Raw genomic sequence first — 72,089 nt, forward strand, 5'->3', positions numbered from 1 at the left:
AAATCCCCCATGGTAGAAAAGTATTACTGTTTTACTTGGCTTGACTGTTTTGTAGTTCAATTTCATTTTTATATACATATTTCATGGTTGGCAAAAAGAAAATCCAAATATTGGCTTAATAGTGTTACAAGATAAACTTGGGCACATTAAATTTTCAGAGGTTATTTGAGCAAATTATGATTTATGAGTCAGGCTGCTCCAGACCATATGTAATTTGGGACTTCACCAAAGAGATGCAAGAGAAAAACTTTAGTAAAGTATCTACAAAAGCAAGACAAAATACTTCGCTGGGGCTTTATTTGGGTTTGAAATGGTACCCAATGCACTAAATCTGAAGGTGTGATGGTACTAAAGTAAGGTAATGGAGTCTTTGGAGTTAAGATTTAGTAGCAGCTATTTAGGTCACTGTGAGTATGTTCATGGGGCCCTGATGTCTTCTTTTCCATATATGCTTCATTGCCATGCATTCCTTTCATGATGAACTGTCATGCCAGAGGTCCCAAACCAGCATGGCTATGTTACCATGAACTGAAATGTCTAGACCATCTGCCATCATTTATGTTACCTCAAATAATTTGTCACAGCAATGGAAAACTGAATAATGCAACAGAAAGCACAATGTTGGAGAATACTTGGTAGGTTTTAATCAGTAAAGTGTCTAAACATAGATTAGTTGGAGGTTATAAATTGTAAAGTTCACTGGGTCAGGTTTTGGTTCATTTATTACGGATGTTGCAACTGTCTTAGCCCAATCAGTTCTCATTTTATTATTATTATTATTATTATTACTACTACTACTACTACTACTATTTTCTATTTTTTAAATTGAAAAGATATTTTTTGTACACTATATTCTGATTCTGATTCCCCTTCTTCAAGTCCTCTGAGAACCCCCTCTCCAATCAGATTCCACATTCTTGCTGTCTCTTGTTAGAATACAGGCATCAAAAAACTAGTACTAGAATAAGATAAAATGAAATGAAACAAAAACAAACCAAATAGAAGAAAACAAACAGAAGTAAAAAAAAAAAGCCAAAGAAAAACCACAAGAGACATACATCGCCACAAAGACACACACTCAGAATGTTTAAGCAGAGCTATTTAATAACTCCAATTTAATGCCAGAATTTCACATGGATATTGCTTGGACATGTGTATTACTGGGATTCATAGTAGTAAGGCATAGCTGATTAACAGATGGGCGCACTTTTTGCTCTGTTTTGTTTTTGGAATACAAGGTGGAAAAACAGAATATGGTTTCATCTTCATCATTTACCAGTTATGTAGCTATGCAAGTTTCTGAACATGGAATTCTGTAAGTACCTCATAAAAATGGGACTGATATTAACTGGTACACATCTCATTAGTGGTTCTGAGAATTTTAAATATTCTGTGCTTTAATTATACAATAATGTATAATGTAAACCAGCAATCTTCACTTCATGGGCATGATTATGAGACTCCCATATTTGCTTTTATATTCTTGTCACTAACTTGAAATCCTTACTAATTTTTATGCAAAGCATTAATATTTTTATTCTGCTCAGAACCCCATAAGCTATGTAGTTATTCTTCAATGTAAGACATCATTGGAGAGTAATACACTCTTAAACATTTTTTCCTTACTTTTAGATATGGCCCCATTTTGTGGCTCTGGCTGTTCTGCAACTCACCATATGGACCAGACTGCCCTCAAAATTACAAACATCTACCTGCCTCTACCCATGGAGTCCTGAGGTGATGGAGTATATTCTACCACCCCACCAGAAAGCCACATCCTTTTAAGATAAAATGTATTCGTAGACTGTAGCTAAGGACCTGGGTAATTTTCTTCTACTGGCTTTTTTTAAACTTTGTAGTATATTAGAATAGAAGGGGTGAATAAATGAAACACTATATGCAATTTTTAATAATTCACTTAAGTAATATCAAGGAAGTCATTTAAGTCAAGTTTGAGTTAAGGTTAAATATGAACGTTGAATTTAGTAAATAATTAAAATCTAAATGAAAGAAATAACTGTGTGCATCAATACATAGCTGATTATATTTGGCCTTGCTTGGAGCATTTCCAATACTGTAGTACTGTGTACATTTGTGTGGCAGTAGTGAGGAAAGAGTGATATCAAGTTGCTTTTGTTTCTTTTTCTTTTTGCTGTTGCGAGACCCAGCACGAGGATGGGGGATATGGGGGAATTAAAACTCCTAGACTAGCTGCTGTTTGTATAACTCTGATTATATGTTAGGATATTTTTCTTTATAATAGTTAAATGTCCTAAGGCATAATATATATTGCCTTTCTCCTGATCCTTTATTACAGCATGTTTTTGGCCTGGCAAAATATAAAGTAGATAATGTCTACATAGAGGGAAAGAATGGCAATTAAAAAGTATTTTCTACATATAACCCTATATGTAATAGCTCTATGTGGGAATCTTTTTAAAATGTCCTTTAATCTACCGATTAAGCTACAGAAATCATTAAAGAAGGAATGAAGAGAGTGAGGGAATCAGGGAGACTTACATTTTTGTTAGAAAATATATAAATTACAATATTCACCTTATTTTCAATTGTTTTGCATGTTTGATTTTAGATATTAGTGACTACCTTGCACTGAGTCATTTGCTGATAAAAGTATAAAGAAGATGACTCTAATGTATTTGCCTGAAAGTCTCCTAGGATTAGCCTAAACATTTCTTTGGAAAAATTTTGAAAATTACTCCCATAATGAAAGATGAATTTTTTAAGACGAGTAAATTAAATAGAGAAGACATTGTAAACCTACATAGAAGTTGGAATTTTGATATAAAAATTATAAAAAGTTATAATTAATAATAAAATTTTCTTAACCCAGTAAAAACAGAGTAGAGTGTGTGTGTGTGTGTGTGTGTGTGTGTGTGTGTGTGTGTGTGTGTTCTTTGCTGTTTCTCACTAAGAAAACATTCTAATTATTATCTGAGCTAAAAAGAACCCCTCTGCATCTAAAAAAATTATCTGAAATCAACCATCCAGAATTATCTTCTACTGTATATTTGTATCCCTGCTCTAATCATGATGGGGACATGCCTTTGTTGCTATGTATTACACATGTGGCAAAATAAGTGGTAGGTACAAATAAATAAGGTAAAGAATGACTAAATAGTTTGTATACCTCACTCGCAATGTTTGAACTATTTTTCTTGCCTGATTAATGAGAAATCTTAAATATAGATGGGTTCATACCATAAACAATCAAATACACACAAAATTCACTCTTGAATAGGTAAACCCAAAATGAAAAAAAGAAACATGAATATGTTGCCTTTGTGTTCATGTGTTCTTTTTACTTACATGTCTGTTTTAATGTTGCTATGGTTGGAATATAGAATGATTTCAGAGCTTCATGTTTCAACTGCTTATTCCACAGCATGTACATCTTGTTTGAAACTTTTGAGGTTTTAGGAAGTGGAGCCCAGATGATTGAGGTAGGTCACTAGTGATAAGTCTGAAAATTCAAACTATTTCTGGTTCTGGTCTAACAAAATATGAGAACTGGCCATATATGCCTACCATCGTGAAATCCTCCATGCCTTTCCCAACATGAAAGACTGAAATATCTCTGAAACAATGATCCAAAATAGACCTTTTCTCCATTTAGTTGTATCTGTCAGTTGTTTTGGTACTGTGATGAGAAAAATAACTACTAAATGTGTTCATTTTTATCTATAGTAGTCCTACAATTAAGATATAGTGAAATAAATTCTTTGACAGAAACTATAGCATTCACAGCTATTCACAAGTTTGATTAATGAATTTCATCAGATAAAATAATTTTTAAAAATAGAGCTGGGTGTGGTACACTTGTAATACTAGCACTTACTGGAGACTAGAAGGTGAAGCAGGAGCATCACCATGAGTTCAAAGCCCACTTGATCTTTATAGCATGTTACAAGTCAGCCAGACCTACACAGTAGGACCCTTTCATTTTTAGGATGGTTGTATGGATTTGCATATATATATATATTTATATATATATATATATTATGTATTTGTGTATATATATAATTAGTTAAATTTATTCATTTATTTTACATCCTGACAGCAGTTTTCCCTCTCTCCTCTCCTCCCATTCTCTCTCCCTATCTCCCCTCTACTCCCCATTCACTCCTCCTCTGTTTCTGTTCAGAAAGGGGAAGCCCTCCCATTGGTGTCTGTTGCTGGTTCCTAATGGCTCCCTCTGGGGAGGGGGTGAGAAGGCACAGCATCAATGACAAATACACAGGGAGTCAGTTGAAGGCAAACAGCAGACTTGTTTATTCAACAATGATGAAGGCCTTATATACCCTCCTGCCAGCACCCAAGCTGTGTCCCAATCTGGTAGCATTGAGTGGCTGTCCCTCATTGGCTGGGCACTATCAGGAACTCTGACAGTGACCATGAAATCTGACAGCACCTGTTGCTAGGCCCTCAGGATGACTCCAGGTTGGCTCATAAGGAAGTACATTATGTGCATGACTTAGATACTGGTTTTAGCCAATTTCCTGGACCCTGTGGGCCCGTCCTACTACAGGTGTCAACAAAGCATGGCATATCAAGTTGAGGTAGAACTAAGCTCCTCCCCTGGTATTAAGGCTGGGTAAGGCAACCCAGCATGAGGAATAGGTTCCTCTTAAAAAAAATAAACAGAAAAGAAAATGAAATGCAAGCTGCTCTTTGAGACCTTTTTGTTTCATTTCCTCTTTTTGCCTTTTGTTTCCTCTGTGCTGGCTTCAGGAATTTTCTTGTAGAGATATTTTGCCTAGGATTGAATACTCTGAACAGCAATGCAGTTATCATTTTTATCATTGTAAGCATGTTATTTAAGATTTGAATGAGTTATCTAATACCTGTGGCTGAAATCTGATTATTTTGGGAATATAAATAGAAAAGAAAATCAGATTTTTCCCAATAGATTATTGCCTGTTATGATTAAACTAATTCACTTCTACAAAGATGGTACATTATCATTAAGACTAACAAAGTATTTCTTTCTCATTTGAGAACATCATTCCCCAAAGCTGGTTTGTGCTTTATTTCAAAACCAAAAAACCAAAAGAACTGAATCTCCCGAAAATACTTCTTATACAACAAGATGTGAGTGAGAATTACATTCTATTGTTTCAATTTAGATATTTTTCTTTTCTCCATAAACACAATTTTGCTTAGGTTTTGGAACCGAGAAAGATTATAGCTCAAAGGTGTTACACAATTTAAAATTTCACTAACAGCTGCTCAGGAGTTTTAAAAGGAAGTTATGATATCAGATAACTAGTATTTCTACCTTCCACTAATTACTTTGGAATAGTTACAATGAGTGTTTTGTTACTAACTTTTTTGTACCTTAGGCTTGCAGCATTCTAAATATACTGAAGATATCATCTTTCTGAGATTCACTTTTTTCCTTTGGAAACAAATCTGTCAAGCCATATTTTCCCATTTTAGAGGCACAGTATTCTCCCAGAATAGCAAAGCAGAGAAAGTTTTCTAATGCCCTCTCCAATGTACTGGGACACCATTGGATCCTTCTCTGGCAATTACATATCTAGTGTAAACACTTTTCTCCTTGTCTTTTCAAAATATGTGACTTCTGTCATTTATTCAAAATAACCTCTTCAGACTGGTGTTAACACAGGACTGAATAAGATAAGTACAGAATTTTAGCATATAGAAAATGTTAGCCTTGTATATGAATTGGGGGGATTGAATATCCTACAAGTTATTTAAAAAACACTGCCTTTGAAGTCTTACTGTGACAAAATGGATTTTGATCACATATACTACAATGAATCAGTACAAATATGTTAATCCTTTGAGGAAATGTATTCATTCTTCAATAGAAATGTTATGGAGGCCCTGGGAAGTGGTGGTAAAATTAAAAGTGTTGATTATTAGATTATAATTCACTTAAATCTCAATGTAGTAAAAGAAACAAGCCTAGTGCAGTGAATTTCAGTTTCCTGGGAGGCTGAGGCAGGAGGACAATTTGAGCCAAGGTGTCTGAAGGCAGAATGTGTAGCATACTTAAATTTCCAGCTCATATAACATATAAATAGCTGGGACTGGAGAAATAGCTCAGTGATTAAGAGCAATTGCACAGGACCTGGGTTTGATTCTTAGTACCTTCATGGCTACTCAGAACTGTTCCAGGCAATCTGACACCCTCTCATGAACTTCACATGTACCAGAAATGCATGTGGTACACACACACACACACAGACACACACAGACACACACACACACACACACACACACACACATATACACACACACACGTAGACAAAATACTCATCACATAAAAAATAAATCTTTAAAAAGGAAAGTATTGCCAGGCGGCAGTGGCGCACACCTTTAATCCCAGCGCTCAGGAGACAGTCAGGTGGATCTCTATGAGTTCAAGGCCAGCCTGTTCTACAGAGCAAGATCCAGGACAAGCACCAAAACTATGCAAAGAAACCCTGTCTCAAAAAAAAAAAAACTAAATAAAAAATAAAAAGTAATGTATTTTATGACACAAAATCCAGGATATTACTTGAGAAACTCAGTTAAAAGAGCTACTAGGCTATTGAAATATTAGACTGTTTAAAGTAACCATTTATTCATGTTATAAATATATATATATGTATAAGTATAAATCACTTATATGATTTTTTTCAGATTAAAATTATGCTTGAGTTTCTCCAAAGTCAAATATTCACAGCATAGCTTTAATTTGCAATATACAATTCAAATATTCTACACTCATCTGACAGACATAAATTCATTCCAGAAAAAGAAATGCCATTTCTGAAGGAATTATATTGTCATTTATTTATATTAAGGCAAGATGAGCCCTACCCGTTTCTGATGCCAGTGCTTCCATAAGTACCTGTACTCTCCCCTTCTAGGGAAACATCACAGGGTACATTAACTAACTCCTCTGTTTTACCACATGAAGCAAGGACTTGAACATTCCACACTCTGCATCCTAGGAGATGATGGAAAATCCCCTGACCAAATCTGTATCTAACTTCAAAGTGAAATGAAAGAATATGTAGGTAGAACTGATGTTAACTTAAGCTACTCCAAGTATTTTACTTCTGTATTTCCTAAGACTGTAGCAGGAGGGAATAGTTCCTTGTTATTTCCTAACTTGTGTGAAGTAAATAATTACTTTTTTCCCACAGACCAAGTCTTAACTTTTATTACTTTAAAAACCTGCATATTTATTTTGCTTTCTGACTCTGTGCTTGTGCCTTCAACACTTTCACAACAATTTTCTCCTCCTCAATAGTGAAAGCCTGCTTGATCCTATCACAGGCATTTGGCACACGTGGAATCACCATAGGCCCTGCTGACGTGCCTTAAACAATCTCTTTTGTTTTTGAAGTGGCTTTTTTTTATTATTTTTTAATTGGCCTCCCAAACAGTTCAAGCTAATCGACTGTCTCACTTATCCAGAGGGCCTGATACAGTTGGGGGCTCCTCAGCTATTGGTTCATAGTTCATGTGTTTCCGCTAGTTTGGCTATTTGTCCCTGTGCTTTTTCCAATCATGGTCTCAACATCTCTCGCTCATACAATCCCTCCTCTTTCTTGCTGACTAGACTCCTGGAGCTCCACCTGGGGCCTGGCCGTGGATCTCTGCATCTGCTTCCATCAGTCATTGAATGAGTTCTACCGATATATCACCCTTTACAATAGCCACAAATGATATAAAATACCTTGGGGTAGGTAATTCTAACTAAGCAAGTGAAGGACCTATATGACAAGAACTTTAAGTCACTGAAAAAAGAAATTGAAGAAGATGTAAATAATCTCTTAAGGACTTTTGGTCTCACAGCACAAACTTCTCAGTGTCTGCCTGGGTATACACTGCATGAGGATTTAGGTGCTTTCTCAGCCTTCTTGGTATAAAAGTAAACAATCCTGTTGCCAGGGTTCGAGACAGACTAGTTTTCTTAGAGGCTGTATTGTGGGAAAGCCTACGATGGTAGGTCAAATGCTGGACCACTCTGTGTGTGTCTAAGCACTGGTCCCCTCATAAATAATTCTTTTACATTGTCAACTTCCTACAAAGTGAGGGAAACACATATTCTTTTTATTCCTTTTGCTGTGAATGGTGTGTGTCTTCTTTTTTGTTTAGTTAACTTTCCCATGGTTGAAAAAGATACAGGCAGTGTATGCTAAAGATAATCAAGTATTCCAGTTGCTGACAATTACTTAAGAAGAGCTCATATAATCTTCCACAAAATTTATTTTAACAACTGTTTGAAAATTATTCCTAGAAATGTGTTTCTTGATAAAATAATGAAATCTCTACAGTAACAAAATGTCTTATCAACATTTCAGAGCTTTGTTTTAGTGGATGCATTTCTAGTCCATCACCTTAACCACTCCAGAACTCGTGGAAGTATTTCTAAATATGACAATAGCAGGATAACCACTAATGATGTGAGGAATTAACTGGGCTACCTTTGAGTTAAAATGAGAAACAGAAAACATTGATAGTGTCCTAAACCACAAGCATAATCCTTTGCTCAAAACACATTTTGATACCCAGTTTTGTCTTGCTTTATAAATACAGAAGGTGGCTAAAATGCTCATATGCCAATAGTAAATGGCTCTTTGCAGGAACATTAAATAGAACAAAGGTTTATTTATAACCTATATAAAATCCAACCTTTGATGACTATTTTCTCCATTAATTTAGTTTGACTGTGTAGCAACCTTTTTAATAGCAATGAAATGAAGGCTCTACAGCCCCAGGTCATGTGTCATTCATATCAGCAAATTTTCCCTGAGAAGAGTGAGGTGCAAAAACCTTGCAGACCCTTGTAGTCTTAAGGCTTTAGCAGCCCGGGGCCATGTCTACAAGTAGACAACCCTAGAAAGTCAGTCAACTAGGCTTTCTTTCAATAATCTGACTTTCTAATTTTCTGCCTGTTCTACTTGCCTCTGTTCTCATTGTTTCTTGGCTTTGATACAGTCTTCTGTCTCTTTTAATAACTTGTTTTTGTGTGATCCCTGGCATTTGGTTGCTTGTTTGCTCTTTCTTACATCACTTTCTTGTCTTCTGACTTTCAGACATGATCTATGGCTGCTATATTCTTCTCATTTGTTCTTCCTCTCCTTTCTATACTTTCTTTTGGCACTTTTTGAGCTGACTCATAGGCTTTTTCTCTTATTTGTGTCGACGACCTTGCTTTGTTATTGAAGAAGGTGTTATCTGGGGTCTGTGTTATATGATGCTGGGCAGTACTGGCAAGCTACAGTCTGCACACATGATTACCATTTTCTAGTCATTTTCCATCACTTAGGGTAATTTTAGATTGTGTCATATCTTACCATCCAATAGTCTTTTGAAATGGAAGAGCCTTAAACCTATAAATTACTGAATTACTTCCATGGAGCTTACCTATTGAAGTACATAAACAAGTTTTTAATTAACTTTTGTTACTTATCTTCTTTTCTGGAGAAACACATTTACCTTTCCTTATTATGCATTCCCAAGGGCAGACAGGAAATATACTGGGTAAGACTTAAACTATATGCAATAAAACCGTGAAAGCTGACCTATCTTCATCCTGGTACTGCAACTGCCAGAAACTTCGACCTCATCTGACGCTCTGTCTATACAATTTAGATTATGCGTTGTTACTTACTTACCTGTCATTTCAATATGTCATGGGTATTTCTTCCCATGCAGAATCTGAGCTCTATATTGCTGGAATGTTTCTAACATATGGCATACAACTCTACAGATGGCAGGTGCTACATTTATTGACTGATAAAAGACAATGGTTTCTGGATATATAAATAAGTTTTGGTATGTCACTTAGAGAAGTCATTCATTCAGAGGAATATACATTCATCTCAGAGAAGTTAATAGATCTGCATAAACTCTCCACTTGGATTTTCTTTTCTTAGAACTATAAAATGAGGTGCTTCAGCAAAGAATGAATTGTGACAAAAATGTTTTTTTCCAAATATAAAATCTTGTGCCTTTCTGAATAGAGTTTGACAAGCTCATAAAATATTTATGCTAATTCATGTACTTGAAGAGTATGTCACATGTGCTTGGTTCTTACACCAGAATGTCTCAGATTTAATCCCAAATCATTGCGCATTTATGCTTTCACTTAATGTTTTTCCCTGTCTTGTCAACAGTCCATTAGTGTAAGATACACTTTGACAGTTTAGATAAAAACCCTCTTGCATTTTCTTCTGCTCTGAAATAACTAACTAGTCAAGGGTGTCCATGGAGCGGAGCTGTTGCAAACACATACTCATTTTGACTGTTTGATTTCTGCTTTGTCTTTGTATTTCACGCTAAATCAACAGAGGGCTCAATGTATGAAAGAATTTTGCATTTGATACAGTGTTATATTCAAAATTTGTCACGTAGGATTTATTATGTCTCCAGTTGGTATCCCACTTTTCCATTTAAAGTGAAACAGTATATTCTGAATATGTATCAGTTTGTGATAAAAATCAGGGTTCAATAGTTTCTAGAGAAAGATAACCAAGTGTAATAGGGAAGAAAAGGTATTTGAACAAACCTTATGACACGAGGAGCACTGATTAAAGAATTCTATCAAAACACTTAGGAACATCTGGGCCAGCAAGATGGTTCAGCAGACCAAAGCCTCCCTGCCATGCCTAATAGCATGAATTTCAACACCAGGACCCACATATTGGAATGGGAAAACAAACTCCTGAAAGCTGTCCACTGACCTCAACATGTAAAATGTTGTAGTGCCTTTGCATGCCCCCCCACAATAAATAAATGTGTAAGTTTTAGCTTTTAAATAATGTCGAGACCAGGAGGCCAGAGAGATGACTCTGTGGGTAAGGCACTTGTTGCCCAATGATGAAAGACATATTATCTGTATTTGATCCCCCAAAACACATGCAATGTGGGTGGAAGGAGACTCCATAAAGTTATATTTTGACTTCTACAAGCATATTCTCACACACATGCACACATACACACATCATGCACACAAATAATAAAAGCAACTGTCACAAAATTGGTTTAAAAAGTCATTTAAAAATGCTAAGTATGGACTTTGGAGACAGACCAATACTTGTAAAAGAGCCTTTCAGTTTATTTCTTGTAAAATCTTAAGCATGTCAGCTAGGACTGATCGCATAATCTTATAATCCCGGCTATCTGAGAAGCTAAAGTGGTAGAATGGCAAATTCAAACCCTGCTCAGGCTACATGATAAGTTTAAAATCAACCTATGCCAAACCCAAAAAATATTATCTCAAAATAAAATGTAAAATATGTCTGGGATACAATACAGGGACAGAGTATTTGCCTACCCTTTGTGAAACGTTACGCTCAATCCCTGGTACTGAAAGAAGCAAAAACATGTTTTCTTCTTTTCTCTCTATTTGCTGTCTCCTTATCTCCAAAATACAAGATAATAATATATATTCCATGCTGGAGAATTAACTAAGTTTACAACAAATACTCATTATTGATTGGTTTCCTATCTACTGTTTTTATTTCTCTATAAAATCTAAAATTCATTAATTATATATTCATCTAATTATTAAAATGTCAGCACTAAATACAATTACTCTTAAATGTGCAATGTCCTTCAGAAGGGAACTATGTTAAACAACTATATCTTAACAATTTAGATAGTATTTCATGGGTCTCTGAAGGGTAGAATTATATATTTCTGGGGTTATAAAGAAATTACAGGGAAGTTTGGGTGTGGCAATTGTTCTCAGAAGTGAATAAAGCCAAGCAGGATATTTCAGCTATGGGATACTGTCAATATACTCAGGATGCTAGATGACTAACAACAGACAAACAAGAGTTCAGCAAGTAAGAGATAAAAATGAAGTTGCTCATAAATTTTCTCAGGATGAAGAAGCACAAGTAAAATTCAATGCCTTCAGTGTCAGATTTTTACTAGTCATTTAGATGATTAAAATAATAAAACACATTAACTGCAAACCTATTTCTAAGCATTTCACAAATGTTAACGCATACACTGCTCACAATAATTCTCGGAGGTAGGAGATGCTGTCATCTTCACTTCACAAATGAGCAAACAAGGCACAGCACATTTTGTTATTTGCCAAAACATGGAACTAGTAAGTGGAGATGCTAGCAGGAAACTCAAGGAAGATGAGCTTCAGAGTGCATGTGTTTAAAGAAGGAATAGCAGCCAGCCTTGTTACACTCAAAAGGTGATTTACAATCTTTGATGCTGAATTTTTGAGAGATAAACAGTCTATTAGGAAGACCAACAAGCTGAGAAAAAACACCCGAGTTGCAGCGGGAGTTCTGTTAGCTGCAAGGACCTAGGCAGATCCTTTTCTGGTGTTTGGACTTCATTTTCCTCATTTTTCAATGGATGGATTTGAACGGAATAGGTTTCCTACCTCTTCCAGATCTAGTTCTAGAAAACATTATAGCAACTGATTGTTTTTAAAATTATTCACAATTTTATCACATATTTACTTTGTAAATGCTTCATGCAATTTGGATAACAATTCATCCCAATCCTCTCTCTTAGCAGCTACAGAATTATAGTGGGAGTTGAAACTTTCTTTGAGCTTTGGAATATATAATTACAGTAGACACATGCTGTTGATCTTCATTACCATAGAAACACATGGAAGTTTCTCTCAGAACCCTCTTAATTTCTCAATCTTTTCCAAGCTTGTTCAATGAGAGAAAGCATCAGAGTATTTTAATTTATTTTGATTTTTGGTTGGTACATTTGCCAAGAACTGTTGCCAACCATAATAGGCAACATGGAGTAAATCCTCTGCAGCCCAGAAAGGAAACTATGAATGGCCTGCCACACATTTAATTAAATACATTTTTTTCTCTATCAGGCGCTTAACTTAAATGGGATTTGGGGCATCATAAATTTCGTGAAATAGCAGTAATTTCATTTTCATTTCAATTCTCTTGGCAGTGTTATTTGTTTGTTTGTTGATAGGTTGTTTGGTTTTGCTTGTGATTTTTGTTCTGTTTCCTTGGCCTGCAAAAGTTATGGCTCTGTTTATACTGATAGAGGGTTTTGGATATTTGATTGAACTGCTGAACTAACACAGCCACATTTCCATTTGACACAGACATATAAGTCTCCTTGTTTATCAGCTCCTGTGACCAGATTTGACCTTCTGCTTTCAAAAAACAGTTCTTAAATTGTGGCTGTAAAGTGTCCTCAAGTTCACTCTCCAGAATACTGAGTAAAAGAAAAAGCCATAAATCAAAGACCTCTGGAAATGATTATATTTTCTTTGTTTTACTTCTTTTGAAGCACTTATGGGATGTTACTTTGAATTTGTGTGTGTGTGTGTGTGTGTGTATGTGTGTGTGTGTGTGTGTGTGTGTATACTCTCTCTGTAAATTAACTCCTTTGTGGCTAGGAATTATACCCTTTAGTGAATATCCTCATGGTGTCTAGTGTAAAATTGAACACAAAGTAAATACCCAGTGCATAAAAGCTGAATAAATAATTATTGTCATTTTGGGGAAGCTGTTCATGAAAATCCCTTACTTGAAGGGATTTTTAAAACAAAATGTATTTTCATGACATTCATTTTCTGAAAAATTGAAGAGTACTACACAGTATAAAATACGAACCCTAACCCCAGCATTAGGTTTTAATATATTTTGGACAGAATTTATCCCCATGTTGTTATCCTAATGGTGGCTGATTTATGGAAATATATTACATATAAAAGAAATGCTGACCTCATAGTCTATGGTATATTGGCAATTGCTTGCACATAGTCTCCTTGTTTCCAATTATTCTCATTATGAATGAGGGAGCAAGGGAAATTTCCAAGTTTTCAGATGGCCAAACATATCTTCAACCTTGGCAAAATTGAAACTAAGACTAAGGAAATAAAATTGGAGAAACTTTTCTTCCATCTAATGTAATGTAGAATTTTAACAACAACACAACCTGTCTTTCCATCTATGAAGTCTCATTGATGGGCACAATAAAACTAAATATAATTTCAAAGTTTTACAACAATGCAATCTGTCACAGTGCTGTGGGTGGAAGTCTTTTTTTTTCATAATGTCATTTGAGGCCTCATAATGTTTTATACCTGAGATTATTTGTTGAGTTGAATTACATCCATTTAAAATTATGTGTTTTACCTTCAGCCCCTACACTTCCACCTATGACCTTATTTCAAGGTTGACTCTTCATAGAGGCAATGAAATTAAAAATAAATCACTGGAGTAGGCCCAAGTCCATATGAGTGATATTTATAAAAAGAGGAAAAAATGACCGTAAAGCAAACATGTATCAAGGGAAGACTCTGTGAAAGAACTTAAAGAAAAGATAACCATCTTCCTATCAAGGAGAAGAATCTGCAACAGACTCTTTACTCCTGGCCTCTCAAAGAAAGAACCCTGAGCATACTTTGGTTTCTACTTCTAGTTGCCACAAGGGTGAGATAATAAATTTATGACAGTTAGGCCACTCAGTTAGTGGGACTTTGCTAAGGCAGATCTATCAAACTATTGTACTACAGAAAATCAGAATGTGGGTCTACGTGCAGAAGATTGAAAAACAAAGCCCATCTCTTATGACTTATAATAGTGAACTCAAAATGGATTACAGGTCTCCATTACCTAGGGACTTGGCCTCTTAGTACAGACCCAGGGCTCAGGGTCTTCATAGTTCTTTCCTGCTGCCCCTTTCAGGCATTTCTTGTAGCCCATCTCCATTCCTTTGTGACTCCCTGCTGTCCCATAGAACAGCTCTCTACCAGGGATCCTCAGTCCAGGCACATAGCTGGGGCTCAAGCAAATAACACTTTTCCCCTCCCCAGGCTTCATTCATGTCTCTCCAAACTTACTCTTAAATTTGCTGCCATGTCCCTGCTTCAGACCCTCCTCCCACTCCATCTCTAGTATCTTGAGATTGGCTACTTGGTGTAGACCTAGAGTTCAGGGTCACTCTAGTTAGTCCTTTTGCTGCCACTTTCAGATAGTCCTTCTAGCATATCCATTACCTTGTGAATCCTCAGAGATTCTCAGAATCACTCTTTACCAGAGACCCAGAAGCCACCACACTTGCCCAGGACACAGAGTGGGCAACAGCAACCAAAGAACAAGATGCCTACCCAACAAGGCAAGATCAGATATTTACACCAAAAAATCATTTCAAACATTAAAATTCTAGATGCCTACCTAGATCCCAAAGCAAAAAATACATGAGAAACCAAGATGGTATGTTTCCTCCTGAAGCCAGAACACCTATTGTAATAGAACCTAAGAAAAGCAATTTACTGAAGCACAAGACAATGGCTTCAAAATAGCAATTATGGATATGATACGCTCAAGGACCTTAAAGAGGAGTAAGTGCTTTAATGAAGATAATGAAAGTACAAACAGTTGAGTGAAAAATAAAATCAATTCAAGACATGATAGTAGAATTTAAAAATGAAATATAGAACCATTAAAACAATATAAACTGAAATATAACTGGAAATGAAAAACATAGGAAGTCAAAAGAAAAACCTCAGTGGTAAGTCTCAGATACAAATTAAATGACAAGGAAGAAATAATTTTGGCTTTGAAGATAAGATAGAAGAAATGTGTACAAAATATAATGCATTAGTCATTAACTCTAAGTCACCAATAATGTGTTAGTGTCACATTAAGGAAAGAAATAAAAGCATTTTACCTTTGAACCCATTTAACCAAGACAAAGTCCAGATTTAAAATTTTTACTTCATGATCCTGTATTTTCCATCCTCTGTCTTATTTTCAAATGATGTGATATTATATGTAAAAGACCATGAAGAGTCCACTAGAAAACTTGTATATCTGATAAGAACTTTCAGCAAAGTATCAGGATACAAAATTAACTTCGGAAAATCAGTAGCCCTCCTATATACAAATGATAAACAGACTGAGAAATAAGGGATACAGTACCTTTCACAATAGCCTCAAAAATAATATATCTTAGGACAACTTAAACCAAGCAAGTAAAAGGCCTTTATAATAAAACTATAAGCCATTGAAGAAGGCACCAGAAGTTGAAAGATCTCCCATGATCATGATTGGTAGGATCAATATTATGAAATGGAAATCATAACAAAAGCAGTTTAGAGACTCAACACAATCCCCATTAAAATTCCAACCCAATTCTTCATAGAAGACAAAAACAATCTTAAACTTCATATGGAAAAAGAGATACACAACATGCAGAATATCTAAAACAATCCTAAATAATGAAATAATTGTTAGAGGTATTACAACCCAGATTCCAAGTTGTATTGCTGAGCTCTAGTAATAAAAACAACATGGTATTAACTTATAAACAGATACATTGATTAATGGAGTAGAATTAAAGACCAAGACACAATTCCACACACATATGGACGTCTTGACAAATAAGCCAAGAAATACATACTAAAGGAAAGACATTTTAAAAAATGATACTGGTCAAAGTGGATAGCTATATGTAGAAGAATAGAAATAGATCCTTATATATCATGGTGCACAAAATAAAATTCCAAATGGATCAAGGACCATAGCATGAGACTAGATATATTGAATGTGATAGAAAAAAATTACAGGAAATATCTTTGAACTCATTGGTACAGAAAAAGACTTTCTGAATAGGACACCAACACCAATAGCACAAATATTGAGACCAGCAATTAATAAATGGGACCTTATGAAACCAAAAAGCTTATTTATACCAAAGTGTACCATCATTCAAATAAAGCAGCAGCTTAGAGAATGGGAAAAGTTATTTCTAATTAATTCTCCATCTGATAGAGGGCTACTATCTAGAATATCGAAAGAACTAAAAACCTCAATATCTAGAAATCAACCCAGTTGAAAACGGAGTATAAAACTAAACATTGTTCTACAAAATGAACAAAAATGGATGACAAACACTGAAAAATGTTCAACATCCTTAGGTACCAATAAAATACAAGTTAAAACTACTCTGAGCTTTCATCTTACCTCAGTCACTATAGACAAGATCAATATAACAAATGACAACACATGCTGGAGATGATGCCGGGGAAAGGAGAACATTTATTCAGTGTTGTTGTGATTGCACATTGTCACAACCACTATGCAAATCAGTGTGGTGGTTCTTCAAAAAGTTGAAAATCTGTTACTACAAGATCTAGCTGTACCACTCATGGACATATACTCCAAGTACTCTACATCTTACTGTAGAGGTAGTTGCTCATCTATGTCCATTGCTGTTCTATTCATGATAGCCATGGATTGGAAACAGCCTGGATATCCATGAACTGATGAATGGACAATGAAAATGTGATACATTTACATAATAGAACATTATGCAGCTGTTAAGGAAAATGAAATTTGCTGGTAAATGGATGGAGTTAGAAACAATCATCTTGAGTGAGGTAACACAGACCCAAAAAGATAAATATGGCATGTTTTCTCTTATAAATATGGGTTAGCTTTTAAATTTTTAATATATGTATTTCAATTACAGTACCCGCTCATGTTAGTTAGTAAAGGAGAGGGGATGTGCCTTCCAAGGGGTAGGAGAATATAGTGTTACAAAAAGATGGAGGGGAACCCAGTCTAGGATGAGTAAATAGGGAGGAGGAGGAAAAGGCAGGGTAGAGGAGGAAAATGAGGAAGGCTAAGTAACACTAAGACCTTTTAAATCGAACTAACCAAAGACCTTTTGAAAAGCCACATAAAAACCTCTATTGTAGAAGCAATATATATATGTGTGTGTGAATTGAATATAAATGGACTCTTCATAAATAGGGAGAGAATGCCAAAACTAGACATCTTATGCCACCAGGTAAAACACCCAGTGCCAGGAATAAGTTACATCTTAAGTCATTTGCCAATTAGTTCCTCCCACCATGTAAACATCACAGGCCATTGTCGAGATTATTGATTACTCTTCACAACTACTGGTAAGCTCCATATTTCTCAAGACAATACTTAATTATGTCATTGAATGTGAAGAAGTTGAGCTGGCACCCAACTAGAAGATTGACCCCTACTGACTACTCTTCATGGTGCTGAAAGGTACTCTTCACAATACCAGAAAAAAAAGATAATCACCAATATCATTTCCTGATTAGATTTAAGGCTGATTCCATGAAATAGAAACCATATCGGACACTGATAAAGTGGCCAACAGCCTGATACTAGATTAGATCATGATCCATAGGGGAAAATTTACTACTATTACTGTTATAAATGAACATAGTAATGAAATTATTCTAATGATACATTGCTATAACAATAGATCTGTGTATCATTCAACCTTCATCAGAGAAGCTTCTTCTTTCAACAGACAGTAATTAGCACAAAGATCCATAAGTGGACACTGCAGAGAGTGAGAGAATTTGGAGCACTCAGTCCTAAATGGGATACCTTCCTCAAAAATTCCCATCTTTAACAAAGAAGCTATTTGCAATTGACACCTCCTGGGAAAGGAACATAAACTTTCTCCAACAGAGTGTCATTAGGTATATCAACCGTACTCCAGGGCAGGTCCCATGCCCAGGAGTAGTTGGTCAACAACATGGTTCCATGGTTTTTATTTCTGTGCATCATTGTTTTTTGATATTTTTGTATTACTGGTTTCGTTGTTGTTGTTTTTTTTGCTTTAACCTTTTTTGTTGTTTTGTGGTTTATTTTTAGAGAATGAAAGAACATGAAGTTGCATGTAGAACATCCATAAATTTCAACAACATGGCTGCCTAAACATGAGGCGAACAAAGACAACAATAATAGACATGCCAGTGTGGACAGGATAAAGACCATGAGGCCTCCACCCTGTACAAAGAGCTGCAGTAAACCAATGAATGCTGTGAGTGGGAGAAATAGTCTCCTTCAGAGAATATTGCAGCAAGTGGTTATATAATCCTGAATGATTAATCCTGAAAACACACATACAATTAAAATTATACAGACTTGAGTAGGTATATATTTAACAACTAATGTGAAAGGATGTCATGCACTTGAAAGAGAGCAAGGAGATATATATAGGAAGGTTTAGAGAGAGGAAGGGGAAGGGAGAAATGCTGTAATCATATTCTCAAAAATAAAAGAAAAAGAAATCATCAACTAAAAATTAGTTGTGTGCAGGGCGGTGGTGGTGCACACCTTTATTCTCAGCACTCAGGAGGAAGAGGCAGGTGGATCTCTGTGAGTCTGAGGCCAGCCTGGGCTACAGAGTGAGTTCCAGGACAGGCTCCAAAGCTATACAAAGAAACCCTGTCTCGAAAAACCAAAAGAAAAAATGTAAATATAAACCATGAAACTAAGAACATGGAAGACATGCCTCAGGATACTGAAAAATCAGATAATACATTTGAGTAGACATTTCTCAAAAGAAGGCATAAAAATTATCAACAGGTTTATTAATAAAAACCTCAATATTACTAATCTTCAAAAGAAACAAAAATTAACCATACAATAAGATATCATCTTACTCAAGTTAGAATAAATAAATGGGATATATCACCTTACTTGAGTTAGAATGAAAACAATCAAAATATGAAAGTTCTGTCAAATATATGAAGAGAGGGTACCTCTTTTATGCCATTAGAAAGCATGACATAGGGGAACAGGGTGGTCAAGCTGGAACAGGGGTGGAATGGGAGAGCAATGAAAGAGATACCATGACAGAGGGAGTAATCATGGAGACAGGGAGAAACCTGTTGCTAGGGAAATTCCAAGGGATCCGCAAGGATGATCCCAGCTTAGACTACTAGCAGTAGTGGAGAGGGTGCCTGAACTGGCCTACCCAGTAATCAGATCAGTGAATATCCAAACTATCATCATAGAGCCTTCATTCAGTAACTAATGGAAGCAGATGCAGAGTTCCACAGCCAAGCACCAGGCTAAGTTCCAGGAGTCCAGTTGAAGAGAGAGAATGGGGATTAAATGAGCAAGATTATGATGGGGAAACCTACAGAAACAACCAAACCAAACTAGTGGGAACTCATGAACTTTAGACCAACAGCTGTGGAGCCTCCATGGGACTGGACTAAGCCCTCTGCATAAGAGAGATGGTTGTGTAGCTTGATATGTTTAAGGAGCCCCGTGGCAGTAGGATCAGGATACATTCCTGGTACATGAGCTGGCTTTTTGGAGCCCACTACCTATGGTGGGATATTTTGCACAGCCTTAATGTGGGGGGGAGGGTAGGAGCGGGGATGGACCTGCTTCTACTGAATATACCAAGGTCTGCTGACTCCCCATGGGAGGCCTTACCTTGTTGGAGGAGGGAATGGGGAGTGGGTTGGGGGGGAAAGGCTGGAGCGGCAGGAGGAAAGAAGAGAGAGGGATCTGTGATTGGTATGTAAAAAGAATAAAAAATTCCTGAAAAAAAAATTTTAAAAAGCATGTGCTGGTTACATTCACTGTGGAAAATAGTATACAGTGTCCTCAAAAGGAAAAATAAAATATGATCTGCCAATTCCATTGTTGGGTACACATCCAATGTAAGTGAAATCAATATACTGAAGAACAACAGTATGTCTGTTTACTTCAAATGTATCTAAAATAATGAAAAAATGGACACAAGTTAAGCTTGTATCAACTGGTGATTTGATAAAGAAAACAAGGCACATATGCATAATAGAATAGTGTTTTCAACAACACGGCTGCAACTAGAGACATTATGTTAAGTGAAATAAGTCAAGAGAAAAAACAAGTACTATTTTTATCTCTTTTATATGTAAAAATCTAAAGGAAAAATTATCTCATTGAAGGCTGTTGAGATAGGTGGCAAAACATTGCTAAATGGTTACAATTAGATAAGAGAAACAGGTTGTGCTGTACTATTCCACAATAGGGTGACTATCCATACAACAAACTACTACATATGCAAAAGATGCAAGAAAAAAATCTTGTTGATTATAACATAATGAAATGACAAATTTTGAGGGCTGGTTATATATCTGCTCTGATTTGCATTACAACTACGTAAGGCATTCCATAAATAAACTCTCAATCTTGGAATTAGAAGAAATCTTAAAAACTCACTGACTTTGAATCCACGTTTGCATACTGGTTAATGTATAAGAATGTCATACTCCTGGATTTTTTTAAACACATGGTGATAAGATTCAAAACATGGTGACTGAACAGATACATTGAGACTAACTTGTTTCTGTTGTCAAATATATCAGAAACCTCCCTGGTCTAATGAGATGAAATGTTCAATGAGAACTTCAGATAACTACCTGTCATGTGATCTGTTAACAACATCTTCAGAATGTATGTCATAATTTTTTAAATCTATGGATATGAAATTTTTTAATTTAAAGTAAGATAAAAGTGATCATTTTGCTTAGGAAAGAAACAAAGCAATAATGTGTGAAATCTTGAGTTACGAGCTTGGTATTTTTGTCCTGGCAACATATTATTTGTCATGGTAAACCTTTTACAAATATTAATTATTAATATAAGCATCATTTATTTTGCAATTTTCTCTCCATGTAAGATTGATAATAAGGGCCAGGTGGCAGTGGCGCTCAGGAGACAGAGCCAGGTGGATCTCTGTGAGTTTGAGGCCAGGCTGGTCTACAGAGAGAAATCCAGGACAGGCACCAAAACTACATGGAGAAACCCTGTTTTGAAAAAAAAAGACTGATAATAAGTGGTCACTAATCATATCACAAACTCATCAATATGGAACAAAAACTTTACTTTTTAAAATATGTGCTAATCCTTGCTTCTTTATCAGTCTAAAGGCATCCTTTCCAGCCCCTTAGTAAGTTTATGTACTGTAATTGGAATTACCTCAATTTATTTTATTTTCTCACATAACATTTTGTAAATTTATAGTAACAAAGATAATTTGCAAGATCTGTTTGTGTGTTATTGGCATGCTAAAACCTTCCTCCCTAGCCTTCAATCCTGCTATAGTAACTTGCTCCTAGCCTGTGACTTTTCTTTTCCTTTTATATATACAACACCTATGGGACATTTCCATCCTATACAAGTGCTACTTCTGGTGGTTGTTTCTTTCTGTTTTGCAAGATGTATTTTCTGTTTGGTGAACCTCATTTCAGATTTTATTACTGTCTTTTAAATACTGTCATCCGGGGAATTGAATATTTATATATCTAATCGGTGTATTCTTGCTTCTTATATCCAGTAAAATCAGGTATTCATTAAATATTCATTGATTTCTTATAATTTGCAAGTAAATTTCCAGACATTGTAAAACTGGTATTATTCTTTGATTCAAAGGGCCAGTCACAATATAGAACACACACACACACACACACACACACACACACACACACACATACAGTAAAAATGATGTATTCTATCATGTGAATGCTCAAAGTAACCCAGTCCTACTGATGAAAGTAATATGATTAAGATGCCAATGGTAATACCTAACTTGCAACTGTTCTGCATTTCAGAAACTCATTTAAAGTAAGTTCATTTGGGACTGAAGAAATGGCTCGGTAGTTAAGAGCACTTGCTGCTCTTCCAGAGGACCTAAGTTGAGTTTTCAGCTCCCATGATGGGCAGCTCATGATCACCTATAACTCTAGTTCCATGGGACCCAATACTGTCTTCTGGACTCCATAGTAACCTTCACTCACATGCACATACATACGCTAAATCTTTTAAAAGAGTATGTTCATTTGGGATCAAATGATTTTTCCGTTTTAAACAATGTTACAAATGCTAGTCAGGTTATTTGTGCATTCCATTAAAATTAATCCATTTTATAACACAATAAATTATAGTGTATTAGGAACAAAAATTTAGAGATATAGCTTAAGACTCTTGGGAAATGTCTCATTTTTCTTTTCCCACATCTTTAGTCAGCTTTAAGAGTCTGTGGGAAATTGTTCCTTTTTTAGAGACCACATTAGGAGACTCCATCTTCCACCATGTCTCCTGTCAGGAGGAAAGCTCACTGTAGCAATATCAGCTTTGTAAAGGCTTTATAGTAGAAATTCCTCTATTAACAGTATTAACTATAGTCGTGGGAGTTCTGAAGATGGCAATTAGTAGCAGAGAAAAAAATACAAGGTGTTAATTCAACACATGGCCGCTTCGACAATACCTAATTCGTAAATGATGGGTAGCAGGAAGAAGCCAAAGCCAGACTCTGAAGTCAACATTTCTAATGTTTTTGTAATTTTGGATATACTACTTAAAACTGTTGTTTTCTAGACTATGTAGTTGTTAAGTTCTAACATTTCTTTCAAATTAGTGCCTAGTTTATGAACAACACGTGGAAAGCGTCTATTTGATGCCCACAAAGTAAAGCCAGCACTCCTTGAGAATGTCATGTGGAAAAAATTACTGTCTTTATATGAATTAGGTTAATTAAATTTATATTTACCTTTGTCAATAAAGCCTGAGAGCCCATTAAGTCACTGTTGAGTGTGGGAATTCAGCTAATGCGATGTGGCTTACCTTTTTAAAACCCTATATCAGTTGATATGAATGAAATTATGCTCATGTATGACTTGTAGTTCTCACATCACTTTGTAATATATAGTTACAAAAAATTGCTTAAAACGAACATTTTCTAGTTGAAGGGCCATCTTTTTTAAACCTTTTAAATGTGAGTATGCTTGTTCTTTAACAGTCCTGAAGAATATTGCCCTCTCCATAATTTATCAATTTATGAATATGCCTGCCTCATATTTAGAAATCCTTTCTATGACCAAATGCCGCACGGCCTGTGAATTGGTTCTCATTTTCTTTACTAAAATCTTCTCTACTTACTTTTTCCTAGATCATCCCCCTCTGAATTTTAAGTTTTTAATTATCCTATTATCAGAGCTAATGCTTAATGTCCTGCATATTCTCAAGTACTTTCCTTTCCTTACTATACTTAAAGCATAACTTAGAAGTTATATTCATTTCAGTTTGTCTCCTTGATTCAGTTTATGTGCAACTTCTAGTCCACAGTAAGGGAGAGTTTATTGTTTCTGGGATCATTAGATGACAAAAATCTAGTGTCAGTTAATACCAGCACAAAACTATGCAAATGGAATGATCTTTTTCTGTTCTTGGGTCTTCTGCTACAAGACTGATTGTTGCTGAGAGGGTTTGGAACATGTGCAGTGCACTCCTCCTACCAAGGTTCAGGGATTATTGCTGAACAGGTTGTGGGGAAAGTATAAGGACCAAAGGTGGAAGATAACTACAAAGAAACAGTGTTTTCTGGACACAGTAGGACAACTGCACAAATAAATTCACAAGATCTGTGAAACCCCAAGACAGGCCAAATTCCAGCATGAAGAGGGGAGATGGGCATGAAGTTTTACCTCTAGCTGGGGAGCTATTGGCAATTGTTAGTTGCCTGGGAAGGGACAAGCTGTTTTTTCTAAGAGTGTATGTAGTCCCTGGTAAATTAATCACTCTCTAGTGGAAGGCCATGCATCCAAGAATATTTGGGCAGCATAAAACTATGCCTGATGGACTTTAAAACACAAGACACTAAGTTGGATGGATATGGGAAGTGGAGGTTGAGCTGGGAAGAGGTGAGAGGAAGGAGATAAATATGATCAAAGTCATGAAATTCTCAAAGAACTAATTAATTTTTAAAAGAAATTTCTATAGTCTCTATTGTTAGTTTTATGTGTATATTGTCCACAGTTTTGAATTTAGGGGGAGGAGTCTTGTTCCATTTATGTCTCGAAGCTTTGGTAAAACATACTGTCATTTTTCTGAAGAGCAGCAACCTATCATTGTTTCAATGCTCCTCTTGCTATGAGGCTGAGGTTGAGAATGTCAGGAAGCATAATTGGTTTAATCACATTTTTTCTTCATGAAAAATTTACTCCAGGGGGATAAAATTAGAGTAAACAAAACTTAATAACTTAATGTATCTCATTTTATTCTCACATAAAGCTCATCTATTAGCCAGTCAATTTGTTTTCAGTGTTAAACTATATTATCTCTGTATGTGAAATCAAATTAAATGCTGAAGTTAAATTTGAGTGGTTTCCAGAGGAACACTTTAATTTTATCTTCTATTCTAGTTATGAACAGTATGGAAAGTCTTATGAATATTTGATGAACATTCTGATTGTGGTAATAATTTTAGTGGTATACTTTATCATGTTTACTTTTATTTCCAAATTATATCTTATATGTGTTACACATTATGCTCTTGCCCTTGGTCAACTTATTTCTGAGCTTTGTTTCCTGCTTATAAGTTATTATTTTTAAGATGTGTGGCAAAGATTAGAATTAAATTGAACTATTTTGAGGAAGCAGAGCAAGTTTGTTACAGAATGGAGAAGTAATAAATTAAATAGTGAAATACATAGTATTTTTCATAAGTTATATGCATTGAGGGCTTTGTATTATTTCTAAGAAAAGCCATGGAGAGCCAGAGCTAGGGCTATATTTACCAATTTGGCTGAAACAAGGGTAATAATGTGTAACATGAATCTTAAAAGGTATTATTAACAGAAAAAATCCAGAGCCCGATATTGGGGTGAAAGCTGAACGATCAGACAAGCAGAGCAAGCCATAGCCAACCTCACCTCACCAACTCCTCAGCCTCCAAAGCAAGACTTCCTGTTTACTCATACCTTATATACCTTTCTGTGCTCTGCCATCTTCCTTTCTTTTTAGTGCTGGGATTAAAGCGAGTGTGCTTCCCAAATACTTGGTAGCAAAAACATGAGATCTCAAGTCCTGGGATTAAAGGCATGTGCCACTATGTCTGGCTCTGTTTCCAGTGTGACCTTGAACTCACAGAGATCCAGGTGGATCTCTGCCTCCTGAGTGATAGGATTAAGGGTGTGTGCCACCATTGTCTCACTTCTATGTCTAGTCTAATGGCTGGCTCTGTCCTCTGATTCCCAGATAAGTTTATTAGGGTACAAAATATATTGGGGTATACGGTATATCACCACGGTAATGTCCAAGTAAGGTGGTGAAGTCTAGTACTTTACTGAATGTCCTCACCATGCAAATACTCCAATAAATAGGTGAGGTGAAAGAAAAGGGTGCTAGCCCGGTGTTGCTCAGCCTCAGATGCATGTGATTATCACCTGCACAAAATTTAAAGGCTGATGCTAACCTTCACGGGTACAGATTCTTAAACAATTAAGCTTGACTTAATCATAAAGGGATTCTGGTGTCCATTCAGGATTGAAAAATCACTGCTTCACTAAGCATTGAAATAATTAAAGCAAGAGCATTAGACATGTTGAGTTAGGAATGAAGGTTCAGCTACTGGGATGATGAAACAATAGGTGAAGATGCTATTGAGAATGATACTTTCATTTTAGTTAACCAGTCAGAAAAAGTCAGCGACTTAATTGTATCAGCTGGATAAATAAAACAGGAAGTGAGACAAATGATGTAACTGATAACACATAAGGAAGAACACAGTAGACAGATATTAAGTTCAGGGCAGTCAAAAGATACCTTCTGGGAAAGGGAAAATCAGTTTTCTCAAATGGAGTGTCACTAGCTATATCAGCCTTACTCCAGGAAAGACCCCATACTCAGGAGGAATTGTTCTACACAAAATGGGCTCAAAGGTTTTTATGAACTTTGCGTTTTGTTTTGGTACTTTTTGTCTTCCTTCCTTCCTTCCTTCCTTCCTTCCTTCCTTCCTTCCTTCCTTCCTTCCTTCCTTCCTCTCTCTCTCTCTCTCTCTCTCTCTCTCTCTCTCTCTCTCTCTCTCTCTCTCTCTCTCTCTTTCTCTCTCTCTCTCTTCCTTCCTTCCTTCCTTCCTTCCTTTCTATCATTTTGATTTTCACTTTTTGTTGTGATTCTTGAGACAGAGAGAGAGAGACAGAAAGACATTAACTTTGATAGGTAAGGAAGTGGGAAGGAATTGGGAAGCATTGTAGGCACAGAAAGAATATAATAAAAATATATTGCATGAAACAATTTTTTACTTTTGAGATTATATTCACATTTCTTTCATCCATTTTCTATTCAAGCACATTTCAAATTAATGGCTTCATTTTCAATAATTGTTATTGCATGCACACACACATATATATATATATATATATATATATATATATTATATATAACCTGCTCAGTCTCTATAATGTTAATTGTGTGTGTATGTTTTCAGGGCTGAATATTTGATAATATACCCAATTAGTGTGCTCCTCCCTGTGGAAGGCTATTGCTCTTGCTAGCAGTATTCTTTAGTTGCCTGTAGTTCCTTGAGCAGGTTTTTAATAAATTTTTAAGTGAATTTAAAATAAAATCAGTGAATAAATGAAGAAGGTATCTGCATATATTTAGATACCATTAGACTTCTTATTCCATTTTCCTCTCTTTCCTTGGTGATGTAATTATTATGTGATAAATTATAAATAAACATACACACATATATATATAGAGAGAGTATGTCTAAATCATGATGTTTGATGTCTCAGAATTGATATTGGATTTGAATTCATAATAAAAAATATATAGAAGACAGAAAACAATTGGCCATCAGCACCTGAATTACTGGAGAAAATGCATTTAGTGAGTCAGTAAACATCAAATGTCTATTCTGCCCATGACATCATGTTAAGTTCCTTAGATAAAATTTTAGATAAACTGTAAATATATCATAATCAAACCTATCATAAGCATAATGGTTAATTTTAAATGTTAAGATAATTTACAGTTAAGCAAATAGAGAGTCAGGTGCTCAAAAGGACTGAATAGGTAAGAATTAACACGTAGCACACAGAACAAACTACCTCTTTTCTTTATATGAATCCCTTAGCTAGGCCTTGGAATCTTTGCTATGCCATACCCATTCACCCTGTTATACTCACTCACATTAATCTTCTTGGTGCATACATCATTATCTTTCCAGAATTACTGATTTTAATCTTAATATAGATACACATAGACATTTTCAATTCTTTGGTTTTGTCTTAGTTTCTTTCATTGGGCTTCTTGATTCACTTATATTAATAAATAACTTCTAACCACTATTATGCAGTGTCTTCATGTATTATCTAATATCATGACACTGATGCCATACCAACTTGAAAGAAAGCCAAAGAAATGTAATATAGATAACGTAATGTCTACATTTGGCCCAAACTAGAATCTTGGCAAGCAATTTGAATAGTTTCTCAGTTTACAACTCTAGTTGGGGGATAGTTCAAATGTAATACTCTTGAAAGAATTCAAACTTATACTTAGCAACATTTATAAATATTCTTGATATATAGAAGCTACTGATGTATCCACTGGGGCAATTTTTTTCTCCAAACAATCTTTTTCAGAGGGTGGGACAATAACCCATCTAGTTATCACAAAGGATGTCTCTTCTATACATTTTGTATTACCTGTGTACAATTAAATTTGTGTTATTGATTAAATACCCAAATACTGAGTATTAATGGGTATTCCCCAAAAGGAAATGAAATTTAAATTACTTCTGGCTCTGGCAGGATTTCTGAAAACCCCTAGGCACAATTATCTTTAGAAATTACTGTCTTGGGGCTGGAGAGGTAGCTCATTGATTAACAAGTCTTGTTATTACAGGGGACCTTGGCTGATTTTCCAGCACCTACATGGTAGTTTACAACTCTCTGTAAATCAGTTCTAGGGGATTGCATGCCCTTTCCTGACTTCTATTGGCACTGGCCATGCAGGTGATACACAGTCATACAAGCAGGAAAAACACTCATAAACATAAAATTAAATAGATTTATTTTTAAAAATTACAAAGAAATACTGTTGCTTCAGGTCTTCATTTATCATGAATTTTCTCTTTAGAATCCAAAATTATGAGCAAATCTAAGTATAACTCAGGTGCTATCTTTTAAATTTTGGAAGTAAGACATGTATTTACTATTTATAAGCATATTGATGTCCTTTTTAGAAGACTGAACAATATGGTATTTCTCGTTGGAGTATTTTGTTATGGTGGTTCATATTGTCAGTTGGTTTCCATATCAGTGAGAGAAATGTTTTTACTGAGACCTTCATACACTATAACAAACACTCATTCTAACAATATTGGATTTTATAACACACCATTCAGTCCATGGGTTAGGCTAATCCTCTCAGATGATAGAGTTTGTAAATAAGAATATTAGGTTTGCACACCAAGTAATCCATTGACCTTGCTCTATCACTTTCTAGTGAAAAATGGTGTTTGACAAGCAAATCTGTCTTTTCTTTTGTGATACTGAAAAATATTGGAAATGCATTCATTCACCTGCCCAAAATATTTGGTAAATGTTTCAGAAGTTACATGAATTACAGAAGTAACTACACAGCCCTAATTCACCTACTTATTCCTTCTTCCATTCATTCATTTTTCATATATTGATTAAAAATTGTTACTATCAAGGATTATGATAGTTTCTAGCATTACAAAAGTAGACAGTCCCTTACCTTGAATAGTTCACTGTCAAGTAGAGAAGCAGACCAGCTATCTAATAGTTACAATACAGATATCACTCAGTATTTGAAAGCCCATCTTCTAAATATTTGTCATAGACACCTTGAGAAACAATATTTACTCAAACATCACAATGTGATTTGCCAACTTGCTGTGATGGTTTAACATTAAAAACAGAAAGAAGAAACATGATTGCCCTAAGTGAAAGTATTATCATTATTCTTTCATAGGGTTGAGTGTATGGTACACCTTTTGTCAATTCCATTGTTTACTTTTTCCACTCTTATTATTTTTATATCATAGTACTTTCTTTTTTTTAAGTGATGAAATGATGTTTGCCATGTGAAAGAAATTTAAATGATGAAATACTGTTCAATATCATGAGATAAATACTGTTCAACATCATGAAATAATCACCCCAAATTAATCCACTGAGTTCATTCAATGATAAATTATAATGTATTAAATTGTGTTTTTGATACCTAAACTATACCATGTACATCTATAAATATATGATAATTTATGCATACAATAATATTTTAATAATATCTAAAGAAACTAAAATTTCAGAGAGAGGTAAAATGCATTGTTTCCAATTTTCTTTAAACTAATGAAATATAAATTTATTTTAGGGATATGATATTTCCAAATATTGATAAATGGATTGGAGTCAGATACTGAGAAAGATGTGGATTTGCATTGCATCCCCCAATTACTTCAGCTATATCTCTCAGCAAAAATTTTTGTAGCTATAGTTTTGTTCTATCTATTTGCATATATATTAAAACCATTGCTCTGATAAAAAAAACTCTGAGACAAATATCTGAGATAAATAAGGAAGGAAAGGCTTGTTTGGACTCCTAGTCTCATAAGTTTCCATTTCCCCATTGACTCTGTTGCTTCTGTGCAAAGCCATATCATGATAAGGGAGAGTCTGACAGAGGAAACTGAGAAGCAAAGAGAAGGTACATCTAAAGATTCCACATCCAATAATCCTAGAGGCTTGCCATCACGTCTTTAACACCTGAGCCTTTTGTGGGACATAAAAGATCCAGACTTTCCCTTACTAATATGAGGCTTCCATAATCACAGTAAGTGATATATTTGAAAATATTTTTTGCCACTTAGCTTTTCATTGAGTAATTATGTACCTTTAGAAAAATCACATTACCTCTTTATGCTTTTATAAAAATTAACCTAGTAATTACTCAGCCTACCTCACAATTTCACTGTGTCAAATTAGGTACAATGTGAGGATGTGCTATGATAAATCTTCCTACAAAAACGTAAGGTATTAGTTCTACCTCATGGATAAGAGGCCCCGACAGCTGTCACCTACATCAGAACATAAAACTGTGGGACAAGGCTTAGAACAGCATAAAGATGTCAAACAATCATTTTTTACCTCCTATTTTTGCTCACTTTGGACCATGACACCTTTTCTAGAGTTTAGTTTTGCTCTGAATTTCAGTATTATGGTTTTTACTTAAGTAAACCTATCTTTCTTCTTTCTATAGATATTATATTCTTGAATACAAATAAGTTGTGAAGAGACATTTTGATCAACCACCAAGAATCTAGTGAGCCTTTGAGGATTTTGGGGTACCTCAAACAACAGTTTGTTTATCAAACCACATCCACAGAAGACATAAATGGGAAAGGAATAAAATTGAGTGCATATGAGTGTTAGCTTTGTAATATGACAATAATGTGTTTCCTGTAGAAAATTATAAAACTCTTTTCCATATACCTACAGTTTTGGGGGAGAATGAAAATCTTACTGTTTTCTTTATAGTGGTCATAGTAATGTACATTAATCATATTATTCTCTCCAGGTCCATAAACACATGGAGAGAAACAGGGTGAGCATTATAGCTTAGAAATGATATGAGTAGCTACATATTCTACAATATAGTGTACATAAACAGCAAAATTTAGTTTAATTGTATCTAGACTACCTATGTCTTTAGAGTTCTATGAGCTTGAGCAAGTCATTTACATTTGTCAGTTCCTGTTTCTCATGCACAACGTAAAGATAACAACTGTTTTCAAAGACATAATATGATAGTACAATTGAAACAATGAAGACACAAAAATTTTCCTGTAAGGAATTTTATAAATATTAGAACTTAAACTTATTTTGATACTCTGAGTTTGCAAAATTTCTCAATAAATGATTGCATAGCTTTTGTTCTGTTGAAAAGGTAAAGATTAATGGAAATTTAATCCATTTCCATCTCCTCACAGTATTTAGAACTGAGAACACAGTATTTAGAATTGCTGTTTTCATTCATTGAACTTTTTCCTTATGTGAATTAAAATGTAAAATGTTGTTGGGTTTTTTTTGTTGTTTGTTTGTTTGTTTTGTTTTGTTTTGTTTTTCTGAGACAGGATTTCTATGTGTAGCCCTGGCTGCTCTGGAACTTGATCTGTAGACCAGGCTGGCCTCAAACACAGACACTCACCTACATCTGCCTCCCAAGTGCTGGGATTAAAGGAACTGGCCACCAGTGTAAAATGTAAAAGAATAAAAAGTGCTGGATGTAGGCCGGGCGGTGGTGGCGCACGCCTTTAATCCCAGCACTCGGGAGGCAGAGCCAGGCGGATCTCTGTGAGTTCAAGGCCAGCCTGGACTACCAAGTGAGTTCCAGGAAAGGCGCAAAGCTACACAGAGAAACCCTGTCTCGAAAAACTAAAAAAAAAAAAAAAAAAAAAAAGTGCTGGATGTACTATGAAAATAAAATACAAGTTAAAACTAATACAAAATTGTGTCTTGATTATATCTGATGCTTCTCTCTCTTCTCCCTCTTCTCTCTTCCTTTTTCTTCCTTCTAAATTCTCTGCTTAGACACCTAAGAGGTAGTATAACCCTGTCTGATTTTGGAGCTGTCAGATGAGTTAAGATAGAACTGACATTGTGAGTCATCTGGAAGAATCTGCAAATTTGGCAGCATTGATATTCATGATTATATGGTCAATTAAATTCTAGGAATTTTGAGGTCAGCAACTCTAGTCAACATTACGGAAGTTTGCAGACATTAAAATGAGTAGGCACAAGTGTCCTCAGGGCAAAAAGACGAACATGTCAGATTCAGAGAAATTTCATATTATTCTCACAGTTAATATAATGGAGACTGCATTGAAAGAGTTTAAGAGCAAAGTTCTTAAAACAGAAGGAAAGGAATCTGCAGAACATGAGTACTTAAAACTGGTAGAAAATATTCTACTAGCTAACTTGAGTGTTAATGTGCTAACTTGTCATACACAAAAACAAAATGAGCTTCAGATTATGTAAGAAGTATTTACTCTCAAAGTAATGCTACCAAAAGATGCTAAAACTAAAGAAACACTTCTGGAATGCAAACAAATGACAAAATTAGTAGTATCTGAAAGAAGAATTAAAGTTCAAAAACACCAATTGAAATAGAAGGTAGTATGATTATAAGTAAGGTAGCTGCATATATTTTCATAACAAGTGAAACACTCATGAGACAATGTTAATGGAGAAATAACAACAAACATTTGAATGTGAAAAAACAATAAAATTCAATATAGCATAAAAGAAGAAATGGATAAAATCTCAGTTACAATGAAGTTATTAGTACATATCTTGGAATATTTTCTTTACTAAGAAGATTAAAAATAAGGAAAATAGTACATAACTTTACAATTACCTCAGTAAGAGTTGACTTAAATGGAGAGGTAGTCTTTGAACCAACAGAGAATGAGTGGTCAAGAAACATTTACAGTATTTGATCATATCTTTGGATAAGAAGTTATTGTTAATAAATCCAAATAATAAGAATAATGAATTATTATAATTTCCCAAACAATTACGGACTCTATTCACTTTCTGGAACCAACAACAACTTGATAAAAGTAGAAGTTGCCAGGCAGTTGTGGCACATGCCTTTAATCCCAGCAATCGAGAGGCAGAGGTAGGTGGATCTCTGTGAGTTCGAGCCTATCCTGGTCTACAGAGCTAGTTCCAGGACAACTAGGGATGTTATACAGAGAAACTCTGTCTCAAAAAAAGTCAATAGTAAATGGTTGCATTTTTTAGCCTAAACATTTAAATTTACTTTGTTAAGTAAGCTCCATATTAAAAGAATAAAAAATTGTAAGAGCAAAATTATTTACAGAATTATAAAAATAGGAGTAGCATTTAAGTATATTGTATATACAGTCAACTAAAGGTAAAGGATCAATTTAGTTTTATGACTTGATTTAAAGCAATTGAACTCAATTCACTAATTTTTAAAACTAGTTTTAAAACCTAATGAAAGAATAATAGAATGAACAAAAAAAATAAGGAAAAAATAATAAAGACATACTCTGACATAAAATATAAACACAAGTAGTGAACAGTGGTCTGTTGGGGGATTCAATCACACTGTGAACCCCAAGTTTCCATTTGCATTAATTAAATAAAATTAACCTTGGGTCAGGAGGCTTAGTTAGCAACTACTTGACAGAAGGTAATCATAGAGCATCAGAGGGCATCTAGAAGAGATAAAGAGATGCACCAGAAGTAGTAGGGAGGGGTTTGTAATGGCTAGGCTTTTTGTGTGTGTGGCAGAGCTGAAGGATGCTCTCTTTGGGAGATGTCAGCAAGGAGAGAAGATCAGTTAGTTGCTACTCAACTTCTGTGCGCTAGTAGGTTTTCACCCCAGCCTTTGAATCTCGAGTTTTATTTATAAATAGAATAATAGAGATTTGGTTAAAGTTACCTTTAGTAGCAGTGGCAGAGTCAGTGCCTGTAGGAACAGAATTCCCACCAGGCTGCTGCCTGAAAGCCTGGGCCTGGGCCACTGTGAGAGAAGCAGGCTGGTAACTGTAGAGCAGCAGTTGCTGGCTAAAATAGCAGTAGATTAAGGCATAGTCACTGTGCTGAAGTTAAAACAGCAATGGTCATATAAACAAACAATGTGAACTATACTTTATGAAAGGTTTATATGATAACATTTAACACGAATATGTTTTCCAGGACAGTATACAAAAGTTTGTAAAGGATAGCATAATATGATGCTGTGACATTTATAAATCCTCGAAGAGCACAAGTACTTCACTGAAAACATACTTTTTATTTTAATTTTTTCATTTCTAACACCAGTAAGCTGGATGTTCTATTCATCCTATTTAGGTAGTGTGAAAGTGAAATACAATTTTCATTTTGAAAACAAAAATCCAGTTTCCAACACAGGCTCACTATTGCAAATGAATTGCAGCCTTTGCATTGCTTTGATAGCTTAGGTTCTGTGGAATAGGTTTTATTTTAGTTGCTTTTAAACTTTGTCATACTTCACTCTTCATTTTTACCTCTAATAAGAAAAAAATAATTGGATCAAATAACCAGAGACCTCCAAAACCATTTCAAAATCTATGTTTTCAGCAAGGAAGATTTTAGAAAAAAAACTATACAAAACAATACTTTTTAAGACCTCATTCTGCCTTCATCTTTTTGTGTTTCTTCAATGAAAGGCATGAGATGATATATATGCATCTGGGAACTGTAGGGGAGGAAAAACCTTCCCCACTATCTATGAGGGTTTGGTAATTAGTCTGAAAGAAACTGGCAGTAGACAGATTAACAGGAAGAAAATAGCATTTAATTATGTATGCACAGGAGTGTGAAAAAATATGAAACTCAAAGAAGATGAGGTGATTGAAGTTCACATAGCATCCGGAGCTACAGAAATGAATAAAGACAAAGGGCTTCTGGGAAAAGGAGCAAGATGCTAAGTTATAGGAGAGTGCAAAAGGGAAATGGATGGTGAATAGATCTTGCTTCCTCTGCAGGTGAAAAGTCTCTCAGGTAATAAAAGGTGTCTGAGCTTGCAGGATAGGTGGCAGCCTGTCAGAGTCTGTCTGGGCAGGAGCCTCCTCTCTTGTGCTGTAGTATGACTGATGGTATTCCCAGAGAGGGAATTCAGGAGAGTTGAATTCCTTCTGAAGGATCTGTTTTTAGGCAGATTAGTGACGTTCAAAGACAGCCCCTCCCATGAGCTGTGGCTCATGGGCCCTGTGTTTGCAGCCATCAGCATATCAAAATGGCCCACTTGGAGGGGTATTTCTTGAACTTTTTTAGCAAACATACTTACACTATTTCATTCTTAATACATATTCATTCTTCCCTATTTTCATCCTCAGGATCACAAACACGAATAAACTTCTTTATAATGCTAAAACAACATTTTTTTCTGGAACTCTCTATTCAATTGTCCACTCTCACTTGAAGATTATTTAATATATCCTACTTTGTATTTAAACTTTTAATATCTCCTTTACCATCTTGCAAGCTCCCTGAGAAGAGAAATTCTACTCTCTGTGTCTGCTTGAAGGAAGAAGTGGGTGAAGGAGGATCAAAGGGAACATCATCCTTGTAAGGCCTTCGCAATCCTCACTTCAAGGTACTCACCACACTGAAGTGTCCAGAATATATTTGAGGAAATAAGCTGTACCACAACCCACAAAAATACAAAACTAGTACCTTTTAACGTAAACTACGTGTTCTAAATGTTAAAGTATTTATGCTTCAAAACTGATGTACAGAACTGGGGCGATAGCTCAGGGAGTAAAGTGTTTTGCAAGCATGAGGGCCTGAGTTCCAACTCCGTGTCTTACATTTCTGAAAGGCAGAGTCCGATGGATCCATGAGGTTCACTGGTTAGCCAACGTAGTTTACACGGGGGGGGGGGGGGGTCCAAGATGGCGAGAGAACTCTGTCTACAACAGCAACAACAGAACTAATGAGAATGAGTTGATGATTCTTGATGGCTAATGGCCTCTGACCTCCACACACATGAGCAGGAATCCACATGTACCTGTGCAACCTCCTCCCCCTGCAAACAGACACACATAGACACTCAAACAGAAGAGTAAATCCCATACACATTAACACATAGAAAACATAGACCTGACAAGTCCCATTCGGCTTATGTCCTAGAGCCCTGGCTAGGGATATGAGGGAATGAAGAAGAGGCACACATAGAATGAAGCTGGAATCAGGTGGGGTTATCTAACTCTGATGCTACCATGGGAACCTGGAACCTCAGCATGTTTATCAGGTATAGCACGGAGGGGAGGGTTAGCTAATGTTGGTAGGGAGCAAGCAGTCTCAGGATGTAAACATTGAGAACAGTGGTTCTCAACCTGTGGGTTTCTACCCCTTTGGCAAATCTCTATCTCCAAAAAGCATTTACACTATGATTCATAACAGTAGCAACATTACAGTTATGAAGTAGCAACAAAATAATTTCATGGTTGGGGGTCACACACAACATGAGGAACTGTATTAAAGGGTGGCAGCTTTAGGAAGGCTGAGAACTGCTGGTCTAGAAGAGGAAAAAAACTGTAGTTGCTGTTCTATATACACACTGAACAATTATCTATTAACACTCATACTCCTAAGGACAATGTTGCTACTGTCTTGAGCCTGTCCCATATAGGCAATGGCGTTTTCACCTGTCCTATAGATCTGGGGCCTTGGGAATCATCAACATGTCCATGCCCATGTCAAAATAGACATTCACTTATATCTTCACTCGGTCAGGGCTCTCTCTGCTCCCCACAGAGGATTTGTGGACAAATCTGTTTTAATTCTTCTTCAAAGGTACTCCTTCCTTTGTCTAAAAATGAAAGCTTTACTGAGGCTGGAAAGATGGTTTAGTGATCAAGAGCACTAAATCCTCTTCAAGAAGACCTGGGTTTGGTTCTCACAGCCTACATGTTGGCTCACAACTGCCTATAACTCCATTTCCAGGGTATCTGATGTCCTCTTCTGAACTCCCTAGGCAGCAGGCAAACTGGCAGTGAACACACACACACACACACACACACACACACACACACACACACACAGGCAAAACACTCAAGCACATAAAATAAAAGTTATAATTAAAAATATAAACTAAAAGTTTGAAAGTTATTTTTATATAATTTTATTTTTCTCTTTCTTAGGTCTCTGGTACATTGGTATGGGGTACTAAGACAGATACAAGTGTTCATGGGATAGATCTATCTTCGTAATAAGCAGCTTATAATACCCTCAAGTGAAACAGCAAGGTTGCAATGACCTGAATCATATCTCTGGCCCAAAATGGTGACAAGACATTCTCAACTGCCCCTTAAGTTCATAAGATTACTACCTATCCAGAGGCTTTCTAATTTAAAAAAATGCATGTTCACTACTAGTATACCTGGTGCCTAGGTAGGTCAGAAGAGGTCATAGGATTCCCTGGAAATGGAGTTATAGGCAGCTATGAGCCACATGTAGGCTGTTAGAACCAAACCCAGGTCTTCTTGAAGAGGAGTTAGTGCTCCTAACCACTGAACCATCTCTCCAGCCCCAATCAAGCTTTTATTTTTGACTATTGCTCCCTGACTTTGAAGTTAATCACCTGAATAGGAAAACACTTCCCAGGAAGTTACCTGTTACTGATACATTTAAAAATAGCATAAAGCCTATCTAACAATCTAGACTTATACAATAATCTCTCATGTAATTTTTCAAATGATAATCACAAGGACAGGGGAGCAGAAGAAAGACCATGGTAAGACCCTAGTAATACCTGGATGGGTGATAGACCTCTAGATTGTTGGGATTTTTGGAGCTGCAATTTTTACCTTAAAACCATAGTATCACTTCAAGGATAGGGAACATGTATAGTTATCCTAAACACATGGAGCAATTTAAAAAGAGAGGAAATATCCCTTATTTTCTCTAAAGACATTAGGATGATTAAATATACTTTGCCAGAAAAGTGCACTGAAGAAGCACCTTTCTTTTCTAGGGGGAAAAAGTCCTCAGGGGCCACTCTCCATCATTAATTATGCATCTTCCAACTGCCTCCACATTAAAAGGCAAATATTGAGTGAAAGAACTAGATATTACTGGCCTAAACTTTGGCTCACCAGTCTTAGCTGACCTGGGGTTTTGTGAATGTGAATTTAGAGAACATAGTTATTCAATGTATTTTTAACATTGCCATCCAAATGTTAGATATTCATATTATTCTAACACTGTGCATATTGACCCATCTGTTTAATGGATACTTGCCCACTGCAAAAAGATGTTTTGAGAATAAATTTGCCCTTTTGATGAGTCTGACCAATTACTACTTCTCTTCTTCTTGGCTAGCTATCATAAGAGCCCTAGAAAGATGTATAATTGTTGTTAAATACCCAGTGATTTTCATTTTCTGAATTGAAAGCTAAATCCATTGAATTTGCAGAGAATATCCCTGAAGCAAAAGAGTGACAGCTGGGTCCTCTTTGGGAATGAGTCTGTAGCATGGAAAAACAGAATCTAGCATTTAAATTGCAAAAAATTAGTGACTAATAGGGCTTACTCTTTCACAGAGTACAGGAGTCATCCATCAATAATGGTTGTTTTTAATCTGATGAGAGGATGTGAGAAAAATTCTAGTGAACTACTTCAGAAAATGTGCCTCTTATGTTCACTCATCTCTCCTCAAGAAGAAAGGTAAGAATAAAAAACTGTGTCAAACATGCAGATCATCTACCAGAAAGTATACCTATAATTACAAAAGTACAGTAAATGAATTTCCAGGTATCTTTGCATTATTCTTTTTTGGGGTGGGAAACATTTTCAGTTTTATAAACCCTGTTTCTTTTTAGTTCCTTTTCTTTCTTTTGTTTCTTTTGTGTGAGAATGGGATTGAGTCATGTGCATAGTGTGAGAGTGGCAGCAGCCCACATGCAGATCAAGGTGAGTGTATGCCTAGGTCAGAGGACGATTTATGGGACTCAGCTGTCTCCTTTCACCAGGTAAGTTGTTATGCTTGCTGGCAAGAATCCTTACCCACTGAGACATTTCACTGGACCAACTATTAGATTCTGAGACTTGGAAATATATTAGAATTACCTTGATAGTTCGAATGGATATTAAAACACAGATTACTGCAATTCGAACCAAATTTCTGTTTTAATGGCTCTGAAGAAGGATCCACAGATTTTTTTGTGTGTGTGTCGAATAAGTTTCCAAGTGTTGGTGCTACAATAGCTGCTATAGCTTCTGCGTCAAACATTTCTAAACAGAAATTTGAGGATGTAAAAGTTTCTCTGTCTTATGACTCACAGTTCTTGCCATAAAAAAAGCAAGAAAATGCAACAACAAAACAGAAGCTTATGGAATATTAAGAAACTCTTTTTCTTGAGTTGAACTGTTATAATAGAGGCATAAGGATTATTGGAGTAATGATCTTTCCATTCACAGACAAAGCTGAAGAAAACAATATACAGGGACTGTTTGGTAGACCGCTATGGACTAAAGAGGATGATGACATGGCAATGTAGAAGGGGAATTTACATTGAACAAGCTTATAGGGCATGTGTGTACGAAGTTTGGGGCCTGAAATGGAGTGAATAAGCCACAGTGTAAACGATTCACGTTAGTTTAGGGTCTATATATCTGTGTAAAATCAGCATGAAGTCCTATCAAATTTGTCACTGCATAATTTACTGGACAATGCATAAAAATAAATTTTGCATTCTTTGTTTTTAAAAAACAATTACTTCTAACATCTTGAGGACAAGGAGTTGTCTCTCCAGAACCCTGAGAAAGCAAAGCTTTCCTTAGGATTCTTTGCAGTTTTGTCTCCAGTTGATTAAAGACAGTTTTAAGGGGAAGAGGAAAACCTATTAATATGCACTTTCAGAAGACTAGGTTCTTTTACCTTGACTTTTCTTTAAGAATCTTTCTGGGAGGAGTTGGGGGAGGGGAAACCACACTCCAAATCTAGTATATGTAACAATCTAATTTCAATAAAAAAGAACCTTTCAGAACAGCAGTGTGTGCCTAAAATCCCTGCACTTGGGAGGTAAAGCCAGTAAGATCATGACTTTGAGGGCATCCTAAGCTTTGTAGTGAGAGCATTGCAGAGAAAGTGAGGAAGAATGAGGAAAGAAGGATGGAAGGAAGAAAGGGAAGGGGATGGAGGGAGAAACTGGGAAGGAGAAAATAATTGGGAAGGAGAAGAGGGTAAGACTAAGTTAAAACATGCCTTTAAGATACTTTTGCTACAGAAGGCTATCAGGATAGGAATGGTCACATATCTAATTGTATGCATTTATAATAACTTTTTCTCTGGGTGTTTACATGGATTTTATAAATTAGAAAAATCTTGTTAGAAAAAAATTAAAGTAGTATACCAAAAAGAAAGAGTATATAGCATGTATGACTGCAGGCCAGAAAAGGGCATCAGATCTCATTACAGATGGTTGTGAGCCACCATGTGGTTGCTGGGAATTGAACTCAGGACCTCTGAAAGAACAGCCAGTGCTCTTAACCTCTGAGCCATCTCTCCAGCCACAAAGATACCCCCACAACAGACTGCTGGCAATGGTCGAGAGACAGTCCGAATTGACCTACTCTGGTGATGGGATGGCCAAACACCCTAATTGTCGTGCTAGAAACTTCATCCAACTACTGAGGGATCTGGATGCAGAGATCCATGACTAGGCCCCAGGTGGATCTCTGGGAGTCCAATTAACGAGAATGAGGAGGGTTTATATGAGCGAGAATTGTTGAGACCAAGGTCGAATAAAGCACAGAGACAAATAGCCAAACAAACGGAAACACATGAAATATGAACCAATGGCTGAGGGGTCACCAACTGGATCAGGCCCTCTGAGTGGGTGAGACAGTTGATTGGCCTGATCTGTTTGGGAGGCATCCAGGCAGTGGCACCGGGTCCTGTGCTTACTGCATGAGTCGGCTGAAACCTGGGGCCTATGCAGGGTCCCTTGGCTCGGCCTGGGAGGAGGGGACTGGACCTACCTGGACTGAGTCCACCAGGTTGATCTCAGTCTGTGGGGAAGGCTTTGCCCTGGAGGAGATTGGAATGGGGGGCGGGCTGGGGGGAAGGTGAGGGGGGCTGGAGGGGGGAGAACAAGGGAATCTGTGGCTGATATGTAGAACTGAATTGTATTGCAAAATAAAAATTAAAAAAAAAAAAAAGAAAGAGTAAATTCTCCAAAGCTACTGAAAACCAAACAAACACCCATGACCTCTAAATGGCTCGAATCGTGAGAGTTTTCCCAGTGGGTCTGGTTGGGGTCATCAGCATCCATCATGTCATCAGTCTAAATGAACATAGCAGTAATACTGCAGTCTGGTTCATGTACTATCTATAGACACAGATGAATACAGACACAAGGCATCTGCCACATTTATTCCTTAGTCCCTTGGTGATGTTGTCAGAAAACATGATAAAGAAGATGCAGGGGAAAAAGTGGAAAAAGCCTTTGCATTTTGGGTAAGGAAACAATCCAGTACAATTCTGAAATACTTAGAACTATTTTCTTTGGGCCAATGTTTTAGAACATTTCTGCCTTTCTCATGCTTAATTACACTATGTAGAACATTCATGACATATCATTGTCTAGAACTGTATAAATAACAAATAAATACTGGAATAGAAAACAGGTACTCTTTTCACATTAACAAGGACCAAACCTACAGAAATTATACCCATAAACTGAACATTCATGTGGCTGAATTAAATGTTTTTAATTATAATAAACATGAACAAATATACTGAGTATTTACCTCTGTACAACATAGGACTAGATATATGAAAGAATAGTATAAGATATGTACATATAATACAATACATATTTATATGTATATTTACAATAAATATTATAAATATAAAAACAGTATAGATAATCATATAGCTACTTGATGTACAATGAGTGCCAAGTTAGCAGCATAGATAATAAATACTAGCTGAATTCTACATCAAATACTTATGGTGTTAGCCATATGCCCTTGGGGGAAGGTAGGGCTAAATTAAAGAACATATGTAATTTATAGCAGTTGATTTTTCAGGATTAGGTGAAACAGATCAGGACAATAAAGAAAGACTATAGGAGTGTGTTGTAGACCACTTTGATACAGGAAGGACATTAACATGAAAAAGTAGCAAGAGGAAATGGAAATTAGCAGAGAAGGGATTGGTGGGTAATAAATGAACACACTCTACACCAGAATAGAAAAAAATAATGTATTGAGTACATGGTAACAGGGGAGCTGGCTGGGCAGCGATAATGATGAGATCTACATCTCAGGGCAGTGGGCTACAGGCATGGACTTGGAGGTAGGAGTGAGGTTTTTGTCTCCACTTGAGAGGATTACTTTTACAGTTGCAATTAGTTTCATTGTATAAAGTTTCCAGGCCAGACATAAGATTTGCACCACATAAAGGTGTATAGTTAAGACTGGCCAGCATATAGTCTGAAGAGATTGATGTAAGCTATTATAGTCATTATTTCTATTGTCCAATACTTGATATACAATTAGGGCTAAAGGGTTGGTCAAACTGCCTTGTGCTTGTTGGTATATATATATACCAATATATATATCCTGCCTGTGGTGTCTGACTGCAGTTTTGTACTTCTATAAGAATTCTCTCTAATAGAGAGGAAGGGCGAACATGCTGCATCATCTGGTCCCTTTATCAATAGACTTGCCTGCATAAAAATTTATATTAATATAAAATTAATCTGCTTGTAAAGAGTGTCTGTTTCAGGTTTTCATTCAGCCAGGCCATTTTGTACCCCAGATGACCGTTCAATTTTCTGCCTATTTAGATCCTAATAGCATAATATTCCAGTGGTACAACTCAGGACACCTATTACAAGATATGATTGTAGAAGACCACAGCATAACCCCTCTCAACACATCAGTTTTGTCAGAGATATAGCTTATTGTATGAAAGTACAGACATAGCAGCATCTCTCAAAAGCTGTCCTTTTGTGAGGAAACTTTGTATCTTCAAATTAATCTGTTTGTTAAAAGTATCTGTTTGCGGAAAATGACTATCTTTGATCAAGTTTTATTAATCCTTGAGGCTTTTAATTTGAACAATAAAGCATCTTTATTTGCCATTCATACTCTCTTCACTCTGTCATATATGGTGATATTGTGTCCTCTAATATATTGTGCACCCTAACAAACTTATCTGGGGTCAGAGAACAGAACAAGCCACAGCTAACCTCACCTCGCCAACTTCTCAGCCCATCCTGTTTCCTCAAACTGGAAGCCTCTGGGTCCTCATCCAAATGGATCTCAGCTGAACTGCTGATAAAAGCTAAAGGCTTAAAATCTCTCTAGTTCCTGGTCCTCATGCCTTATATACCTTTCTGCTTCCTTCCATCACGTCATGGGATTAAAGGCATGTGTCACCTGCCTGGCAGTTTCCAGTGTGGCTTTGAACTCACAGAGATCCGGATGGCTCTCTGCCTCTGGAATGCTATGATTAAACATATGTGTGCCACCATTTTCTCGCCTCTATGTCTGTCTAGTGGCTGTTCTGTGGCTCCAGTTTGAAGAAACAGGATCAGATGAGAAGTTGGCAAGGTGAGGTATGGCTTGTTCTGCTTCTCTGATCTTTCAGAATTCACCCCAATACCTGGCTCCCATGTTTTTTATTAATAAGACCATTTAAGATTCATGTTACAGTCATACTTCCCTTTTAACATACACTCGCCTGAGAAACTTTAACATCCTATATAAACATCCACAGTTGTGTGGTATACTGGTTTATATGTACGTAATTAAATATAGTTTTCTCCTGCTGTGTGCCACTTTAATTCATAGCCCAGCCAATGAGTCTCGAAAATGAAAGGAATTGGTATTTCCCTCTCGTTCACCAGATAAAGGCACATAGCTTAGAATTCAGTTTTGGTTTTTAAATGGTTAAATGAGGGATTTGATCTCTCTTTGTCAACATTTCCTAAAATAGGACAACACACACACACACACACACACACACACACACACACACACGGTACCAGCAAATAAATAGCAAGCAAATAATAGATATTTTCTAGAGCTGTTACAAGGATTACATGAAAATAGGCAAATGAACATACTGCCTAAGTCATATTGCTTCTTGATCAAACTGCCTTCACACATTTAAAATGTGGCTTAAAGTTTTCTCCATAGAATATGACCTAAATTGATGTGTAAACAGATTGCAACCTACACTCAATACAGTTACCAGAATCAAAGTTAATCACATGTTGTCCAAAGGAGGCAATCAACAGCTGTCTAATTTAGCTTAAGACCCACTCAATAGGAAGGAAACCATGCATACTAGCACTGCAAACCCAGCCTGAGCAAGTGAGATCCTGGATCTTAGATGAGAGCCTACTGGTGCCCTTTTCCTAACCAGTATAACTCTTTTTTCCCCTTTCAAAAGGTTCTTTCTTAGAAGGTACAGTGTATAATGAAGACAACCAGGGAGGTAGGGATGGTGTAGGCAGTAACTGAGGTGACAAGTCGAACAGTGAACAACTTTTTACTGCTTGTTGTATGAAGCCTTGGAGAAGCAGATGGAAGCCTGGTGGTCACAGTTGCAGATGAAGTCCCAGTATAACTCTTAACTGCATTGTAAAACAACTATAGGACCTCTTACGTGACCTCAAGTAAGCTTCTTTGAGCAGCAGATGGAGACTATTAGAATAAGCCACAGCTGGTTAAAATGCAGAAACAAATGGGTGTCCGAATCTAATTGATGCAGCTATTATACAATCCCTGCTCCTAAGATTCAGTAAACAACAGGAAAGAGGGACAATAAGGTTTTAAGAGTGAGTAGACTGGGAAATCTGCTGCAAAATTGTGTCTTCTAGATATGACAAGGAAGCTACACTCATGAATCTCAACAGCATGGGTGCTTCATCAATACTTGAACAACAACAATACCAGTTGACATAACAAGCAGGTTTAAGAAATCTCACAAGGCTCTACATTCTAGTTAATAACTACAGACAACTAATGGCTACTTGTAGAGGAAGAATAAGTCTCTTTCAGGGAAAAGCCCCCTAATTGGCTACCCAATACCAAGTGATGAGCCCTGTCCAAATACATATGGGAGCAACATTAAATGGACTCAGCAGGTTGTATTTATCTATAAATGTGGATGTGTGTATATATAGATATAGATATAGATATAGATATATAGATGTGTGTGTGTGTGCAACAATAAAAGAAAAAAGTCATAAATTTGAGAGGGAATGTAAGTAACATTGGAGGTGTTAGAAGGGTGAATGCTATATAATACATGTGTTTAATTTTCTAAAAATATGAACAATTAAAAAGAATGATCATTTTTGATTTGCCTGTTATGACAAGCTCTGAATAAATAGCCTTTGTTTATTTTCAAAAACATGTTTAAGCCACATTCACATAAGACAACTGTGACATGTAACAAATTGTACTATTTATCTAACTTCTGTTTTATGGATGCCACTTCCTTTTCTCCTGTTATAGATACAACTTGCCTATTTGGTGGTGTGAGGCATTCTGAATCATTTTTGTTGGAACTATGACCTGATTCTAGAACCACAAACAAAACCAATTAAATCTCTAAAACTTGACTGTGGTTAAAAGACTGTCTTCAATTTTTTTTAACCAATGTAGGGCCTTTATATAGTGAAGACAACCCTCTCAAAAAAAAGAAAGAAAAAAAGAAAAAGAAAACCTTGAGGAACACACACACACACAAAAAGATCAAGCTGATCCCATTGAACTTCCCTGTTTTTCTTAGACTAGAGGGTTATGGTTAAGTTCCTCACTAACTAGAGATTGATCTTGCACAATAGCAAGACATCTTTCAGTTTTGAATAGTTATTTTACATGTGATTACAGTTGCATGTGATAGTTTGAATGAGAATGGCCCTCGGAAGGGGGGGCATGTTTGAATGCTTGGTCCAGAGACAAAAACTGGAGGAGGTGTGATTTTGTTGGAAGAGGTATGACAATGAGGGTGGACTTTGAGGTTTCAAAAGCTCACATCATTTCAGTTAGTTTTCTCTCTCTCTCTCTCTCTCTTTCTCCTCTCTCTCTTCTCTCCCTCTGCCTCCTGATAGTTGTTTCAACATGTAAGCTCTTAGCTTCTGCTTCATGCCTCCTTGCTTACTACTGTGCTCCCTACTATGATGGTCATAGACTCTGCTCACCCTATAAAACTATAAGAAATCCCCAATTAAAGAGTTTCTTTTATAAATTTCCCTGGTCATGGCATCTCTTCACAGAATAGAAACATAACAAGACAGGGCATATGAAGTTCAGAATTTGTGACAGAAACAAGACTGTATCTATCATACAGGGAAGCTTCAGATACTTGTTTGAGGATTTGGTAAAATTTGTTTCTATATCGGGTTAGGTAACATGTGGATAAGTCTTTAGTCAAGATGTAGATGCATCTTTAGTCCAAAGTTAACTTTATGCAAAAGGTTGAGCAGGTAGACTCACCTTACCAAAGAAAATAATCTATAGTTGCCATTGTACAAAAGTTTTCATTAGGACAAAATTATTTATTTCTAAGATATATTATGAAAAAGAGGACCATAAAGGTCACAAAAGGTCAATAAATGAATAAATAAATAACCACAGAAACACAACAGGATGTATTTCTTAATTGGTTCCCAGAGGCATGTAAAAAGCTAAATTAATCTAATCTGCCTCTTTAAATGAGTCTTTGAAAACAAGTAAATTCACATTTTAAATAATATACTAAGGACTTGATGAAAAGAGTGTTGGATTGGACTCTGAATTGTGCCTAATTTCAGCAGGGACTCAATTGAAAATGTCACTTCTCCTTCTTCCTTTGCTTTCTGCCTCTCTCTAATCCTTGTTGTTCAATAGAATATCTCCCACAGAATCTAGTTAACTAGCTCCAGGAGAGCAAAGTCCATTCTGATATTACTTAAAAAGAAGATGACAGATTATAGGATAAAGCAGACTCATATGTCACATGGATTTTCTACCCAATGTTTCTCTTACATTTCCTTGAAACTTCTCAAAGCCATTGATATAATGTGCTGACATAGAATACCCCACATTGTCTTTTTCAAGGCCAGCTTTTAATAAACCTCTTCCTATCACTAACATAGGTCAGTAACTGGCTTCACTACTTTTCCTGTTGCTGAGATAAAATATCCCAACAAAAGCAGTTTATGGAAGAGAGGGTTTATTTGGGATCACAGTTTGGGGATAAAGTCCATCATGGTAGGAAAATACTGGAGGCAGGAGCTGTAAACAGTTGATCATATCCCATCCACAACCAGGAAGCAGAAGGGAGTGGAAATCTGTTCTCAATTAACACTCTCCTTTTAATACAGCTTAGGATTCCGACCTCGAGAATGATGTCACCCATAAGGGGTGGATGTTTCCATTTCAATTAACCTAATCAAGATAATATATCACAGGTATGTCCAAAGGCCTATCTGCTAGGAGATTCTAATACTTATGAAATCGGCTATTGAGATTAGTCATCATAATAGCAGCAGTATTTTTCTTTAATTCCATCTTAATTTTCTGAAATTTAAACACCTTTCTGCAACTACATTTTTGCTAACCAGAGATTTTTCTCCCTAGGAACTAAAAAACCTTTTTCTTAAATAGATATCTTGATAGAGTGTACAATTAAGGGGATAGGGAGAAATCTGCAGCTAGAGGAAACCCCAGGAACTCAAAAGATTATCTCCAGCTAAGACTCATAGCAATGGTAGAGAGGGTTCTTGAACTAGCCTTCCCCTGCACTCAGAATGGTGTCTACCTTAATTGTCATCATAGAACCTCCATCCAGTGACTGATGACAGCAGATGCAGAGACCCACAGCTAAGCACTTGGCCAAGATCCTAGAGTTCAGTTGAAGAGAGGGAGAAAGGATTATAAGAGCAAGAGGGGTCAGAATCATGATGGGAAAAACCACAGAAAGATCTGACCCAAGCTAATGGGAGCTCATGGACTCTGGACTGACAGCTAGGGAGCCTGCATGGGAGCAAACTAGGCCTTCTGAATGTGGGTGAAAGTTGCATAGCTTGATGTGTTTGTGGGTCCCCTGGCAATGGGACCAGGACTTAACCTGGGTACGTGAACTGGCTTTTTAGATCCCATTCCTTATGGTGCAATGCCTTACTCAGCCTTGATGCAGGAGGGAGGGGCTAGGTCTAGCCCCAACATAGTATAATAGCCTGTGTTGATTACCCAAGGGAGGCCTTGCTCTCTATGAGGAGGGGATTTGGGTGGGATGGGGTAGGTGGGGGGAGGGGGAGAAGAGGAGGGAGGGAGAACAGGGGTTGGTATGTAAAAGGAAAGAAAATCTTTTTTTAATAAAAAAAAACTTCTTACTTCCTAAGGTTTTTTATGCAAAAATATTTACATTACAAATATACAATTGAAAGGCCTTTCATGCCATCTTACAGTAGGCCAAAGAAAATTTGGATGCCTAGACTATGGTCATCCATGGTACAGAGCAACAAACAGAGTGCACTGAGTTATTGAAAGTAAAAGCTACCAGTTAAATTGATAGATGTAGCCAATTCTCAGGTAAGTTGTTCATTAGATGCACAAGGGAACATAAGCTAATATGAGAAAGGCAAATTATATAATCTATAGGTTACTATTTATCTGTAATCTATATTGTGTAAAACAATGACTTTTCAGATTGCGTCTTTGAGATACCCCATTTTACAAGCACCCTTTGACTCCATTTTGAAGATGCACAGTTGTTCATCTTGGACACATGTAAATGACACTATCAGTACAGTACCACACATGCATCAAAGACTGATAAATGACTTATTCCTAGGAGTAGAAAGACTGCCTTTCTATGAGCTTACTTGGGTGAACTGAAACTGTAAGGGTACATGGGTATATTAAAATCACATTAAAGATACAAGACCTAAAAAATTGCTTGACATTCTAAACAACAAAAGAGTTATAACTCCGTTACCTAAACCCATAAAGAGGTGAAAGCCTAAGATTGCAAAGGTGACATCCTCAGCCTTACTGACCATTCAGTATGTGGGTCAAAGACTAGGTCTATGCAGTGTATGGGTCAAGGACTAGGTCTATGCAGTGTGGGGGTCAAGGACTAGGACTAAAAGGCAGAGAACATAGACTATCCTAAGGGCTTCATCTTGGCTTCCTCTCTCTCATTGGTGTAACCTTCCTAACTGCCCTCTGCCTTCCCTACTCTGCTTCTAATACAGTGTGCTAATTACAAATAATTAAAGTAACATTTAAAAAATAGCTGACTTGGACCTGGATGTTATACTAAGCTCATATTTCAATCTATCAGAGAATTCTCACCAGCCTTTAAGCTGCTTAGGAAAAATTATACAGGGACAACAGAAAGTATCTATAAGATATGTGGTTACCAAGAAAATAGACAATGTGTGTGAAGGCCAAAACCCAGAAACAATTTGGACTTGAGACCCTCATGCAAAGACATTGTTTCATGGTGAATGTTGGTATCAATAATTTCCTCAGGAATTTTCTTTCACTAAACTCTTTGTTGGAGTAACTAATTTAGGAACAGAATCTTCAGTTTGAAGTGCAGCAGAGTGGAAGATCATGTATGGGTTGATGTCGAATTCACAGCTCACTATAGAACAATCCCAGATGGCTGTGAGTGCTCCAGACACATAGAAGGTTATTCCTGAGAAAACAGCCAGTCTGGTGGGTTAGATTAACATCACAGAATGTAAAGCTGTTTTTTTCCTCAGAGAAGATGTCTGATTCAACCTATAAATGCACATAGAAGAAACAGTTGGTGCTTTCTATGTAAACCCCATGGAACTGGCTTTATGATGACCAGAATGTTCACCTACTGAGTGTGAGAATTACCCAGGTCATTCATTCTTGCTGAAGATAAGAAGCTTTCTTATTTTTCCATTAAGTTTTCTGCTTCAGGAGTGAAATAAAGCCAGAGAAGCATCAATGAATTTGCTCTCTCAGTTTTAGCTCAAGGGAGGCTAATCAAACCACTAATTAAGAAAAAATTCTGAAAAGGAAGAAGGCTGAGACCAAAGATTATTCCCCAAACAGTGAAATTTTTGTAAAGAATACCTTATTTATTCTTTAACCATTTCATATACTAATGATTCTCAACCTGTAAGTCACGACTCCTTTGGGAGTCGAATGATCCCTTCACAGGGGTCATATATCTGATATCCTGCTATCATATTTACATTATGATTCATAATAGTAGCAAAACTACAGTTATGAAGTAGCAATGGAAATCATTTTCTGGTTGCAGTTACCACAGCATGAGGAACTGCATTAAAGGGTCACAGGATTAGGAAGGTTGAAAAGCACTGAATATAATATATCTTGACCACATCTGGATCCCTGACTCCAATTTCTCCTGGACCTCCAACAACACATCCTCCTCCCACCTTCATTTCCTATTTTAAAATCACCCACCGAATTGCATTAGTACCACCTGCAGTGTGCTAGCGGCCACATCAGAAGAAAAATGATTTGCTCTCCTTCTGTCATCTTCAACTGACAATAGCTGGGGCTTACAGTCTTATGAGTCCATCCCATATCCATACTGAAATGTTGATTGGCTTGATCTCAGCAGATCTTGTGCAGGTAACCATGGATAATAGATGGTTTTTAAGTAGCTATTAAAAAACAAAGGATGACCCAAAAGACAAAGTCAAAATTAAAACCAAAGTCTTAATGCAATACTAGGGAGGTTCTCTGGACAAAAGGGAATACTTGCTAGCCCACTCACTCCAAAAAGTTTTCAACAAGTTCATCTATTTATACCAGTTTAGAAAAATTTAAGTCAAAAAGCCAGAAATTATAATAAATAACCTAGATACCAATCGATTAGGACATTATTCCACTAAACCAATAAAAACCAAGCCAGAGGTCCCTTGACTATACCCCTTGGAGGAATTATATAAGTGTTTAGGGATGAACTTGCCTTAGCTTTGAAATACTTTTAAAAGTCACATTAAATAACACCAACATACACTCAGCTACCTTATATTTGACCTAAAGCTGCTTTCATGCATTTTAAATCAGGCTGAAAAGTTTATCCCTACCTAATAAACTGTAAACAAAATTGATGTGCAAATAGAGTATAATCTACTCCTAAAGCAAGTAGCTAAGGCTCAACCAGTCAAAAGCAGTCAACTGTTTATACCACACTCAAATATTACAGACTTAAGCTTAACCAATTAGACTATATCTTTGGCTCACTTCCATTTTCTGTACAACATTTCCTTTTCTCTGAGAATACTTATAATTTTCCTATGTGGTGAAGCAAGCTTCTTAATCATGTTGTTGCTGTTGGAATTACAAAATGATTTTTGGATCACAAATAAAATCAATTAACACCATCTACAAATCAAAACCAGGCAGAAGCAGGAGGATTTCTGTAAGTTCCAGGCCAGCCTTCTCTACATGTGAGCTACTAAGCAAGTCTGATTCCTATATTAATGACCTTTAAATCATCCTTTGCTTTATTTTCAACTACAACTTTAAAGTTCAGGCTAATGATACCTAGAAGCATTCTTATTCATCACTTTATTAAACATGTACTCCATAACCTTAACCAAAGCATTCTCAAGACTGTGCTCCTCAACCAAACATGATTAGAAATTAATCAATCTCCATATAAATGTGTATGGACTCTTTGAATAAAATCTTCATGCTTCTTTTGTTTGAGGAAAGCCTTGTTTTGGAAATGACTTCTATGCTCTCCTTGTCAGCTCATAGGTAATAAAACTTTATACTCTTTTGTGCCTTGACTGTGCTTATTTTTGCTTTGCAGTTTTCATGAAACAAAGCTATTGTTATGGACAAATCTGCATTACACAGATTAGACTTTGCTCTTGTTGGGCCAAAGGCTCTTGCTCTTCAGCTTCTGGTGGGATAAGTATAAGTCCTAAAGAAAAGAAGCAGATCTCCTATGTGACCTCCTAGCCTGCTGGAGTTGAGTCCCAATATGGTAAAGACAACATCTTGTGACCCTAACTTTCGCCTCTTGCACCTCTGGTAAGGAAGAGGATTCTGTCTGTTTCTATGATCCAGGGAAAACCTTATGACTACTCCAAATCTTTGGAAGTTTCTGATGACTGGTGAATGCTGTGAAACCCTTGAGTTGGCTAATAGGGTTTCATAACAGAGTGGGAAAAGGTTCAACAAATTAGAGAATGCACAGTGGTTGCTGACAGGTTTGGAATTACATTGAGAGACTGAGATTTGAGGAATCAAGAAGTAATCTTATCCATGTCACCACCACAGAGTTGGGAGGCTAAAGGCTTTTCCTATCTCAAAAGGAAGGTAGTCAGAGACTACGTAATTTTCAGAGGGGGTTCTTGAGAAATTGGAAGACAAACATCCATGGTCTAATTATTAGCAGTTTAAAGGTTGGGAAATTGAAAGCACCCTTTCCATTCTGCAGATGTGCACAAAGATAAAGGATCTCCAGAGAGACATGTGGGTTCTTTATTAGTTTGTTTGATTGGTTTTGTTTTTATAATCCAGAACTCCCAGATGTGTTATTTACAAATTCAGTGTTGTGAAACACCAAAGTCAAATTTTTATCTGCATAAGAATATCTAAAGCATGCATTTTTACTAACCATTATTTCAAATTTCCTTCCCAAGTTTTCACTTTTGGAAAGGAAATAGAATTCTCTGCTATGAGCTTGTTCCTTCTGAGAAGAACTTGAGAGCCCAAAGCCCTACTGGGACCTTTGTGAAACCTTTTAAGTATTGATGTGCACTTGGTTATGTTTATCTCTACACCCTACTTTAACCTTGACATTTTCTTTTGTCTAAGAACTTTCTCTTCTGCTAGTTTTGTCTTATACAGTTCTCAGATTTGAATGACTCCATCTTATCCCCTTTCTGAAATAAAGGAGGGGCTTTAAGGGCATGCTTTGGTGGCATCTGCAGTATAAAAGCCCAGTCTAGTTATTCAAGTCAAAGGAATTATTATAGTGCTATGTGGCTGGAGGCCTCCTTGCTTTGCCGTGCCACATAGAACCTAATAAACTCTCATGTCCTTGGATTATTTTCTCTGGTGTTTATCCTACAAAACAGAAAAAATGTTTTAAGAAGTAAAGGGTTGAATGAACATAGAGAGTCTTGTAAGTCTGATTAAAAAAACAAGTTATATTAAAGGGCTCTCAGCCCAGATAGGTCTCCAAAGCATGAGTCTGACTTTTAGTTAAGCATTTCAAAACTCATTACAAAAGAAATTTCCAGTCATAAGGGTATCTTGCCCTTCTCAGCTAATTAGATCTTAAAATGTAGGCATCAGATATTAAGTCTGCAGAGCAAGCCTTTTGACTTTTTTGCTTTTATTGCACTTTAAAACAAATCATGCTTAGGTTAAGCACTACTTATTTAAGATATTACATTTCTACTTTGTTTTCCCCAATTCAAACATTTAATAATAAGGATTGCTTAGAGCTATGGAGAAAATCAGATTGGGAAAAGTCCAAGAGCCTCCTCAAACAACATAGGCTATTGCTACTGTACTTGGTTGCCTCACAGAAATTAGAGGCTAAAGACATCATGCACTTCAGACACAGGAATTGTAGGAACTGAGATGGGTCTGTCTTAAAATCCGTTTCCCTGAACATTAGCTTTCATAATACCAGAAGGTGCTATGCTAGCTGAAAAAGGAAAGAAGCAATCAGTAGTCATGCTTAGCTGTGAAGCCTGGAAACCACAACAAGGAGCAAGTTATATCTAAAGGTGCAATAGTAGTACTTATATCTTGGTGGTAACCAATAGATGTTTGGTTAGACTAAGGCTCACAGGAAACATAATAGAACTAGGCTACCTCTTAATGGGTGGACAAACATGACAGTTCCTTCTACATACAGACAGCTTCACTCGTGTCAGCAAGGGGACTGGGAATATTAAAATTCAAGGACTCAAAGGCCCCTTGGAATTGGCCTAGTTCAGAGCGGACTTCATTTGTATCAGCTCCAAACTTTTCTTAAATGACTCGTTGGATCCATTGTACCAGAGTAAAGAGAGCACAAGAGTCAAAAGATAAGAGTGAACCACCAGACACATGCTTCTGAGGATGGAGACTAGGACTCACACTAAAGGAAAAACTCAAATAATAAGAAAATCAAAGTAGTAAATGAATATAGTTGCCTTTATATCCTCATTAACTTGTTTGTGCATATAAGTTTAATTCCCTAAATATTCAGGGTCTTTTATTTTTATGTTTTAATCAAAAGCTTAAATTCACATTTGTTATAACTGTAGAATAATAGACAACAAAAGTATCCTTTTGTCTTATTATAGCTGGCCTATTTGTTTAACTGTCCTTGGCCTGATTTTCCCAGAACATTAAATCTGTATTATCTGGGAAACATAAATTTTACATATCAGTAAAACTGACATTATTCAAAATATATGACATATTTCTATGCGCCTTAAAATGACTTAACAAATTAATTATGTAGGGAAGGTGGAATAGACAAGACAGTAAAGGCACTTGTTACCAGTCATGGTGTTCTGAGTTTGATACATGAGGTCCTTGTGGTAGAAAAAGACAATGGACCCTTGAAAGCTGTCCTCTGATCTACATACACACACACACACACACACACACACACACACACACACACACACACACACACCTTAAAGTATTAAACTGTTTGGTCCAAAGACCATAAAACATATTTTGCTTTACCATGAGAGACTTCCACCCTAACTAGATAGACTGCCCTCATCTAGATGGAGATAGATTCAGAAGAATAACCACCACTCCAATTTTCTCAAGAATAAGGAATAAAATATCTGAGTTTATTTCCTGCTAAGACACTCAAGCACCTTTAAGGGCAGACTTATGTATTGAAGAACTTTCAAATTATCCTCTACTTTTCAACTGAAACTTTATGCTACCTGATCATGCACAGAGGCATTCATGGCTATTACTTTAATCTTTTAAAGATAAGCTTGATGCCCTTAAACTTAACCGAGTATACTCAGGAATGGGGAAACTCCCATGTAAATATGTATAGACTTCCTGAATAAAATGCCCATGATCCTTTTGTTAAAGAGGGCATTGCTTTGACAAGACTCCCATGTTCTCCTTGGCTGTTGAAGACAAGCAGGGAAACACCTGTACTTACTCTGGCTTTGCACTCATTAAAATGTGAACACATTGGATTTAGGTATCTATATAGTGAGTTCTAGGCTAACTAGGACTATATAGGGAGATCTTACATAAAAATATGTCAATTTATTGTAATTTTTTTTCAACAATGAAGTTAATTCAGTTTAATTCCTCTTTACCTATAAACACTTTCCATAGGCCACAAATATCAGAGGGAATAGAGCAGTCAAAGAAGACTCATGCTTTGCTTAAGAAAACAACTCAAAATACCAGACTCACAATGATTCTTCTCTTTATTTCCTTATACCATTAGAGAAGTTGAAATATCATTTTTGGTTATGATTTTGGCTTTCTTACATATTTTCATACATAATATGAGCATGTTTTGGTAGTAGTGGGGCTCAAACACAGACAGTTTCATTTCATAGCATAGATACTTAGCCCAGGCTAGAAAAAAAGACTTATTTCTCTGCTCCCATTCATTGCAGTCTAACTCTTGACCACTGTTTAAAACAAACATTGAATGGTTTTAGCCACTTATTTGCAGTGTGATAGCTATGTTCATGTTAGTGCACCATGGAAAGTAAGAGTCAGTAGTCTGAGTTCACTTTGTTCTGAAAGTCATTAAAATTCCCATTCATCTGCAGTTGGATTTCATTTGGACATGAAGCTAATTTTATCACACTAAAAACCATTCCTTGGTTACTTTGCATGGCTGACAGTATATACATAATTTTAATTTGGCTTATCTGGTGAAAGCACAGAATATGTGATGCTAGAGGAATAGCAAACTAGACGAAGTTTCAAAAACACATTGTTCTATTAAGGAGGCTTTTCTCTGCACATTCTGTGTGATCATTTTTAACTGTTAAAATGATATGCTTCCCAACTCTTTCCTAGCCAACCTCTACTTTTCCAAACCTACCCTGAATCAGAGCAGTTTGGGCATGCCTCTTTGTAAATTTCAACATTTTTTTTTATATATTTCTATGCTTTCAGTACATTTCAGTGATTAGCATATATTTAACATTGTTCATCGTATGCAGACAAAGACTACATAGTAAATGAAGCAAATACCTATATCCTTAAGAAATAACATACAAGGGGGCATCAAGGTACATTAGTATCTTAACAGTTAATACTTGGTGTGGAACTTATCACACAGTCAATATGAGTTTGATGAGTACATGAATAAATGAATTAATCAGCACAATTAGTCACTTTCTATCTTGGTGGTGGTCACTCTGTTCTTTTCCAATCTCTGCCATTTCTTTCACCTTTAATTCTACAGTCTGACAAATTTGTTAAATTAAATAATGAAGTTATAAATGGAACAGTGGTACAGCTCAATCATGACTTTTGGAGGTATCAGAAGATAGGGCTCAAGCTGCATACCCTGCTGTTGCTAGGTGACCCAAACCATCTCTATGTATAGACCTCATGCTCAAATTGCAGTGAAAAGACATATTCATACTTTCTATGGCCAAAGTCTTTAGCAACTGCTTATCTTTGAGCTGAGAATTCTTCATTATTTCCTTATCAGACTAAGAACCAAACATCTACTCCTTTCTGTAGCCCTGTCACAATACCTATAGGAGAAATGAAGGGTAAAGAGAAAGTTATTGGTTTCTTCCTGGTTAAATCTGTTTTCATTGTTGGTTTATCTTAGCCTAAATCAAAACTTTCTCTATTATAGAGGAACATAATACTGAGGAAGGGATTCTTCCTGCACTGACTGCTTCAGTAATCACTAGGTCTTGACAGTGAATGCCACTGGAATAGTAAATGCAGAGACACAATGTAAGAAACATTGATGTAGCCAGCTAGTAAGATAACTTTAATTGCTGTGAGGTTTCATACTTATTGTCAAAAAAGTAGTTTCTCAGACGATTGAAGCAGATCCTTCCATTTGAATAACAATCCTCTCCTGCCCCTGGAAGCTATTCAAATCTTCCTTTTTCTAAGGCTTTTTCATTTAAATTTCTTGTTTTATTCATTCTCTCAGCTGCTCTGGTGGCAAGAATGGGCAGCATAAGACCTCAAGAGAACAGGTTCCTCTTCCCTAAGGGGAAGTTACTGCATCTTCACAGATAGGTTTAGGAATACTGCTTTTGTTCCACGTTTTCTTTTTAAATCCCAGAACGGGTTTTAAGAGTAGAACAAAAATTCACCACACTGCTTTTAAAAATAAATAAAATAAAATAAAATAAGAATATCATTATATAGGAGTTGGAATGTAGGGCACTGTCAAAGCATGTGCATAGCATGCATAACACTCTGGGTTACATGTCCTAATAGTGAAGGAAAAATACCCTGTTGGGATATATTAAGGTACTGGGTGGTCTGAGTACAGGTGAAAGTGGTCTGAAGTAGACATGGTATGGTGAGGAATGTGTTTTGAGAGTGCCTAGAGATAAAAGAATAGGATTTGGAGGAGTTTTACCCAATGAGAGTTATAGTCAACAGAAAGAGAGAGAGAGAGAGAGAGAGAGAGAGAGAGACAGAGACAGAGACAGAGACAGAGACAGAGACAGAGACAGAGACTGGGTCTGCATGAGCTTTTAGAACCCCAAAGCCCACCCCTAGTGACAAATCTCTAACAAACCCACACCTCCTGATCCTTGCCAAAGAGTTCCACCAATTGGAGACCGGACCAAGCATTCAAACATAGCAGCCTCTGCAGGCCATTCTCATTCAAATCACCAAAAGTCCCAATGCAGAATCACTGTAAAATTTGACCAAATCAAGAGTATGTACTAGAATATGTTTACCACTATAATGTTTCATTTGATATATGGCTTAAAACTGGAAACATAACCCAAGGAGAAATGGAAATAGCATGTGAGGTGGATGTATGAGTTGCCATGCACGGCTAATACATATCTTTTCCAGGATAAAAGATCTAAGATATTAAGAGGGCTTTGTTATAAGCCAACAAGAAAATTTAAGACTTCAGAAAAGTGGACATACGTGTTTAACAATGTTAAACCTATTGCTAATTGTGTTGTTATATTTCTAAATATAAGATTACTGAGCAGCACTATCTTTGAAGTGAAATTTTTGACCTCTATGATACATATATTGGCTGCTGTTTCTACTAGCTTGAACTGACTCTGATTATTTGTCCTATAGTTTACAGTAGACAAGTAGAGAGAAATAGAAATCTGAGAATAGAAAAAGAAGAGTTGATAGATGGTTTTACTTAAAACCAAGGTTTTTCTTTTTTATAAGTAAACTTGCTTTTATCCTAGAAGTGTGTGACACTACAGAATCTATCAGTCTATGAGATTAGCTTTTAGGGGGCCAATAAAGGACGAATATGGAAATTAAGATCAGAGAAATGATTTGCTTGAGATTCTGCCTTTACATTAGAGGTATTGCTGAGGTTAAATTCAGTCAAAGGACCCATACACATGAAGCATTTAGAAGAAGAAGAAGAAGAAGAAGAAGAAGAAGAAGAAGAAGAAGAAGAAGAAGAAGAAGAAGAAGAAGCTGGGTGGTGGTGACACACACCTTTAATTACAGCACTTGGGAGGCAGAGACAGGCAGATTTGAGTGAGCTCCAGGCCAGTCTGGTCTACAGAGTGAGTTTCAGGACAGCCAGGGCTGTTGTTGTACAGAGAAACCATGTCATGAAAAACCAAAAAAAAGAACGACTTAAAAAAAGCAAAGATTCAGAACAAATACGACTTAGATAAATGAAAATGTTGCTTTACCCTCCATTTACCTAATAAGATAGGTATACTTAGGGGTTAATTTTTGCAAAACATTTTTATATATAATTACTTAATATTCATATTTAATGAAAAGGAATTAAGTCATTTTTCGCTTTCTGTAGAATCTCATATAGACAGTATTAGTCTAAATAGAGCTTAAAGCACTGTTAATACATTTCTTTTACATAATGTTTGTTTTATTGGTGACTGTTTTATGAGAAACAGTGCTCACTGAAATGTATATACATTTCTGAACACTTGCTGTTTTCTCTCTAACTTTCAGTTTCACAGTTTACAATAAATATAAGAACCTCATGTGTGAAAAAGCTATTTTAAAAATACATTAAGAAGTTATTAGGTGAACATTTTTATTTTTACTTTTCTATCCTACATCTTCTGCAGTGACATTTAGCACACTTGAGCTTACAACTATTGAGATTATTTACCTTCAAAATGTTTTTATAGAGATGATGTTAGCAACATTTTAAGGAAGGGGAAAATGGGATAGCAAGTCTTATGTAATTTATAGCCACTACTCTACCGGCAATGGTTTTTTTTCATTTATTTTTAATATGATTCTTCATTGACAAACACACATTTAGATATTTAGAATGGAGTAGAATGGTATGCTTTGACTAAGAAGGAGTTAACCTATTTATATTTTAAATACACAGGCTGATTAATTTCCTAGTGATTTTCTTTTATTAATATTATTTAGCAAACCATTGATAAATAATGATTTAAAAATAGCAAGAATGCACTAGAGTGATGGGATAGGAGTTGATTCTTTTAAAAATAATATTCTCATGTATACAAGTCTGGAGTACCGAAGTTGATATTACTAGGAGAAAAGGAATTTTATTACTATTAATTTATTATAGAGAAAAATAAAGTATATCAAATTGATCATTACCTTGGGATAGAGAAGTAAATGAGAAATGAATTTGTGAATTTCCTGTCATCTGTTCATTGCGGTGATTCCTATTGCTTCCAGATAAGACTCCTAGCTCTTTGAGTACATCTCATAGACCACAGCTTCTGAGTAAAGGTTGAACACAGAAAGGATGTTTACTGAGTCATTCATTCATTCTCTCTCTTGTTTCAAAATATTCATTGGATACTCAATGTGTACAAAATTCTAAACCACGAAGACACTCTAAAAGAGATACAGGACTAGTTTTTATAGAGCTTATATTTAAAAAGAAATACTTACTAGCTGATAGAACTGCTTTTTTATTTTTTAGTTCTTTTTCTTTTTTCTTTATTTAATTAATTAATTTATTTTACATCACAACCATAGTTTCCCCTCTCCCCCTTTCCCCATGTCTCCTCTGCCACCACTCCCCTCCATCCACTCCTTCTCTGTTTCTGTTCACAGAGGGGCAGGCCTCCTGTGGGTATCTACAAAGCATGTCATATCAAGTTGATGTATCAAGTTGATGTATAAGCACCCCTTATATTTACACCAAGCAAAGAAATTTAGTATGAGGAATAGGTTCCCAAGGGCCAGCTAGAGCATTAGGGACAGCCTCTGCTCTCACTGTTGGGAGTCCCACAAATAGACCAAGGTACACAACTGCCACATATATGTAGAGAGCTTTGGCCAGTCCCATGCAGGCTCCATGGTTGTTGATTCAAACTCTGTGAGTTCCTAGCAGCCAGGTTAGTTTTTTTTCTGGGGTTTTCTTTTCTTTCTTTTTTTTAAAATTCATTTTGCATACCAACCACAATTTCCCTCCCATCCCTCCTTCCGCTCCCCCACTCCCCCTGAGATACCCCCCCATCCACTCCTCCAAAAGTGTAAGGCCTCCCATATGGAGTCAACAAAGCCTAGTTACATTTAATTGAGGAAGGACTAAGCCCCTCCTCCCTGCATCAAGGCTGAGCAAAACATCCCACCATATGGAATGGGCTCCAAAAGGCCATCTCATGCATCAGGGATAGATCCTGGTCCTATTGCCAGGGGCCCTTCAAACAGATCAAGATACACAACTGTCTCCCACATGCAGAGGGCCTAGTTTGGTCTCATGCAGGTTCCACCACTGTTGGTTTAAAGTTCGTGAGTTCCCATGAGCTTGGTTCAGTTGTCTCTGTAGATTTCCCCATCATAATCTTGAACCCCCTTGCTCATAGAATCCCTCCTCCTTCTCTTAGACTGGACTCCTGGTAATCAGCCTGGTGCTTGGTTGTGGATCTCTGCATCTGCTTCCATCAGTTGCTAGATGAAGGCTCTATGATGATAGGGTATTTACCAATCTAATTACAAGGGAATGCCAGTTCAGGCACCCTCTCCACTATTGCTAGTATTTTTAGCTGGGGTCATTCTTGTGGATTCATTGGAATTTCCCAAGCACCAGGTTTCTCTAACCTGATAATGGCTCCCTCTATCAAGATATCTCTTTCATTGCTCTCCCACTCCATCCCTCCCCAAACCTAACCATCCCATTACTTCATGTTCTCATCGCTCATCCCCTTCCCTTTACCAACCTCAGGCTGTCAGTTTACTCAGGAGATCTCATCTATTTCCCTTTCCCAGGGCACACCATGCACATCCCTCTTAGGGTCCTCCTTTGTATCTAGCTTCTCTGGAGGTGTGGGTTGTAGTCTGGTTATCCTATGCTTTATATCTAGTATCCACTTATGAGTGAGTACATACTGTGTTTGTCTTTTTGAGTCTGGGTCACCTCACTTAGGATATTTTCTAGTTCCATTCATTTGCCTGCAAATTTCATGATGTCATTGATTTTTACAGCTGAGTAATACTCCATTGTGTAAATGTACCACATTCTCTTTATACATTCTTCGGTTGAGGGTCATCTAGGTTGTTTCCAGGTTCTGGCTATTATGAAGAATACTGCTATGAACACAGTTGAGCAAGTGTCCTTGTGGTATGATTGAGCATCCCTTGGATATATTCCCAAGAGTCGTATCCTTGGGTCTTGAGGTAGATTGATTCACAAATTTCTGAGAAGTCGCCATACTGATTTCCAAAGTGACTACACAAATTTGTACTACCACCAGCAGTGGAGGAGTGTTCTCCTTGCTCCACATCCTCTCCAACATAAGCTGTCCTCAGTGTTTTTGATCTTAGCCATTCTGACAGGTGTAAGATTGTATCTCAGAGTTGTTTTTATTTGCATTTCCCTGATGATTAAGGATGTTAAACAATTCCTTAAATGTCTTTCAGCCATTTGAGATTCTTCTATTGAGAATTCTCTGTTTAGATCTGTATCCTATTTTTCTTTTCTTTTGTTTTTTGTAGTTGTTGTTGTTGTTGTTGTCCTTTTTTTTGAGACAGGGTTTCTCTTTGTAGCTTAGGTTCCTGTCCTGAAACTTGCTCTATAACCCAGGCTGGCCTTGAACTCACAGATATCCACCTGCTTCTGCCTCTCGAGTGCTGGGATTAAATGTGTGCACCACTACCGCCTGGCCCTGTACCCAAATTTTAAATTGGGTTATTTGGTATTTTGTGTCTAGTTTCTTTAGTTCTTTATGTATTTTGAAGATCAGCCCTCTGTCAGATGTGGTCCTTGGGTTTTCTTGTGATGTTCTTGACCCCTCTGCCTCTTACAATCCTTCTTCCCTCTCTTCAGCAGGATTCCCCAAGCTTGGCCTAATATTTGGCTATGGATCTCTGTATCTGTTTCTATCAGTTACTGGATGAAGGCTCTCTGATGACAATTGGGATAGTCACCAATCTGATCACAGGAGATGGCCAATTCAGGCTACATATCCACGACTGCTAGGAGTCTTAGCTGGGGTCATCCTTGTTGATTCATGGGAGTATCCCTTGCATCAGATTTCTACCTGATCCTGAAAAGCTCCCCCTTTCCAGTCATCTCTTTCAGTACTTCCCCCCTGCACAGACCCCCCCCTCAACTGATCCCTCAAGTTCACATCCCCATCTGCCCCCAGTCAACCCAGGAGATCTCTTCTATTTCCCCTTCTGAGTGAGATCCATGTGTCCTCTATTGGGCCCTCCTTGTTACCTATGCGCTCTGGGTCTGTGGATTGTATCATGGTTATCCTTTACTTTACAGTTAATATCCACTAATTAGTGAGTACATAGCATGTTTTTGTTTTTGGGTCTGGGTTAACTCGCTCAGGATGATTTTTTTTCTAGTTCCATCTATTTGCTTTCAAATTTCCTAATGTAAGTGTCTTTAACAGCTGAGTAATACTCCATGGTGTAAATGTACCACATTTTCTGTATCCATTCTTTGGTTGAGGGGCATCTAGTTTGTTTCCAGGTTCTGGATATTACAAATAATGCTGCTAACCACATAGTTGAGCAAGTGTCCTTGTGGTATGATTGAGCATTCCTTTGGGTATATGTCCAATAGTGGTATAGCTGAGTCTTGAGGTAGATTGATTCAAAATTTTCTAAGAAAATTCCATATTGATTTCGAAAATGTATGCACAAGTTTGTACACCCACTAGCAATGGAGGAGTGTTCCCTTTGCTCCACATCCTCTCTAACATAAGCTATCATTAGTGTTTTCGATCTTAGCCATTCTGAAAGGTTTAAGATGGAATCTCAGAGTCATTTTGATTTGAAATTGAGAATTGTTCTTTCAAGGTCTGCAAAGAATTGTGTTGGAAATTTGATGGGGATTACATTGAATCTGTAGAATGCTTTTGGTAAAATGGCCATTTTCCTATGTTAATCCTACTGAACCATGAGCATAGGAGATCTTTCCATCTTCTGATATCTTTTCCCATTTCTTTCTTCAAAGACCTGGAGTTCTTGTCATACAGCTAGCTCTTTCACTTGCTTGTTTAGAGTTACCCCAAGATATTTTATACTGTTTGTGGCTATTGTGAAAGGTGATGTTTCCTTTAATATTATCACTAGTTTCACACTCAGGCAGCCATTACTCAAATAAAAATAAGTTATTGTCAGAATTCTCAGCACCTATCCTTCCCCATAAGGACGGCCATAAATTTGTTTTTATCGAAAGGATGATTTTTGTCTTTCTTTGTATTTTGTTATCTTATGCATTTCTGAGCAGTATGACTCATTTTTGCCTCTTTTGAAACATATATAAGTAGAATCATCCAGTGTTTATAATTTTTGTGCCTGGCTGCTTTCACCTATTATTACATGTACATATATAAATTTTGTTGCTACTCAGTATGATTCAGGTATTTAAATAATAATCCCATTCTTAGATTAACTTTTACTAATATCAAATAACTTATGCATAGCTTACATTCTTTTCACAACGGATATATATATATATATTTTACTGAATCAAAAATTTCAGAAACTTCATTATTCTTTTGTGATGGCTGTTCCACTCCTATACTTGTTCCTATTGCTGTGACCAAATACATCACAAGAACAGGTTAAAAGGGGAATTATTTTGACTTATTCCTTCAGAAGATACAGTTCACCAAGGCAAATAAGGCATTTTCAAGCAGCTCATTTTCTTCTCATTTTTTGACAGATCAGGAAGCAGAGTTGTGACTAGAAGTGGGCACAGACTATGGTAATCAGATGTTCCCCACCGCCCAGCTCTACTTCCTCAAGACAGGATTCCTGTCTTAAAGGGTCAACAAGCTCACATACCAGCATCACCACTTTTGGATCGAGTATTCAAATCATGATGTTACTGGGGACATTCCAATTTCAAATTATAACACCACTCAAAGTAATGCTTTCAGAGTTTACTTCTTATGTTATGTGTATTATCATTCATACTTTAACAAGGTTTTAAAAAAATACCTAATAATATCTCACAGACCACTAAAACTCAGTTTATTGTTTTTTGAGTAATTTTTTTTTCAGTGCTCTTCAGATCAAACAATTTTCATTGATAAACTTCATTTTGAGGAACGTGACTATTTGTGTGATTTTACTAATTGAAGCATTTAAATTAGGAAGGTAATAATATAAAATGACTGTTTTAGTTTCATGTTGTGACAGAAGTCATGCTGTAGAAAGCTGTTGATTTGATATCCTGGTTAACATTTATTTAGAGTAGGAATTACTCAGTGGAAGAAAGAGGAGAACATTTCTATTCATATTGCAATAGTAATATGTACAAAAGTGTGAATTTATAAGAAAGCTAAGGAGTTTAAAATACACGACTCTAAAATAGGCCATTTTTGTGTGCTGATGACTTGAAACTGCATACATAAGGAAGTACAGATGCAAGAAAGTGCTTCTAGTGAAATTCTCTTACTCTCCTACAGCTTCCAAAAAGAATGAAATCACCATGAGTCCCCTCCAAGAAAATCATATTGACTAGAGATTGATTATCTCAAAGGAGAAAACTGAAGATTGACTTCATTATCAGACCTCTTTGTCATGGGCTATCATCTGTTCTTTTGAATACCATTCACATTTTGCCAAAACAATATACTTTTCTCTATTAAAAAGAAATTTTCGATTTCTATAGTTTTTGGTGTATTTCCCTTCACTTCTTGTGATATTCCCTAATATAAAGAATACATTTATATACCCCCCCTTAAATTAAAGTGCATGTTGTTAGTTTATTTCATAAATTGGATTTTCAAACTCCCAATGGACATAAGAAAGTCTTTTTTCTCCTAAAAGAGCATTAGCAGCATTAAAAGTAGTTTAATGCCACCTTTTAAAAAAAATTATGGCAAATGAAAGTAATTTTCCTTTGACTTGTCTTCTTGTGATTGGTGATGATTCATAAATTGCAATTCAAAGCCAAATACTTGAGGACTACTCACTCTCTGGGTATCTTCAATGTACATATGAAATTACTTGATAATGAACTATTTTCTCCCTGTTAATATTTGTTTTTCATTGCCAGGATCTGTTACTGCCATAGAACAGAATAACTAAAGACATTTGAAAGGAAAGGGAGTTCCATTGCTTAATAACAAGACTTACAATAAGTCTGTATTAATCTAGATAATCTGTTGTTGTTAAGTTGACAGACACATAGGTCACTAGTATAGAACATAAAGTCCAGAAACACACACAGACACAATCAACCACTTCTCATGAAACTTCTAAAGTAGTTAAATGATGAAATGAAAGCTTTCTGTAACTGGTTCTGATTCACATAGAGCTCATACAGAAATATAGAGCATGGACCTTCACCTTATAGCACATGCTGCAATGAATTCTATAAATATAACTTAAAACTGCAAACTGACTATACAAAAACAGGAGTCCTTGTGACACAAAATACACATCTATTTCATAGAACACAGAGGTATATACAAACCCTTAGAATAAAACTAAAGATAACACACACACACTCACACATACACACACATTTGCTTTTGGTTTTTGTATATATAATGTACACAGAACACCAAAATTTAATAACCAAAATATGAATAATCACATTAAAAATGGATAAACAATGGGATTATGCTAGAGAAATATATAAATAAATGAGTTTATTATTAAAATATGCAATGTCATTAGTTACCAATGAACTCCTATTTAATAGCCACAATATAACATCAAGAATTCCAATAGCGAGCCGGGCGGTGGTGGCGCATGCCTTTTATCCCAGCACTCGGGAGGCAAAGCCAGGCGGATCTCTGTGAGTTCGAGGCCAGCCTGGGCTACCAAGTTAGTTCCAGGAAAGGCGCAAAGCTACACAGAAAAACCCTGTCTCGAAAAAACAAAACAAAACAAACAAAAAAAAAGAATTCCAATAGCAAAACTGGAAATAAACTCATTAAAATTAATGATTAAAAACATATACCATAGAAACTATTGTTAAGGTTGAGGAACAACTGAAAATATATATATATATATATATATACATTTGGTATATATATATAAAATTTGGCTGTTTCTAAACGAGTTACTTATATCAACCATTCTTCTTCAAGACGTTTGTCGCATATGTATACACAATTTTTTTATCTAAATAGCCATAGCTTTTTTTCAAATTTAGAATATACTCTATTAGAAATAATCCTAAATTTTCTCAAGAGATCAGCATCCATATGATAAAATACTACTTGGTAATAAAATTTAATGAATTATTGATGAAACAGTAAGCCATGTGTAAAAGATAAACCTTTCATTTTGAAAGTACACAATTATAATAATATTTATATAAATTCTAATAGAATGCTAATTTGCAATGAAAAAGATCACTAGTTTCCTGAAGGCTGGGGTCAAAAGTAGAAAAATTCAGAAATACATGGATTTCAAAAGACTGAGGAAATTTTAGGAGAATCAACGTTCATTGTTATCTTGATTGTGGTGATTTTTTTCACAGGAAGGTATCAATGCCAAAACTTAGCAAATTATATTCTTTGACTATATGCACTTTATTGACACCAATTATATTTCAAGCAAATTGTATGAAAATGTAGTTATGTGAATGTTGGAAAGCACTGGCAGCTACAAAAAGGGAAAGGAGTCATCTTATGCGGCTCTTCAAATAAACAATGGCTCCCTGTCAAGCTTTCCTGGCACAAAGATGACTTTTCCTTTCACTTACTACATCTTCCCATTCCAATTTGTAATATAATTTAAAAATAAAGGCTCATCTTCCATGACCAGGAAAGACTTCAACTGGAGAAAGTAGTACACCAAGGAAGCCACATAACCTTCAACCTATGTCCTGCCTATGGGATGTGCTGGGATAAGGGTGGCCTAGAGATTGAGAAGGTGGCCAACCAATGACTGATTTAGCATAAAACCCATGACAGGAGAGTAAGTTCACCTCTGACACTGCCTTGAGCACCAGGACCCACAAGCTGCATGATCCAGAGACCTAGGATAGAACCAACCACTACTGGAGGCAAAAATCTCAATGTAATGGTGCCTAACAATATTCTGCCATACTTATAGGTTGGTGCCTAGTTCAATTGTCTTCAGAGAGGCTTCATCTAGCAATTGATGGAAACAATTGAAGAGACCCACAGCCAAACATTAGGCCATGCTTGGGGAATCCTGCAGAAGAGAGGGAGAAAGGATTGTGGGAGCCAGAGTGGTCAAGGACTCAACAGAGAAACTCACAGAATCAACTAATCTCAAAGAGGCTCAAAGAGACTGAACTGACACTATTGGGACTGACCTAGGTCCTCTGCATACATGTTACAGTTGTGTAGCTTGGTCCTCTTGTGGGATAGTGGGAACAGGGGCTGTCTATAACACTTTGGCTGGTTCTTGGGACCCTATTCCTGATACTGGATTGCCTTGCACAGCCTTAATATATGAGGAGGTGTTTAGTCTTACTGAAACTTGATATGCCATGTTTTGTTGATATCCATGGGAGGCCTGCCCTTTTCTGAAGGGAAATGGAGGAAGAGCGGATTGTGAGGTGGGAACAGAGTGAGGGGTTGGAGGAAGGGACTGGAAGGAGAGGAGGGAGGAGAAACTGTGACCAGAATGTAAAACAAATAAACAAATTTTAAAAATGAGGGCTGGAGAGATAGTTCAGCTATTAAAGGCTAGGCTCAAAACCAAACCATAAAAATGATAAAATCTCACAAAGCAGTTATGTCATTTTTGTGGCATAAATGCTTATCTAAATTAGTTGTAATGTTAGTTCAGAGTTCCTTAAGGGAATTGCATGTACTTAATCAGAGGCCAAATTTGCATGATTGGACATATCAGGATATACATCCAACATTAAATAATGTCAAATAACTTAGTTCAGAAATGGTGACAATAAATTGCAAAAGAAGGTTAAAAGCACTTGTGTCATTCATAAAGAGTAGTACTTTTCTCCCTAGATCAGTATAATATATATGTATATATATAATTTTAAATGACTCTTTGAGATCGGCCACGTGTGGGAGAGAAAGCACTTGACATGGAAAGTTTCATTGATCTGGATTCAATTCCAGAGTTAATTTCTCACGGCTTTCAGTTACTGCTTCATTACTTTCATTCCTTGACTTGTTCTCAGCATCTTTCTTTTTATGTTTACCAATTGCAAGTTAGCTGCCTAGATTCCTACACATAAATTCTGGAAATTTTCTAGGATAAATTGGATTTGCCACTTTCAATTTAAACCTGTGAGTCACCAAGTTAAAAAAGAAGCAATTGCAAATGAAGAAATATTAAATGGTATTACTGGTGGCAACTGTTGATTATCTATACTGCTTGGTAATAACTTTAGGAATATATTTTTCAACTATGCCACTTATAACTCTGATCTTGGACAAGTTCTTTCACTTCTGTGTACTGTGCTTTTTTCAACTATAAATATGTGACTGGTGAGGATTTCAGTTAATCCAGAGTTATTTTCAAAATTAAATGACCTACTAATTTAAAAGCATTGCCAATTAAGTGTATAGTAAATAATTTCATTTATTTTTCATTAACTTTTAACTTATTATTTTTTTCTATCATTTTTTTGTCCAATACTGACTAGAATGCTACATATAACATTCATTACCATATACTAAGCAATTCCCTCTACTCTCTTCTCGACTTCTCCTGTCAAATACATCTTTTTCCTTCACAATGGACAACATATCTAATATCCTATTCCAATATTTCAATTCTGGACTCTGAAAGCTATTTAAAAAATAGAAATTCACAGCCAGATATAAATGAAGGTTAACTACTTGATGTATAATATAAAATGGCTATGATTTATACTTTGGCCTTCATAAGTTTCACCAACATAAAGATTAATTGTGGAACTTTCCAAGAATCAAAACTGCCTGTTAGGAGTTAACATTTTAGCAAACATTTTAAAACTCATTTTAACAACATATAACTTATATATAAAAAGTATAACATTCAGTGAGTAGTAACAAGTGTGCAATAATTTAGTCATCATTATAATCAATGTATAGAATATTTTGTCACTAAAAATGTTTCCTAAGTTCTCTTTACAAAAATAAAGCTTTTATTCCCATACCTGCATGCTAAGCATCAATGACCTACTTTCTGTTACCTTATAATTGGTATCATACAATATTCAATCTTCACATCCAATTTGCTTCATTTAGCCAAATATGTTTAAGATTCTGTTGTTGCATATACTAATAGTCTTTTTTATCATGAGGTAGTACCATATTGATCACATCTATCATAATTTGTTTATGCAATCACCATTTGATGGTCATTTGAGTTACTTCCACTTTGCGCTATCATGAGTAATGTGCCTATGAACATATATAATATATGCATTTGTATTTTGTGGACATAATTTTCCTAGAAAAATTTTGGATTAAGGGAATATATATATTTTTTTTCACAAGATTTTTTTTTTGGTAAAGTTAAGTAGAAACTTACTATATCTATATCTATCTATCTATCTATCCATATATATATATATATATATATATATCTTATGAACTTATTTTCTAAATCAGCTGATGATATCATACTCATATTAGCAATAATAAAGGTTCTAACAGTTTCATGTCTTCATTATTACTCTTTGTGATAATCTCTTCAATTTTAGTCATTCTTTAGGGATAGAGAGATGTCTCAGGGGTTAAAAGACTTATTCTCACAGAAGACTGGGGATGGGTTCTCAGTACCCACATGTTGTCTCACAACCATCTGAATTCAGTTCCAGGAGATTCAATATCCTCTTGTGACCTCTGTGGCATCCAGGCACACATATGCTACACACTTTCAGGAAAAAGACCCATACGCATAAAAAATTAAATAAATCTAAATGATAATTAATGTTTTATGCATTCTTTTAACTGTATAAGAATATTTCATTGTGATTCTCTTATTTTAATGGCAAATGATATTCAACATTTTAAAGGTATATTTTCCATTTGTATACATGCTTTGTCAAAGCATATGTTTAGATCTTCAAGGATAAGGTACTTAAAATATTTTTCAAATCTACACAGTAGCTGCACTTAAGGGATATTTAATACTATATATATATATATTATACTACTAATTATTATATGTACTTCTCAACATCTAGTCTAGTGTAAGCTTTCTGGAGAAATGGTTAACAGCAATCCAACTTAAAAAAGTAGACCAAACAAAGCATTCTCAAATACGATATTAAGTGTTTGAGAGATTATGTCACAAGACAAGAGGTCGTATACAGAGCAAAGCAAACAAGCAATGTGTTCTTAGGTAGGATGACAGTGAGTGAAGAACAAGAGCTTTATTAGCATGGTCACATCGAGAAAACAGACAAGCAAATTGGTTTGTCTCAGATCTTTGTTGAGGTATAAAATAAGCTCAGAGATTTTAGAGAAGGGAGAACAGAGAAGAGGTTTGAGGGGATCATAACCTTGGAACTAGTCCTGAAAGGTGAGTTGGTGAAAGTCATTATCACTGTTATCATTTGAAGGGAAGGTTGAGTTCCTATGTTGAGATGAAGCCTGAGTTCACATCATGAGGTAATCACTCACACTTATATCATGGGGCGATTTGTTCTTTAAGGTTCACAGTCACGTAGGAGTAGTTTTAGTCCCTTGTCATAAAGATGTGTTTTGATCAGTTCTATGGTCTTGGAATCCAAGTTATCTATACAAGGGAATGACTCAAGAAATAAGTAAATAAATAAATACATACTCCATTGTGGTCTGACTGTGAAAACTCCCTCATAAAATAAATACTGTGTCTGAACACAGCTGGTGTTTGGGAAGTTAGTGGAAACTTTAGCAGGTGAACCTTGCTGGGGGAGATATGGTCACTGGCTGTGGGCATGGAGATTTTCTAGCTCTGTGCCTCTTCCTGTTCACTCTCTGCTTCCTCACTACAGATGCAAAGTGATTAGCTGCCTCCTGTTCCTGCTGTCGTGTTTGTCCCTCCTGAGTATACCCTTTCCCTCTTTAATAGCTTCTTTTAAGATGCTTGGTCGCAGGGATGAGAAAAGTACTAAGGGGCAGACATAAGACAGAGGGACAGAGCAGCTAGACCCACTGGTGGGTAGGGCTTTTTTTGGATTCATTTGGCAGTTTTGTATCTCACAGAAGTTTCAGAATCCTAAAATGTAAGAATAGGCAAATATAAGTCTATAACAAAACCTGTCAAAACTCATAGACATCACTCATTTCATTATGTTTCACTGAGAAAGCAATGGAAATCAACTATCAGAAACATCTATGTGGTTTTGTTCAGGCATCACAAAACACTGCTGATAGCTCCAGCTTGCTCAGCTATGTCCAGCAAAGTTACTTTTATAATCCTAAGAAGTGACATCAACCTCTCATTC

General features: G+C 36.2%; 1 pseudogene; it reads right to left on the reverse strand.

Annotated features, from left to right (window-relative positions):
• Nucleotides 1–7,217: 7,217 nt before the first annotated feature.
• Nucleotides 7,218–9,666, reverse strand: LOC131900144 (large ribosomal subunit protein eL34-like; annotated as a pseudogene).
• Nucleotides 9,667–72,089: the final 62,423 nt, after the last annotated feature.

This window comes from Peromyscus eremicus, chromosome X (assembly GCF_949786415.1).
Source record: "Peromyscus eremicus chromosome X, PerEre_H2_v1, whole genome shotgun sequence".
Classification (NCBI taxonomy): domain Eukaryota; kingdom Metazoa; phylum Chordata; class Mammalia; order Rodentia; family Cricetidae; genus Peromyscus; species Peromyscus eremicus.